The following is a 69918-nucleotide window of genomic DNA, read 5'->3' on the forward strand; positions in this document are numbered from 1 at the left end:
GGACACCTTGGTCCTAATCCCACTCTGCCACCAGCCCCCGTTTCTCAGTCCAAAAACCCATGGAAGTCAGTGGGGAGTCTCCCCGTGTAAGGGCTGGGCTTTGGATGGGGTCTGTGTTGTCCCGCCAATAGCCAGGGCAGCTGGCAGGACCTTGGCTGGCAGGAGAAATACTTAGGGACCCACTCCTGACACCAGCACTTCTCCTGGGGAAGTCTGTGCACTCCCATCTGGGGTGGCTCCCCTGCTGGTGTCAGGAGTGGTAAATCATAGGACAGTCTTGCAGTTAACACCCTGGACTAGGCTCTGGGTTTGATTCCTGCCTCTGGCACAGGGCTGGGGACTCAGGAGATGTGGATGCAGCTCCCTGCGTGACCCCGGGGCAAGTCCCGGCTCCTTGCCTCAGTTTCCCCATTTACAAAATGTGGATAATGATCCTTCTTTTGTCTATTTAAATGCAGTCTCTTTCGGGGGGCAGGGACTGACCCTCATTGTATGTCCCAATTTGGGGGGGGGGTGTCTGCACAGCACCTGGAGCAGTGGGGACCTGATTGCAGCTGGGGGGCGGGACAAGGAAGCTGGTGTGGCTGTCTCTCCACTTCCGCCTCTGAGGGAGGCTGCGCCGCCTCACAGTTTGGTCTGCAATAGACTTTTCCAAGCAAAGATAAAAAAGTGTGTGTGTGGGGGGGGGCATTAATGATTCTCAAGGGGCCCCCCGGCCTTCAAGTGGGACAGGGCCGGAAACAGTCCAGGCTCTGACCTGCCATCAGGCAGAGCTGTGGCCTTTTATTCACCCCACCTTTAAGCAGGGCTCAGGTAGGGGGTGAGCGCCATGCACAGTCTATGGGGCTCAGATAGGGGTGACCAAGGAGCGCAGGCCCCCTGGCCTATGGAGGGGAAGTCCTGGCACCCCAGGGGTGAGGTGGCAGGGGGGACGCAGGCCCACCGTCTCCACCGCGTCCCAGCGCAGGGCTCTAACAGCAGCGGAGGGGTCTGCCACTGGGTCAGCGGGGATCCACCCGCAACACGTTGGCCAGATCTCGACCAGACGGTTGCCCGGTTTCCCCAGGCTGTTTCCTACTGTCCCCCTTGGGGGTACATGCATGTGGGGGTCCTCCTCAATCTCCCCGGGATACCCCGCAAAGGGTGCTGGTAGCAGCTCCTCGGCGTCGGGAGTTGCAGGGCTTTCTGGTGGCTCGTGCAGGCCCTCGGGGCAGCCGCAGTCCTCGGCGCCCTGCTGGGGAAGACGCGTCTGTCTCCCTCGGAAGCTGCCTCCGAACTGAGCTGCGGGGTCGGCCTTTTATACTTCCCCTTCCTCTCCCCGCCTCTGCGTGCGGGGCGGGGCCCCCTGGCTCCGCCCACCAGGCGGCTTGCAGCATCCCGCTTCCGTCTCGAGGCCACACCTCCTCGCTACAGGCTGGGTTTCACCCTTAGGAGACCTTAGCTGTTTGCTTGGAGTTGGTGCGATTTGTTTGCAGGACCACCCATAGGCTCAGCGGCAGCTGCCACCCCCTCCTCCAGCCCCACCTTTGCTTTTCCACCATTGCTTGGGCCCAGGGCGTCTCTGCGTCTCACCGTGATGCTCCCTTCCGGATGGGCAGATGTCCTGTAAATTGCAACAGAAATGTCACCCATCTCGTGGCATCTCCCCGCCCCAGGACAGCAGCGAAGGGGCAGTGCAAATTTCACTGGGACACAGCAGGGGTCGTGATGTAACCATTCGAGCTCACTGCTTCCCAGAGCTAGGGAGAGAACCCAGGAGTCCTGGCTCCCAGACCCCCCACTCTAACGCACTAGACCCCACTCCCCTCCCAGAACTAGGGACAGAACCCAGGAGTTCTGACTTCATTTCCCCAACTGCTAGACCCCACTCCCTTCTTGGTGCCATAAATAGAAACCAGGCCTCCTGGCTCCTTTTCCTTTAACTCATTACCCGCCACACCCCTCCTGGAGGCAGGAGAAGAACCCAGGAGCCCTGACTGCCCAGCTGATTTAGACACTCTGTTCCACACCCTACATTTGTTGGCCTCAATCCAAGGCCTGGCTGTATGAATATCAAAGGCTGTTTGTCAGGGCTTTCCTAGTTTGGCTGGCAGCTTCCACCAAGAAGAGATACCCCTTTGCAACATTCCCGTAGCAGCCCCAAAGATGCACGGTGTGGTCCATTTTCCCTACCCAGAATTCCCCGGAGTGCATTCCCACGGCCACCCCATGCACCCATCCTGTGGGTTGCAATCTGGTGCTTTATGACAATGGTTCCAACCCGTCCCATTCTCTAACCCTGCCCTTCCCCCAATTGGAAGGACAATGAGACAGTGACTATGCTCCCCATGAGAGGCACTGGTGCCAGAAGTGAGATCCCCAAATATTTATTCTGCCAGCAAAAGTTTGGGCCTAAAGTCACACATGGGGCTAGATTATGGCAATTTACTTCTCACCCAGGCTGAAATAATTCCCCCTCCCCCCACAACTTCCCACCAAAACTTTTATGACTCTCAGATTTTTGAGCTTTTCAAGGTGGTTTTTTTTAATTAAATCTGACGTTTCTTCTGGGTTGGGGGCGGGAATCCAGTTCTCCTCTTGCATAACATTTATGACACAGAGTGAGAGAGTTTGGGTGACCGATAGACGGAAGAGAAACAGAGGCCACACCCAATTTGCAGAATATTTGGGGGTTTAGGTTGAAATGATTCACTTTGGGCCAATAATTGTTCACTTAGTAGCAGGTTGTAGCCAAAACTTCTCCAGTTTTAAGCCCTTTCCAGCCCATCTTATTTTTTATTTTCATCTGAACAATTTTCATGTTTTGGCTGAAATCATCCCCCTCCCCTGGCAACTTCCCACCAAAAGTTTTATGACTCTCAGAGTTTTGAGCTTTTCACGGTGGTTGTTTTTTTAAATGAAATCTGACGTTTCCTCTGGGTTGGGGGCGGGAATCCAGTTCTCCTCTTGCATAACAGTCATGACACAGGGTGAGAGAGTTTGGCTGCCTGATAGAAGGAAGAGAACCAGAGGCTACACCCATTTTGCAGCCGGCTTGAAACCAGAGCTGTTCCCAAGGTCATTAGGAAGGTGATGGGAACCCCTGGGAGGATTTTGCCAGGTGCCAGCCTGGTAGAATCTCGACTGCTTTGCAGGGCCCCTGGTTCTTCGTCATGCCCAGGTCCCCCTGTTCCGCTCTGCATTTAAACGGGGCTGAACGTGGGTGTCAATAGACCAAACATGGGGAAAGGACCAAAAACACCCCCAGAGCTTTAGCCGTCCCCATGCCCAGCACATCAATGTACCAAGAACTTGGCAAAGATTCTTACGAGATCCGGTGGAGGTTGGCAATCTTGTTATAATGTATAAAACGAAAAGGAGAGACAGGCCCTGTGACTTTCCCAAGGACACAGGGTGATTGGTGGAGCTGGGAAGAGACCCGAACCCAGGAGTCCTGGTTTCCAGTCCTTCTGCACTAACCTACCAGAACCCACTCCCCTCTCAGAACTGGGGAGAGGACCCAGGAGTCCTGACAACCAGTTTTAACTATTAGCCCCTCCATCACTTCTCAATGGAACCCAGGAGTCCTGACCTGAAGGCCCCCTTCCTCCTGCGTTAATCCACTAGACCCCACCTCCTTATGGAACCCAGATTTCCAAGGTCCACCCAATCCTAGTCCACCGTGCCCCACTGTCCACTCTATAGAACCCAGGCGTCCTGGTTCTCACCCCCACTTCTCTCACCCCTGAATCCCACTTTCCCAAGGACAGGAATGGGACCCAAGGGTCCTGCCCTTGATCTACATGGCTCCAGGAACAGAACCCAGGAGTCCTGCCGCATTGTCCCATGTTTGACCTGTTACCCCACATTGCCACCCCAAGTCTTCCCAGGGGAGTTGCTTTCACTCATTCCCCTCATCCAGTGGTTTTTCCACCTGTGTACCTGTTTCCAAATAACGCCGTCTACCATGGACGCCCGTCTGAGCAGAGCTGAATTTCAGAGCTGGGTGGCGGGACAGCAGCAGCTGCTGGCCAGGGGGTTCATGTCATTTGCGTCGTGCGGGAATTAATTTCCTTAATCCTGCTCCCGTCCCTCCCCATAATGCCCGTGGCCATTTTTGCTGACAAGAGTTTGTGTTTTCAGAGTTTGGGGTCAAAAGATTTTGGGGCTTGGGTGGAAAATGATTCACTTTTAGGCCAACCATTATTCACATAGTAGCCGTTTGTAGCCAAATCTGAGCCAGTTTTAAGCCCCTTTTCAACTCTTATTTTTTTATTTTCATCTGAACCATTTTCATTTTTTAGCTGAAATTCACCCTCCCCCTGCCACAACTTCCCACAAAAAGGTTTGTAATTCTAAGGGTTTTGAGGTTGTCAGGGTTTTAGTTATTAAATCTGATATTATCGCTAGGCAGGAACCCAGCTCTGTGCTTGTATAATATTTATAACACAGCGTGTGGGAGTTGGGGTTGACCGACAGAAGGAAGAGGTGCCGAGGCTACACCCAGTTCACAACCAGCTTGAAACGGAGCTGTGGTCAAGGTCATTAGAAAGGCGATGGCTTACCCAGCCGGGGAGGATCAGTTCCCTTCTTCGCTCTGCGTTGTGTCTCGACTGGGTTCTCCCTCTGTTCCGCTCTGCGTTTAAACGGGGCTGAACGTGGGTGTCAACGGAAGGACGGAGGGAAAAGAAGAAAACCACCCTCAGAGCTTTAGCCCTCCCCATGCCCAGCACTGCAAGGTACCGAGGACTTTGCAAAGGGAGAGGTTTCTCGTTGCTTTGCGTGTGGAAGTGGAGACGCATAAGAACGTTCAGACCAAAGGTCCATCTAGCCCAGTATCCTGTCTGCCGACAGTGGCCAATTCTGGGTGCCCCCCAAGGGAATGAACAGAGCAGGGAATCATCATCTAGCCCCTGTCGCCAGGGTCACCCCAAGCAAAAAAAAAAGGCACCACCCCACCATAACAACCCCCCCCGTGCGCCACCCCATGAAACCGAAACAAAAAAACCCCCAAGCCCTGACCCGCTGAAACAACCCCCCACCCCACCCCAGCACTGCCCTGCCGAAACAACCCCCCCAAGCACTGCCCCACCGAAACGGAAAAAAACCAAACCCGAATGCCGCCCCGCCGAAACAAACAAACAAAAAAACCCGGAGCGCCGCTCCGCCAAAACCCCCCCCAAAACCCTGAGTGCCGCCTCACTGAAACAAACAACCCCCCCGAGCGCTGCCCCCCGCCAAAAAAAAACCCCGAGCGCCGCCCGCCGAAACAAAACAAACAAACAAACAAAACCCCCACAGCGCCGCCCCGTCACCCCAAGCTTGGCCGCCCCTTACAAGGTGCCGCCCCAAGCACGTGCTTGGTCGGCTGGTGCCTGGAGCCGGCCCTGCCTTTCGCCCATTCTCAGCTGCTGGCAAACAGAGGCTGGGGACACCATCCCTGCCCAGCCTGGCTAATAGCCGGTGATGGACCCGTCCGCCATGGATTTATCCAGTTTTCTATAACCCTGTTATAGGTCTGGCCCATCTCTGAAGTTCTGCGCTGCTGCGGGCGGTGGTGCTGCCTTCAGAGCTGGGCGGCCAAAGAGCGGGGGCTGCTGGCCCGGGGCTCTGCCCCTCTGAAGATAGGGGTCCAGCTACTCCCACGGTTCTCCGCCATTACAAGATTTCTCCCACGTACCCACGACGAGAGCGCTGGTACACCTAGGGGTCTGGAACCCCCTGCTCGAATAGGATTTCCCGGCAGGAAGAGAGGAGTATTTGTCAGGGTGCACAGGCGGGCAGGGCCGGTGAGGGGAACAGGAATGTATAGGCAGGACCAGAAGAAACCTGCTAAACCATTTGTTTCTATATTACATCACAGCATCTACCCAAGCCCGTCTATAAAAAGAGAGAGACAGGTGCACCTTTCTGTTTCGCAGAATTAGTCACCTCCTTCACCCCAGGCAAACTTCTCTCTAAGGAGCGCTAGGTAAGTGATACCCCTCTGGGCTGTTGGTGCTCTAACCACTAGACCCTACTCCCCTCCCAGAGCTGGGGAAAGAACCCAGGAGTCCTGGCACCCAGCCCCCCTGCTCTAACCACTAGACTCCCCTCCCAGAGCTGGGGAGAGAACCCAGGAGTCCTGGGTCCCAGTCCCCCACCCTGGCTCTAACCACTAGACACCACTTCCCGCTGAGAGCCAGTCATAGAACCCAGGAGTCCTGGTGCTCACCCCCACTCCTCCACCGTATGAATGCTGATGAAGGCAAGCGCCAGCATGCAAACGGGGCGGCTGATGGGTGCGGCAGGTTCGCATCAAAGGAGAAGCACCATTGTGCTCCGGTTCTCCTCCCAGCGAGTGCCTGAGACTGAGGGGAGGTGGGGTGAGAGAGCCGCCCACTGCCGCACCGGAGAAATGATTCTCTGACTCCCGTGTAGACACTTGGACTGCTTCAGCCGGGCCCAGGAAATCAGCTCTGCCCCCCACCTTACCAGGGAGCATGGGGCAGAACAGAGACTGAGGGTGGCTGAGGCCCCAGCTAAATGTGAGGAAACTGAGGCAGCTGCAGACCCCCTCTCCCGGCAATGCCGTGACACCCCCCTAGGGTGGGAAGCCCCCAAGCGCAGTGCACAGGGGTGGGAGGGAGAGGGCAGAGGTCGCTGCCCCCAGGACGGAGGGGGAATGTCTCCCCCCACTCTATGGCTGCCTGGTGGTCTGTGCGAACATGCATGAGCCCAGCTGGGTGCAGGAGGTGTCACAGCTGTGTGGTGTGGGGAGCAAAACCCCCACTCAGTGTGGGGGAGGGGTCAGTCAAATTCCTCCTCCCCCTGGGGAACCTGGGGTGATGGGGCACGGCCCCAGGCCCTGATCTGTGGGGAGGGGCAGAGAGGGAATTTGGCTCTGGAAGAGGGATTAGGGTTTGTCCTGCCCCGGGATCCCTCTGCTGTTAAAAGCAGTGCATGGCTGAGAGCTGCTTTGCAGGGAGCTGGACACTGTGTATTGAGGACTGTTTGTAATGGCATGCTGACACTTTAAGAGTGTGTGGGTCGGGGGAGTGGGGTTTCCTGGTCCTGCTGGCAGTCTGGGGGCTCTGCAGGGAAGTGTGGGACCGGAGGCAGCCTGCAAAGAACCAGCCTAGAAGAAGGTGGGTGAGTTGTCTCTCACCGCCATAGGGAGCAGCCTGTTTTGTCTCCCTCTTGTTTTTGGTTTTTTCTGTGTGATCATTCTGGATTCCTAGAAACAGAGTCACCTTAGGCTGCTACCTTCCAGCAGGAGCATTTGAGGTTTGTCTCTGACTTCTCTGAGTGGGTGCCACGAACATACCAGCCACGAAGGGATCGGAGGTGCGGCTACCCCAGAACTGTGGCGAATAGCTCTGTGGTTCCACCCACCTTATCAATGGGCTCATGCACGTGCCGTCCCCCGTCTGATCTCATTTCAGCCCGTCTGTGATAAATCCCCCGGACGGAGATTTGGCTGCATCAGAGACCCCAGTGCCGATCTATGCTTCTCCATCACCATGGAGGGGTCTCTTGCCGCCTTCATCCTCGCTGCTCTCCTGGCTATGGGTGAGTGGGGTTGGCAGTTGGCATGCTTGCCTGGTCTTTCCATGTGCCATCCCAGCTGTGCGGGCACAGCAGACCTGGATGGTATTACCCAGAAAGACACAGACTCGGTTCGGCGGCGAAGGGGCTCCAGGAAACACTGTCCTAGCGTCCTGGCTGCGTGGTTACAGCCTCCTAACAGCTCAGTCAGTTGCGTATCACACTCCCGACGTGGTGAACCACCACCCTGGACCTTCTCCTGTTGGTTCAAACACACCGGGTCCATCCATCACTCTGTCCTCCTCCCTTTGGTTTTCCTGGGGGTCGGTGTGGCCCTGCTCCGGCTCCCAGGATGGTGTTTATCCAGTAGTTTTATGTTGGGATGGCCCTGTCCTCGCCCTCTGGAATGTGTTTACGTGAGTTCCCGGTGCCTGGTACTTCTCAGGAGAACCCGTGTTTTAGCAACACTAGCAACCCTGCTGCCAAGTTCCGGTACCAGACGCTGACCTGGTATCGCTCTGCTTTGACTTTGGGTCCAGCCACCGGGCTTACCCCAGACCCTGTGCTCCTGGTGCTCTCTTTGCCACAAGTGAGGCTGTGTTCCTACAGGGGCTGATTTCCTAACTTCTCCAACGTACCAGCAGCTCAGAGCCACCCGCCGGGTGAAACTCTGCATGAGCGAAACCGAAAAGCAGCCGCAGGATAACGGGGGCTAAGCTGGGGGGTCTGAGTGACAACGTCCGAGGAGAAGAGGGCTGGAAGTCACAAAGTCCCCGTGACAGCGAGTGCAGCAATTGTGGAAATGGGAGGAAATATTTACAGTTTAAATCACTAGAATGGAGTCGTGACTGGGCAGGTTTCAGAGCTGGCCAGAGGCCAAGGGCATTTCGAACGGGGATTGTCCGTGGTGTGACAGGCAGCGGAGCTGAATTTCAGCGGCAAGAGCTCAAGGCAACATGAAGGGCTGGTGAATGTGATCCCCAGCCGGTGTCAGGGGGGCGCAGCTGCACTGGAGTCAGTGGGGCCGGGCCCAGCCGGTGTCAGGGGGGCGCAGCTGCTCTGGAGTCAGTGGGGCAGGGCCCAGCTGGTGTCAGGGGGGCGCAGCTGCACTGCAGTCAATGGGGCAGGGCCCAGCCGGTGTCAGGGGGGCGCAGCTGCACTGGAATCAGTGGGGCCGGGCCCAGCCAGTGTCAGGGGGGCGCAGCTGCACTGGAGTCAGCGGGGCAGGGCCCAGCCGGTGTCAGGGGGGCGCAGCTGCACTGGAGTCAGCGGGGCAGGGCCCAGCCGGTGTCAGGGGGGCGCAGCTGCACTGGAGTCAGCGGGGCAGGGCCCAGCCGGTGTCAGGGGGGCGCAGCTGCACTGGAGTCACTGGGGCAGGGCCCAGCCGGTGTCGGGGGGGCGCAGCTGCACTGGAGTCAATGGGACCAGGGCCCAGCCAGTGTCACGGGGGCGCAGCAGCACTGGAGTCAGTGAGGCAGGGCCCAGCCAGTGTCAGGGGGGCGCAGCTGCACTGGAGTCAGTGGGGCAGGGCCCAGCTGGTGTTAGGGGGGCGCAGCTGCATTGGAGTCAGTGGGGCAGGGCCCAGCCGGTGTCAGGGGGGTGCAGCTGCACTGGAATCACTGGGGCCGGGCCCAGCCGGTGTCAGGGGGGCGCAGCTGCACTGGAGTCAGTGGGGCAGGGCCCAGCCGGTGTCAGGGGGGCGCAGCTGCACTGGAATCAGTGGGGCCGGGCCCAGCCAGTGTCAGGGGGGCGCAGCTGCACTGGAGTCAGTGGGGCCGGGCCCAGCCGGTGTCAGGGGGGCGCAGCTGCACTGGAGCCAGTGGGGCCGGGCCCAGCCGGTGTCAGGGGGGCGCAGCTGCACTGGAGTCAGTGGGGCCGGGCCCAGCCGGTGTCAGGGGGGCGCAGCTGCATTGGAGTCAGTGGGGCCGGGCCCAGCCGGTGTCAGGGGGGCGCAGCTGCACTGGAGCCAGTGGGGCCGGGCCCAGCCGGTGTCAGGGGGGTGCAGCTGCACTGGAGTCAGTGGGGCCGGGCCCAGCCGGTGTCAGGGGGGCGCAGCTGCACTGGAGTCAGTGGGGCCGGGCCCAGCCGGTGTCAGGGGGGCGCAGCTGCTCTGGAGTCAGTGGGGCAGGGCCCAGCTGGTGTCAGGGGGGCGCAGCTGCACTGCAGTCAATGGGGCAGGGCCCAGCCGGTGTCAGGGGGGCGCAGCTGCACTGGAATCAGTGGGGCCGGGCCCAGCCAGTGTCAGGGGGGCGCAGCTGCACTGGAGTCAGCGGGGCAGGGCCCAGCCGGTGTCAGGGGGGCGCAGCTGCACTGGAGTCAGTGAGGCAGGGCCCAGCCAGTGTCAGGGGGGCGCAGCTGCACTGGAGTCAGCGGGGCAGGGCCCAGCCGGTGTCAGGGGGGCGCAGCTGCACTGGAGTCAGCGGGGCAGGGCCCAGCCGGTGTCAGGGGGGCGCAGCTGCACTGGAGTCAGCGGGGCAGGGCCCAGCCGGTGTCAGGGGGGCGCAGCTGCACTGGAGTCACTGGGGCAGGGCCCAGCCGGTGTCGGGGGGGCGCAGCTGCACTGGAGTCAATGGGACCAGGGCCCAGCCAGTGTCACGGGGGCGCAGCAGCACTGGAGTCAGTGAGGCAGGGCCCAGCCAGTGTCAGGGGGGCGCAGCTGCACTGGAGTCAGTGGGGCAGGGCCCAGCTGGTGTTAGGGGGGCGCAGCTGCATTGGAGTCAGTGGGGCAGGGCCCAGCCGGTGTCAGGGGGGTGCAGCTGCACTGGAATCACTGGGGCCGGGCCCAGCCGGTGTCAGGGGGGCGCAGCTGCACTGGAGTCAGTGGGGCAGGGCCCAGCCGGTGTCAGGGGGGCGCAGCTGCACTGGAATCAGTGGGGCCGGGCCCAGCCAGTGTCAGGGGGGCGCAGCTGCACTGGAGTCAGTGGGGCTGGGCCCAGCCGGTGTCAGGGGGGCGCAGCTGCACTGGAGCCAGTGGGGCCGGGCCCAGCCGGTGTCAGGGGGGCGCAGCTGCACTGGAGTCAGTGGGGCCGGGCCCAGCCGGTGTCAGGGGGGCGCAGCTGCATTGGAGTCAGTGGGGCCGGGCCCAGCCGGTGTCAGGGGGGCGCAGCTGCACTGGAGCCAGTGGGGCCGGGCCCAGCCGGTGTCAGGGGGGTGCAGCTGCACTGGAGTCAGTGGGGCCGGGCCCAGCCGGTGTCAGGGGGGCGCAGCTGCAGTGGAGTCAGTGGGGCCGGGCCCAGCTGGTGTCAGGGGGGTGCAGCTGCACTGGAGTCAGTGGGGCCGGGCCCAGCCGGTGTCAGGGGGGTGCAGCTGCACTGGAGTTGATGGCAGGTGGGACTCGGCCCTTGCTGCACCGCACTGGAGAGCGACACCAGCTCACACCCACTGGGGATCTCTTTGGGAAACCCCCCTGGGGAAATGAAACCTGCAGCAAACCCGGGGAGATGCAGCCCCCGAGCAGCGTGAAATGTCTGTAGCCAGCTGGGACCAGGGACCGAACTGGGGCAGCGCGGTGGATGAGGGACCCCAGGGCGCCGTACCCGGTGCTTCCCCGCCGAGCCCAGGGGAAGGTGAGGGAGGGACAAATCCAGGTGGATCATGTTCTCTCTCCGGCTCCAGGGGCCTGTCTGCAGTGTGAGGTTTGCGATCGACCAGGAACCAGCTGCTCGGGCGACCTACAGACCTGTGATGCTGGGATAGACTCTTGTGGCATCGCTCTGACAGAAATGACATGGGGTAGGTGAGAGGGACCCTACCCAACCCGGGCCAGGGAACAGCCTGGGGAGCCAGGACGCCTGGGTCCTCTCCTAGTCCCAGCTCTGAGAAGGGAGTCGGGTGGGTGGGTCTGAGCAGCGGTTAAGGAGCCAGGACACCTGGGTTCTGTGCCAGATCCTGTGGGTTAGCTCCCCAACGGGGCCTTCAGCTCAGCACTGCGATGCCGAACCCCCGAGGCGAGACGCCAGCCAGTGGGTCAGGGCCCGGCTCCCCATATGGTGCATGGGGGGAGGGAGGTGCCTGAGGATGGGATCCATCAGAGCCAGCACGCAGAGCAGACACCCACCTAAACCAGCCAATAGGAAATGCCGAGGAGAGGGGTGTGGCTTAAGCCCCGCCCCTCACCCGGAGTTAAGCCCCTAAGTCTGGGCTGAATGGAGGCGCCCAGCTCTGCTTGGGATCCAGAGCCGGGAGCCCCTCCCTGGGAGTCCGGGGCCTGGACCGGGTTGGCCCTTCCTTGCTAATGTCAGCGCTGGAGGAGGGGCTGCCAGGAGACCCCAGCAGCTGGGGGCTCAGCTGGACCCTTAGGGAGACAAGTTCAAATCCCCATTTGGCCCGAATGGGGCTGGGGTCTTCAGCCCCGATCTCTCCCCTCCTACGGTCGTGCCTGGCCCCCTGGATCCAGGGTGTGTGTGTGTGTGTGTTGAATCCGCCCCACATTGTATGAAATAAACATTCCCTGGAACCTGATTCCCCCGCAGCAGGAGAGTGGGGAGCTGGAGAATGTAAATACTGGATGTAGGTGGTGAAATTGCTTTGTCTAGCCCTGCGGGACCTCAGGTGAGTCACTTCCATGCCCCATGCCTCAGTTTCCCTATGGGTAGAGGAAAGCTAATGGCACAGGGCCATCAATGGGGTTTGAGTGGAAGGGGAATAAATCTTAGCCCTGGTCTACACACACCCCCTAATTCGAACTAGGGTACGCGAATTCAGCTACGTGAATAACGTAGCTGAATTCGAACTACCCTAGTTCGAAAACTTACCCGTCCAGACAGCGGGGAAGCGAAGTCCGCGGCTCGCAGGTCGACTCCGGCAACTCCTCCTGACGCGGTGGAGTACCGGAGTTCGACCTAGCGCTTCCGGAGTTCGAACTATCGCGTCTAGATCAGACGCGATAGTTCGAACTCCGAGAAGTCGAACTCCCCGCGTCGGACTGCAAGGTAAGTGTAGACCAGCCCTTAGACGTCTCCTCCTGTGCAGCGGGAATGAAGACCCAAACCGTTCTCCAGGGCTGTGTGACATCCAGCCAATGTAGATCCGGCCCCGTCTCTGTGAATTTCGGGAATGGAATGGAAATAAGGACAAGCTTCACCTGCTGCGTGGGAGAGGCCTGCAGAACAACCACAGTTACAGGTAAATCTCCCCATCTCTGCCTCTCCTGCCCCATCCCTCTGCACCTCCTGCTGCCTGGAACCTACCTGGTGTTAACTTCCTGAGACTGCTCCTCTGACCCTGCAGGGGGCGCTCCTTGGAATAACACTCAGCCCCTGGGAACAGTCCTCCTGTCCTGCAGGGGGCACCCTATTGAATAACACTGATCACTTGGGAACAGTCCTCCTGTCCTGCAGGGGGCGCTCCTTGGAATAACACTGATCACCTGGGAATAGTCCTCCTGTCCTGCAGGGGGCGCCCCTTGGAATAACACTCAGACCCTGGGTAGATGGAGTTTAGTGGTTGGGGCTCAGGGTACAATTGAGGGGTGCTTTAGGGGTAATTGGAGCTGCAGGAGGGGTGTGTGTGTACTGGGAGGGGGTACCTGGGGGATGCTGAAGGGGGGGTGAACTGGGAGGGGGTACCTGGGGGATGCTGGGGGTACCTGCGGCCTGTCAGGTGGGGGGCAGTGTTGCTCCCTGTCACTGTGCAGGGTGGATGGTGCAGGCCCGGGATGCAGCGCCAGCCTGTCCATCAGCGCCTCCCTATGGGTATCTCTCCCTCTCCAGGTCACCCCTCCTGGACAGGCTCTGTGGCCTCCGGCACAATGGACGCGCCTCCGGGACCCGGGGCCTCCAACACGACGGACGCGCCTCCGGGACCCGGGGCCTCCAACGCGACGGACGCGCCGCCGGGACCCGGGGCCTCCAACGCGACGGACGCGCCGCCAGGACCTGGGGCCTCCAACGCGACAGACACGCCTCCAGAACCCGGGGCCTCCAACGCGACAGACGCGCCTCCGGGACCCGGGGCCTCCAACACGACCGACGCGTCTCCAGGACCTGGGGCCTCCAACGCGACAGACTCACCTCCGGAACCTGGGGCCTCCAATGCGACGGACTCACCTCTGGAACCTGGGGCCTCCATGGCGACGGACGCACCTCCGGAACCCGGGGCCTCCAACGTGACAGACGTGCCGCCAGGACCCGGGGCCTCCAACGTGACAGACATGCCTCCGGAACCTGAGGCCTCCAACGCGACGGACGCACCACTGGGACCTGGGGCCTTCAACGCGACGGACGCGCCTCCGGGACCCGGGGCCTCCAACACGACGGATGCGTCACCAGGACCCGGGGCCTCCAACGCGACGGACGCGTCTCCGGGACCTGGGGCCTCCAACGCGACGGACGCGCCTCCGGAACCTGGGGCCTCCAACGCGACGGACGCGCCTCCGGAACCTGGGGCCTCCAACGCGACGGACGCGCCTCTGGGACCCGGGACCTCCAACGCGACAGACGCGCCGCCGGGACCTGGGGCCTCCAACGCGACGGACGCACCTCCGGAACCTGGGGCCTCCAACGCGACAGACGCGCCGCCGGGACCTGGGGCCTCCAACGCGACGGACGCGCCGCCGGGACCCGGGGCCTCCAACGCGACAGATGCGCCTCCGGAACCTGAGGCCTCCAACGCGACGGACGCGTCGCCAGGACCCGGGGCCTCCAACGTGACAGACACGCCGCCGGGACTCGGGGCCTCCAACGCGACGGACGCATCTCCGGGACCTGGGGCCTCCAACGCTCCAAGCGTGGCTCCAGCAGCCACAACCTCCCGTGCGGCGGGCGTGACTTCAAGGACCACAACCTCCGGCGCGGCGGGCGTGACTTCAAGGACCACAACCTCCGGCGCGGCGGGCGTGGCTCCAGGACCAGACGGGTTTCTCCTTGCAGCTTTTGCTGGTCTCCTGCTGCTGACGCTTCTCTCCTAATTCCCCACCGGGTGCAATGGCCACTCTGCACTGAAATCCCCCCCTGCAGCCTGCGTCAGCCCCTCATCTCTCCGGGGGTTCTCGGCTCCCCTTGATATTGTTGCACTGAATAAAACACACTGGAGACCAAACGCTCTGGGATTTTATTTATTCGTTTCAATGGAGGGAAAATGGGATTCTCATGGGTGGGACCATCAAGAACCCCGGTAAGAACATAAGAGCGGCCACAGCCAGTCCAGTGCCGTGTCCCCAACACTGGCACAACCAGAACTTCCAGGGCAGTGCACAGAACATGGTAATTTAAGACAGACCCAGCCCTGTCTTCCCCTCCCGGCTTCTGGCAGTCACAGGTTTAGGGACACCCAGAGCAGGGGGCTGTGTCCCTGACCATCTTGGCTAATTGCCCTAATTGATGGCCCTATCCTCCAGGAACAGATCTAGCTCTTTTTTCAACCCTGCTGTACCTTAGACCATCCCCACATCCCCTGGCAGTGAGTTCCACAGGTTAATTGTACACTGCGGGAAAAAGTACAGCCCCTTGTTTGTATGAGACCTGCTGCCTGTTTGTTTCATTGGGTGACCTCTGGTTCTGGTGCGGTGGCACAGGGGAAATAGCAGTTCTCTGGTCACTTTCCCCACCCCATGGCATGATTTTCTAGCCCTCTGTCACATGCCCCTGAGTTGTCTCTTTGCCAAGCTAAACGGCCCTAATCTTTCCTCATATGGGCCAAAAAATTGTTCCATTTTCAGCCGGAAACATTACATTTTTCACCTTTGTTTTGGCTGAAAATTGTTTGGGTTTTGATAATTTGGCCTCAAAACATTGTTGGGTTTAGGCTGAAAATCATTCACATTTAGGCCAATCGTCGGTCAATTCGTAGCAGTTTGTAGCCAAAACGTATCCAGTTTTTAGCGCTTTTCAACCCATATTTTTTTGTATTATCAGCTGGACAATTTTCATTTTCCGGCCGAATATTTTTTTTACCTGCAATTTTCTGCCAACCGTTTCATGCTTGTCAGATTTGTGAGGTTTTCGGCGGGGCTGCGTGTGTGTTACTCTGGGACTGGGGGCGAGAATCCATCTCTGCTCTTCCATAACATTTATGACACAGTGTCAGGGAGCTGGGGCTGAGGGACAGGAGGAAGAGGTGCAGAGATCAAGCACAAATTACAACCAGCTTGAACCCGGAGCTGCTGTCAAGGTGATTAGGAAGGTGATGGGAACCCCCAGGCATGACTTTGCCAGGCCGGTAGAATCTCAACTACATTGCAGGGCCCTGGATGGTCTCCATGCGCAGGTGCCGTGTCATAGGTTTATTCCCCACTCTGAACTTTAGCGTTCACAAGATGGGGACCTGCATGGACTCCTCTAAACTAAAATCCTAGTTTAGATCTGGTAAAGCTGCCACCAACTAGAAATTCCAGTGTCTAGTACACTCCCTGTTCCCCGAAACTTTCCCTGGGGAACACAGATCCCAACTTCCTTGGCTCTTAACACAAAGGGAAATAATCCATTCCCCCCACCTCCTTCCCCTTCCCCTTGTCCTTGGGAGAGATACCTTGATTCAAACTCCTTGAATCAAACAAAGAGGGATTCACTTCCCCCCCCCTTCCCCTGAAAATCCAAACAAGGGAAGAAATCAATCAAGTTCTAAAAAAGAAAAGATTTTATTAAAGAAAGAAAAAAAAGTACACTATCTCTGTATTACCAGGATGCAAAAATACAGGGTCTAACTTAGAAGCCTGGAGAGGCTTTTCCTCCCCTCCTCCTTCCTCGGAATAATCAAAGTAACAGCAAACAGAAATAAAGATATTTCTTCAGCAAATACACAATTGCAAATGTAGAAATCAATTATAAGACTAAACCGCCTTTCTAATACTCACTATACTGAATAGAAGAAAATACTTCAGGAAACCTTGGAGAACTTGAAGAATATGCCTGGCCTGTCTTAGATCCAAAGAGAGAATGAACTCAAAACAAAGAACACAGACAAAGGCTTCCCTCCACAGAGATTTGAAATTATCTTGTCCCTTGATTGGTCCTCTGGTCAGGTGTTCATCAGGTTACTGCTTGTTAACCCTTTACAGGTAAAAGAGACGTTAACCCTTAACTAACTGTTTTATGACATGCCGCTGTTCCGGTCTGCATTTAAATTGGGGCTTAAATTGTGTGTCAATGGGATGCACGGGGAAAAGGGTCAAAAACACCCTCAGAGCTGTGGCCCTCCCCATGCCCCAATGTACCAAGAACGTTGCAAAAGTTGTTACGAGAGCTGGTGGAGGTTGGCAATATTGTTATAACGTGTGCAATGAAAAGAGAGACAGGCCCTGTGACTTTCCCAAGGACACACAGTGACTGGAAGAGCTGAAAAGGGAACTCAGGCTCCGAGCCCGGCTGTAACCCAGGAGATCCTGCTTCCACCTAAGAGCTGGGCCTAGATCACAGGAGTCCCGACTCCCAGACCTTTTCTTTAATCCACCAGAGGACACAGCTGGTGGCAGAACATGGAAGTCCAGCCTCCCAGGCCCCCTGCTTTACTTTAGTAGCCCCCACTCTCCTCCCAGAGCTGGAGAGAGAACCCAGGAATCCTGGCAACCAGTTTTAACTACTAGCCTCCCTCCCTTTCCACCCCTATGGAACCCAGGAGTCCTGACCAGCAGGCCTCCTTCCTCCTGCATTAACTAGACCCCACGCCCTTAGGGGACCCAGATTTCCAAGGCCCACCCAACCCTTCTCCTCTGTGCCCCACTGTATGGAACCCAGGAGTCCTGCTTCTCCCAAGCACAGGATCCAGAAGTCAGGCCTCTCTGTCCCTTGTGTGACCCGCTGCCTACGTTGCCAACCCAGGCCTCTTAAGGGGAGTTGGTTTCACTCCTTCCTCTCATTCAATTCCCTGGCGGGAAGGGAGAAGAATTTGTCTGTGTGCACAGATGTCGAAAGGGTGGGCAGGGCCAGTGAGAAGAATAGAAACGTATAGACTCTACCTGGTGAAGAAATCTCACAGATTTCTATATTACATCACAGCAGGTACCTATAAAACCAGGCAGACGCAGCCCAGGTGTGACAGGACAGAACAAGAGACGGGCGCAGCTTTTCCACTCTGCAGAATCAGCCACTGACTTCACCCCCGGCAAACTTCACTCTAAGGAGCGTTTGGGTAAGTGATACCCCTCCAGGCTGTTGATGCTGTAACCACTAGACCCCACTCCCCTCCCCAAGCTAGTATACAACCCAGGAGTCCTGGCTCTCAGCCCCACTCCTCCACCATATTAATGCTGATGAAGGCAAGAGCCAGCGTGCAAGCTGGCAACTGACAGCTGCAGCGGGGTCGTATCAAGGGAGAAGCACCATTAAACTCCAGTTCTATACCCAGCGACTGCAAACAGCTGCCTGAGACTGATAGGCTGTGTCAGGAGAGAGCCGCCTGCTGCCTCACCGGAGAGGGGACTCTGACTTCAGTGTAAACTCTTGGACTCTTCTGCCGGGAGCAGGGAAATCAGCTCCGCCCTGGCACAACAGAGCATGAGGGTGGCTGAGAGTGGGGAAACTGAGGCAGCTGCAGAGTACTGGCAATTCTGTGACACGCCGCAAGGCTGGGAAGTGCCCCAGCACAGTGCATGGGGGCGGGGCGGAGGTAGCTGTCACCAGGAGGGAGGGGAATGTCTCCCCCCAGCCTATGGCTCCCTGATGGCCTGTGGCAAAGTGAGGGACCCCAACTGAGTGGGGGATGGGTCACAGCTGTGTGGTGTGGGGAAAAAAATTCACCTGAGTGTGGGGAGGGGTCAGTACAATTCCTCCTCCTCTTGGGGAAACTGGGGTGATGATTCCAGGGCCCCAGACCCTGATCTGTGGGGTGGGAGAACAGAGGTAATTTGGCTCTGGAGGAGGGATAAGGGTTTGCCTTTTTCCAGGCCCAGGGATCCCTCCGCTGTTAAAAATAGCACGTGGCTGAGAGCCGCTTTGCAGAGACCTGGACTTTGTGTATCAAGCACTGTTTGCAGTGGCAAGCTATCGCTTTAAGAGTGGGCGGGGGTGGTTTCCTGGTCCTGCTGGCAGTCCTCTGCAGGGAGACGTGGGGACCAGATGCGGCCTGGACAGAACCAGCCTAGAACAAGGTGGGCACATTGTCTCTCGCTGCCACAGGGAGCAGCCTGCTTTGTCTTACCCTGTTTAAGAGGCTGCCTGCTTTGTGTCCCGGTTCTTTGTGGTTTCGTGTGTGATTGTTCTGGATTCCCAGAAACAGCGTCACCTCACGCTGTAACCTTCCAGCAGGAGCATTTCAGGTTTGCCTCTATGTGGGTGCCACGAACATACCAGCCATCAAGGGCTCAGTGCTACGGCTACCCCAGAGCTGTGGCAAATGGCTCTGTGGTTCCACCGGCCCTGTCAGCTGGGATTGTGCATGTACGATCCTTCGTCTGATCTCATTTCAGCCCGTCTCCGATAAATCCCCCAACTTGAGATCTGGTTGCATCAGCGACCCCAGTGTTGATCCACTGCTTCTCCATCACCATGGAGGCTCCTCTTGCCGTCTGCATCCTCGCTGCTCTCCTGGCTACGGGTGAGTGGGGTCTGTTCCTACAGGGGCTGATTTCCTAACTTCTCCAACGTACCAACAGCTCAGAGCGGCCTGCCGGGTGAAACTGTTGATGAACGGAACCGAAACGCAGCCACAGAATAAGGGGGGCCGAGCTGGGGGCGTCTGAGTGACAACGTCCGAGGAGGAGACGGCTGGAAGTCACAAAGTCCCTGTGACAAGGGATGAAACAATTCTGGAAAAAGGAGGAAAGATTTACAGTTTAAATCACTAGAACCGAGTCGTGACTGGGCACGTTTCAGAGCTGGCCAGAAACCAGGGACATTCCTGAAAGGGGATGTGCACCGAGGGTTTGTCTGAAAGGAAACAGATCTGATTCTCAGGCACATGAGCTCAAGGTGATATGAAAGGCATTTCTACATCATCATCCCCAGTTGGGGTCAATGGGCTGTGGCTCCACTGGTGTCAGTGGGGCCAGATCTGCAGCTGGGTTCAGTTAAATTCAGGGGAAAGTGAGGGTGCAAGGAAGGGACGAATCTAGACCCTCATGTTCTCTCTCCTTCTCCAGGGACCTGTCTGCAGTGTGAGTTTTGCACTGGAGCAGGAAACAACTGCACGGGCAGCATGCAGACCTGCGCCGCTGGGCAAGACTCTTGTGCCTTCATTCGTACCGATGTCACAATGGGTAGGTGAGATGGACCCTAACCAACATGGGTCAGGGAACCGGCTGGGGAGCCAGGACTCCTGGGTTCTATTCTACGCCTTCCTCTGGGACGGGCTTAGGGTGGCTGGGTTCCACCAGGAAATGGCTGGGAGCCAGGACTCCTGGGTCCTGTGCTGCACCCTGTGGGCTAGTACGTGAAAGGCATCTCAGTATTGCAAACAGTCGGTCTCCAATAAAAGGCCCACCAACTTCACAGTGGCTGCAGCTTGGGGAGTTCAAACACTGTCCTGGTGGCAGCTGGACGTGCCACATCGGTACAGGAAGGCACCTGCACCGTGTAAGGAAGACGAGGTGCCACCAACATGACACAGTTGCAATGAACTGAACAGAACGTGTTTGCTGTAAGAAAGCATCTCATATTTTTTTGGTAGCAAAGCCGTTGTAAATATCAGGGACTGATTTTCGATTTCAATCACAGCAAAGGGGGAGAGGAGAGAAAGCCAGGTCCTCCCTCCCACGGACAGAGCCAGCCGCCCCACGGCGCTCTAAGGAAACACCACTGAGCTCCTAGTGCTGCTCCGGGGGGCAGGGCAGGTGCTGGTGCTGGGAGCTTGGGGAAGGGGCTCTGGGACCCCAAAAGCTGCAGCGGCTGCAATTGAAGCCGCTGGTGGCCACATGTGTCCACTGCAGCTGTGCTTGGGAATCAGTCCAGGTGACTCGCCAGCCCGTGGGCCGGGGTCCACTCAGGATGGGAGCCGCAGAAGCCAGCACAGCCAGCAGGGGCCGCCTAAGCCAGCCAATAGGAAAGGCCGAGGAGAGGGGTGTGGCCTAAGCCCCGCCCCTCACCCGGAGTTTGGCTTCACGGAGGCGCCCAGCTCTGGTTGGGATCCACAGCTGGGAACCCCTCACCGGGAGTCCGGCATCTGGACCGGGTCAGCCCTTCCTTGCAGAAGACGGCATTGAAAGAGGTCATGCCTGGCCCCCTGGCCTCTGGGTGGGTCTCTCAGTCTCTCCTGTTGAAAAAGCCACACATTGTATGAAATAGTAAATCGTTCCCTGGAACCCGATTCCCCCATGTCCACGGGGAGCGTCCAACCCACTAGGCTCCTGGGTATCCGGGGGGAGCAGCCCAGCATCTCCTCCCCTGGCTGGGCTTTGTGCAGGGCCGGATCTGGTGTGCGTGCGCCGAAGGCATCCCCTGGCTCCAGCCCTGCAGGTGAGATCGTCAGGGGACACCTAGTCTGTGAATCCCACTGCAGCTAAGGGGTGGCTCTACCCCCTGGTGGGAACTTTAGCATCAAAAGGACTTTCTGGGTAGGAGATTCAGGCCCCCAGGGTTCGGTGGCAGCTGAGTGGGGAGCTGGAGGATGTAAGTGCTGGGTTTAGGTGCTGAAATCTCTTTGTCTGGCCCTGTAGGACCTTGGGTGAATCACGTGTCTCCGTGCCTCAGTTTCCCCATGGGTAGAGGAAGGATAATGGCACAGGGCTTTGTTGTGAAGAGGGCATTGATGGGGTGGGAGTGGAAGAGGAACAAATCTCAGCCTTCTCCTCTTGTGCAGTGGGAGTGAAGGGACAGAGCTTTCTCAAGAGCTGTCTGCCATCCAGCGAATGTAAAGTCGGCCCCATCTCTGTGAATTTTGGGCAGGTGATGACAACAAGGACGAGCATCGTCTGCTGCGTGGGAGACGCCTGCAGAACAACCACAGGTACAGGTACCTCTCCCCAACTCCGCCTCGCCTCCCCCATCCCCAGCACCTCCTGCTGCCCGGAACCTGCCCCATATTAACTTATTGAGCCTGGTCCTCCCGCCCTGCAGGGGGCGCCCCATGGAGTAATGCTGAGCCCCAAAATGGGTGGAGTTTAGTGGGCGGGGCTCTAGGCTCCCACCAGGTGTGAACCCGGCTGGCCCCACCCAGGGCGGGGTCCAGGGCTCCCTGCTGCAAACCCCTCCCCCGCCCCTGCTGCCCCTGGCATCCCCGGAGCTACAGCTCCCCCTGCAGGGGGCACCCAGGGCTGAGCTGTGCAGCCCCCAGCTGCTCTCCCTGCCCCGATGCCTCCTAGGGCTCGTCCCCGAGCTGACTGGGTTTGCTCCGCTTCTTCCCAGTGCCCCCGGCTAACACCACCCTGAACGGCCGGAGCTGCCGTGGCTGCTACGCGTTGAACGCTGGTCAATGCAATGAACAAACCATAGCGTGTACTGGACCTGAGACGCAGTGTATTGATATTGCTGGGACCATAACATCTGGTAACTTCCGTTCATTTATTCAGGGGTTCTTTTTCCTTTGCTGTTCACCCCCCATCCCCCCATAGGGCAGAAGCGAGACGCTGGGTGGGGGCCGTTGGGTAAAGGTATCGGCTGCAGATCAGGACACCTGGGTTCTGTTCCCAGCGCTGGCCTCCACTGTGAACTTGGTGTGACGGGTTGGATCACAGAAACCCCCTGGGGAGCTGCCAACTGATGTGCCAAGACTACTTCTGCTCCTGCTTTCCCTGCCAGCCTGGGAATCCAGCGCCCTGTCCTGCTGAGCCAGACACGCCCGTCTGCCCCAACACCGCCCCAGGGTCTGAACCACGTGCCCCAAAGCTGCAGGCTTTACTGAAGGCAGCTCACAGAACTGTGCTTGTCTTTAACACTCAGATGCCCAACTCCCAGTGGGGTCTAAACCCAAATAAATCCATTTTACCCCTGTATAAAGCTTATACAGGGTAAAGTCATAAACTGTTCACCCTCTATAACACCAATAGAGAGATAATACCCCCCAGGTATTAATCCATACTCTGGGTTAATTAATAAAAAGTGATTTTATTAAATACAAAAAGTAGGATTTAAGTGGTTCCAGGTGATGACAGACAGAACAAAGTGAATTACCAAGCAAAATAAAATAGAACACTCAAGTCTGTATCTAATACAGTAAGAAAACTGAATACAGATAAAATCTCACCCTCAGAGGAGTTCCAGTGAGCTTCCTTTTCCAGACGAGTCTCCTTCTAGTCTGGGTCCAGCAATCACTCCCACCCCCTGTAGTTCCTGTCCTTTGTTCCAGTCTCTTTCAGGTATCCTTGGAGGCGGAGAGGCTCTCTCTTTAGCCAGCTGAAGACAAAATGGAGGCGTCTCCCAAGGGTTTAAATAGACTTTCTCTTGTGGGTGGAGACCCCTCCCTCCCCCTGTGTAGAATCCAGCTCCAAGATGGAGTTTTGGAGTCACATGGGCAAGTCACATGTCCATGTATGACTGAGTTTCTTACCAGCCAAGCCACATTCCTGGGAAAGCTCAGCTGTGGATTGGCGTCTTCAAGTTCATTATTGACTTAAGTGGTTCTTGATTGGGCACTTAATTTTCCCATTCTTTTCTCAAGAAGCTGCCCAAATGCTCTAGTTAAAACCAAGCCAGTACACAGCCAATATTCATAACTTTGAATACAAAAATGACACGTGCATACAAATAGGAGGAATAGATTCAGTAGATCATAACCTTTGCAGAGATATGTTACATGGCCTTTGTAGCATAAAGCATATTCCAATTATGTCGTATTTACTTTCATAAGCATATTTCCATAAAGCTTTATGGGGTGGGCCAGTGTCTTCCCCTCCCTGTGCCTTTGGTTCTCCTCCGTCCATTGCCTGTCAATAGTTAAGTCTATAAACTCCTTATTGTAGGGCCTGGCTTAGTCCTGGGAACCCCTGTTGTGCCCGGCCCTGGACAGACCCCTGACCAAGATTGGGGGTCTCCTCTTGTGCTGGGTGCCACAAAGACCTTTGACTGAGATCGGGGTCCCCTCTTCTGCCAGATGCTGAAGGACTCCTAGTGAGATACAGTCCCTGTCCCCAAAGAGCCTGCAATCTAAGCAGGCAAATGAAGGATCTTTCTCCCCATTTTAAAGGTGGGGAAACTGAGGCACGGAGCAGTACCGAGACTTGCCCAGTGTGACACAGGAAGGCTGTGGCAGAGCTGGGATCTGAACCTAGTTTTGCGGAGTCCCCTCATGGTGCCTTAATTCACTACAAAGCCGCCCTGTTTAGAGATCCCACGACTACCACCAGAACTGAACTGCTGCTTTGCAGATGAGCTGTGGGGTTAATACAGGCCTCATCCAATGTAGGTGTTGTCAGTGGGCTCTGGATTGGGGCTGCAAGTGACTGGTTTACAGACACACAGCGAGACTCTGTCCGAGCAGAGGAGAAGGGGGAGGCCATCCTGGGCCAGACAGGCTGGTGGGAGCAGACAGATGGGTAGATGAAGGCTGTGGGGGTCAGGGGAGGTTGGCGAGGCCCTGAGGAGGGGGAGGCCATTGTGTCCTAGTCCAGCTGGAGGAGTGGAGCTGCCCCCCTGACAATCACCTGTTTCTCCCAAACACGCAGGTGGAAGTCAAATGCAGACGGTCATGAAGGGCTGCGCTTCCGAGTCCGTCTGCGCCAATATAAAAGTGGGTTCAGGGACCTTCGCAGGCAGCAGTGTAGATCTAACCACGGCCAAATGCACAGTGGCCTCCGGCGCGGTGGGCGTGGCTCCGGGACTGGTCGAGATCCTCCTCCCGGCCCTCGCTGGGCTCCTGCTGCTGAAACTTCTCTCCTGATTCCCACCCGGTGCAAGAGCGACACGGCACTGAAATCCACCCTGCAGCCTGCGTTAGCCGCTCTCCCCCCTGGCAGGGGTTTTCGGCTCCAGGATGGACTCACATCCCCTTGATGTTGCTGCACTGAATAAAACACACTGGAGATGAAACGCTCTGGAATTGTATTTATTTATTTATTTCAAAGGGTAAAAATTTAATTCTTGTGGGTGGGGCCATCAAGAAGCCTGTTAGGAATAGAAGATCGGCCACAGCTAGTCTAGGGTCCTGTCTCCGACAGTGGCACAACCAGAACTTCCAGGGCAGTGCCCAGAACATGGCCATATTGGAGAGACCCAGCCCTGTCTTCCCCTCCCGGCTTCTGGTAGACAGAGGTTTAGGGACACCCAGAGCAGGGGGTTTTGTCTCTGAGCAACTGGCAAATTGTGTGCAGAACTGGCAATATTGTGTGCAGAACTTTTAATGTTTTGGTGCAGAATTTAAATTTTTTTGGTGCAGAATTCCCCCAGGAGTAAATAATTTAAATGATCATTAACAGAAATGGCATTTGCCACCTAGTGGTGCATTAAAAAACTACAAACAAGCTGATTTTATACAATTTATACGGACAATAATACAAAAAAAGTCCCTCTTAATTTTTCACAGCTCTCCCCAAAATGTCTAGGGGACAGAAATTGTCTATAGATGGAAAACTCCCAGCCCTGGACACACATAAGGAATTGTACTCACCGGTGTCCCCGATGCTGGCAGCTCTGGAGCAGCTGGCTGGATTAATAGCTGCATTTCTCTGATGAATGCATCTGTTCTGGAATTTGAATGCTCGTGCTCAGTTGGTTGAAGAGCTCAAGACAGGGCAAAGTGAAGTTTGTCCAGGCCCTGAGAGTGGCTTTCCAGCGTTTCAGCCTTGGATCTGGATTGTTCTGCTGGTCACACGTCGTTCATGACAGAAAACACCCTCTGCACTGAAACATTGCGGCCAGGCAGGCAGAGGCTCCGTTCTGCGTGTGGCACTGAGGATTTCCCTGAGATGTTTGATTGCTTGATCCCATCTGCCGCATACCAGCATCCCTGTAGTTGTGTCAGTCCAGCCACACAGTTCTCCCGCCCCCGGCACAAACTCCTTTAACCGAGGGATTCCGTCCAACAGCGCCTCCTCGTCAATCGTCACATTCAGGCATTTCTCGTGCAGTGACTCGACAGCTGCGTCAGTCTCAGCTCTGAAAGGAGCTGGCTTTAGAGGCAGACACTTCAAACCTCTCCAGTCTGCCGTGTGCTTTCCCCAGGCACGGAGGGGTTTAGCGAGGAAAGATCTTGACACACTGAGATAGCGCTGGGGTGACTCTCCTGGGGATGGTGTTTGCCCTGGGACACAGGACCTCGCCTAGCGACTGGCCCTGGAAAACGGGGCCGTATCGTCTCCCTACCATGGTAGGGCTTTTGACCAGAGCTGGCCCGTGCCACTGGAACCCAGCCAGTAATGCCATGGGGTGGAGCCTGCGGACAGGATCCTGTTTGTGGTGCCAATTATGTAAGCGGGGGATGGTCCCGCTCTTGGGGGGAACTTTCTTGGCTTCTGCACTATGGAGGTGGAATCGGACGGTGAAAGGATCCGAGTCCTCGCTCCCACTCCCTCTACCCAGGGGCCGGCCTGCCCTCGGGGGCACCTCTTCCCCTCTCTCCCACGGGGCACAGTCCTCGTAGCCCCAACAAGGCAGGGGCAGCACTGAGGAAGGATGGAGCAGGGGTTTCTCCCCCCGCCCCCAGTTTTCTACCACAGCAGGGTGCAAACAGGAAAAGGCACCCGCAGCCCTTAGCTGGGGTCCGAGTGGGACGTGGCTGCTGGCTGCCAGGGATGTCCTCCAGGAGTTTCCCCCATCCCCTCGGCTCCGGGCTGTGGGACGTGAGCGGCAGGTATCGTAGGCCGGGGGGGGGGCTGAGCCTCCCCAAACAGCCAGGCCTGGCCCACGCTCTGCCCCAAGGCCCCGTCCTGCGTCCCGCTGTTCCCCCATGGCCCCAGCCCCGGCTGCGCCTCTTCCCACCCTCGCTCAGCCTCTTTCCCGAAGCGGGTGGGGGCTGGGGCTGGGGCGAGGGGGGCTGGCCAGGGACTCAGGGCTGGGGTTGCCAACTTTTTCTAACGGCACAACACCGAACACCCTAGCCCCGCCCCTTCCATGAGGCCCCGCCCCCTTCCCGAGGCCCTACGCACCACTCGCTACATCCCCCCCCCCCGCCCGGTGCCTCGCTCTCCCCCACCCTCACTCACTGTCACTGGGCTGGGGTGTCGGAGGGGGCGAGGGCTCCAGCCGGGGGTGGGGGCTCCGGGGTGGGGGCCAGAAATGAGGGGCTCAGGGTGTGGAAGAAGGCTCCAGGCTCAGGCAGGGGGTTGGCAGGCACGGGGGGGGGGGGGCGAGGGGTCCGGCTGGGGGTGTGGGCTCTAGCGTGGGGCTGGGGATGAGGGGTTTGGGGTCAGGAGGGGGCTCCAGGCTGGGGATTGGGGATGAGGGGTTTGGGGTCAGGAGGGGGCTCCAGGCTGGGGGGCGGGGCAGAGGGGTTCAGGGTGTGGGAAGGGGCTCTGGGCCGGTGTTCGTGCCGCCCGGCGCTCCAGGCCTGGGGCTGCCTGGTGCTGGGGCTGGCCAACCCGAGGCTGGGCCGGCTGGGGTGGTTTGAGCTTGGGGCCAGCCAGGGCAGGGTGGCCTGGGGCCCGGGCTGGCTGGGGCGCCGGCACTTGGGGCAGCTGGGGTGGGGTCCTCCGGCTGCAGTGAGGGGCTCAGGGCTCTGGAGAGGGAGGGGGCAGGGCCTTGGGCGGAATGGGTGGGGCCGAGTCATAGCATCCCCGAACGAGGGGTTCACGCGCTGCCCATGGCGGGAAATGTCAATCCCCCGGCTGTGTGGGCTGCTGCTGCTCCGTGGCCGGAAGAGGGGAGCTGTCCAGATGGCTCTGTCCACCCCCACCCTGAGCAGAGCCGGTGTAATGCATTCCCCACATCCCCCCGCCGGCTGGGCGGCTGAGACCTGGGCGCCCATCGGCCCCCAGCAGCGCTCGCCGCCCCGGCACCGGAGGGCACTCAAAGCCCTTCCTGTGGGGAAATAGCTCCTCGCTCCCCCGCTGGTGGGATGGGCAGGTCCCGGCCTGCCTTGGCCCAGAGAAGGGACCTGCTGAGTGCTGAGCTCCAGGAGTCTCCCCCACAAAGGGGACGTTATTGTCTGTATCTCGGCGTCTCCATCAGCAAATACAAATATTTATTTTCTGAAATTAGTTTATGGACCCAGGGGAACCGTGTGGCTGGACTGACACAACTACAGGGATGCTGGTATGCGGCAGATGGGATCAAGCAATCAAACATCTCAGGGAAATCCTCAGTGCCACACGCAGAACGGAGCCTCTGCCTGCCTGGCCGGAATGTTTCAGTGCAGAGGGTGTTTTCTGCCATGAACGACGTGCGGCCAGCAGGACAATCCAGATCCAAGGCTGAAACGCCGGAAAGCCACTCTCAGGGCCTGGACAAACTTCACTTTGCCCTGTCTTGAGCTCTTCAACCAACTGAGCACGAGCATTCAAATTCCAGAACAGATGCATTCATCAGAGAAATGCAGCTATTAATTCAGTTAGCTTCTCTAGTGCTGCCAGCATCGGGGACACCAGTGAGTGCAATTCCTTATGTGTGTCCAGGGCTGGGAGTTTTCCACCTATAGACTATTTCTGTCCCCTAGACATTTGGGGGGAGCTGTGAAAAATTAAGAGGGACCTTTTTTGAATTACTCTCCATATAAACTGTATAAAATCAGCTTGTTTGTAGTTTTTTAACGCACCACTAGGTGGCAAATGCCATTTCTGTTAATGATCATTTAAATTATTTACTCCTGGGGGAATTCTGCACCAAAAAAATTTAAATTCTGCACCAAAACATTAAAAGTTCTGCACAAAATATTGTACAGTTCTTCAAAATTCTGCATATGTTATCTGTCAAAAGAACACAGTGTAATCCCACCAGTTTCAATTATTTTGGTAATTTATTTCAAAATACCTGTTAGCAAGTATGTCTGTAACAGTGCAGGCAACGAAAATGTTTCAAGAAATGTTTTTTTTTTTTGATAAATAGATTCCTTACTAGTCACGTTAATACAGAACTCCGAGTGATAATTCATTTAAACCACAACGCAGCTACGTAGTTCCTGCACCCCTCAGAAGCGTGGCAAAGGCCGGGGGGAGTCGGGGTAACAGAGGAGCTGAGGGAGGGCAGGAGCCTGGGAGTGAATCTGGAGGGTGGTCGGGTGTGGGTGGGAGAAGCGTGGAACAGGGTTTTTTGAGGGGGGGTTGTTAGGGAGTGGGGGACCCTGCCCCATGCAGACCCCGGCTGACCCCTGGCTTCTCCCATTTAGTCAGGCACATCTGCCAATGTCCACGTGTCCCTAAACCCCCTCCCCCATCCCTATGTGTCCCTGCACCCCCATTCAGCCCCCCCCCCCTCCCTGGCAACTGATGGCCCGGGCCCATCCTCTGCACAAAGCCGCCGGGGGAGCTGGAGAACAAAAATGGACAGGAGCCCGTGACAGTCCCTGACTTTACTAGAACTAACGGTAACAAACTGGGGCGTTGCGGGGTCCAGCACCCACCGCAGCTCCAGCTTCAGGGTTTCCTCCCCGCCACCGTGGTGGCTGGGAGCTGCGGGGGCCCCCGTCCACCCACAGCGACTGGGAGCAGTGGGAGCCCCCTGCCGCCTGCCACGGCTTGGAGCTCTGGGGCTGGTGGCCGGGAGCTGTGGGGGGGTCCTGCCGCCTGCGGTAGCTCAGAGCTCTGGGGCCCCCACTGGCTGCCAGCTCCAGCCCCACTGCCCCGGGGCTGAAGCAGGAAATGTCACGGAGGCCTCTGGAAGTCACGGATTCCATTAACTCCGTGACATCATCGTAGCCTCACCAACCCTTCTGTGTCACCCGCTGGCGGAGTCGCTGCTGACGGCGACGTTGGGGGGCAGGGCCCTGGGGGGGCGCGGGGGGGCTTTCACAGGGGTACGATTCAGGCAGGCTCCCTGGGGAGCTCGCGGTGTGAACAGGGGGCTGAACGCCCCGAGGTCAGAGACTGGCTCTGGTGAGAGTCTGGCCTGAGGCGGGTCACTGCAGGAGGGGCCTGTCTGAACTTCATTCCGAGCCGTTCCAGAGCCCCTAGCCTGGTGCCCAGGACACGGTGCTGCCTAATTTCCCACTGGGGTCGTTCTAAGCCTGATCTGAGGGCACGGAACCGCTTCCATATGAGGTAAGATTAAAAAGATTAGGGCCGTTCAGCTTGGCAAAGAGATGACTCAGGGGGGATATGATGGAAGGCTAGAAAATCATGCCGGAGAAAGGGACCAGAGAACTGCTATTTCCCCTGTCCCACCGCACCAGAACCAGGGGTCACCCAATGAAGCTAACAGGCAGCAGGTTTCATACAAACAAGGGGCTGTGGTTTTCCCCACGATGCACAATTAACCTGTGGAACTCCTTGCCAGGGGATGTGGGCATGGGCAAAAGTATAGCAGGGTCCAGAAAAGAACTCGATCAGTTCCTGGAGGATGGGGCCATCAATGGCAATTAGCCAAGATGGTCAGGGACACAACCCCCTGCTCTGGGTGTCCCTAAACCTGTGACTGCTAGAAGCCGGGAGGAGAAGTTGGGGTGGGTCTCTCCTAAATTGCCATGTGCTGGGCACTGCCCCTGAAGTTCTGGTCGTGCCGCTGTCGGAGACAGGACACTGGACTAACTGTGGCTGCTCTTCTGTTCTTAACAGGCTTCTTGACGGCACCACCCACGAGAATCACATTTTTCCCCATTTAAATAAATAAATCCAAAGAGTTTTGTCTCAGGTTCATTTTATGCAGTGCAACAACATCAAGGGATGTGAGTCCGTCCGGGAGCCGAGAACCCCTGCGGGGGAGAGCGGCTAACGCAGGCTGCAGGGTGGATTTCAGTGCCGTGTTGCTCGTTGCACTGGGTGGGGAATCAGGAGAGAAGCGTCAGCAGGAGGAGCCCAGCGAGGGCTGAGAGGAGCCCGACTGCTCCTGGTGCCCCGCCCGCCGCACCGGAGGCCTCAGTGCATTTCTCTCTGGTTAGATTGAACTTGTTCCCTGCGAAGGCCGACGCAGTCACATTTAAAAGGAGGCACACGGACTCGGAAACGCAGCCCTTCATGACGGTCGGTATTGGGCTGCGACCTGCGTGGGGAGGGGAAGGGGAAGCAGGTGGTTGTCAGGGGAGCAGCCCCATTCCTCAAGCTGGAGCAGGACACAACAGACTCCCCCTCCTCAGGGCCCATCCAAACTCCCCCCCCCCCCCCGCAGCCTCCATCTACTCATTTTCTCTGCCCCCCCCAGCCTGTCTGTCTCTGGATGGCCGCCCCCCTCCGACTCAGACTCACTGTGTGTCCTTGACCAAGTCACTTGCAGCCCCAGTCTAGAGCCCACCGACAACACCTGGCCTGTATTAGCCCCACGGCTCCCCTACAAAGCAGCAGCTCAGTTCTGGTTGGATCTCTAAAACGGGTGGTTTTGCAGTGAGCTAAGGCAACATGATGGGACTGGACAAACTAGGGTCAGTTCCCAGCCCTGCCACAGCCTTCCTGTGTGACCTTGGGCAAGTCACAGCAGTGCTCTGTGCCTCAGTTTCCCCACCTCTTAAATGGGGAGAATGATCCCCACTCAGCCTACAGAGATTGCAGGCTCTTTGGGGCACAGACTGTATCTCCCTATGAGTTTTTAGTGCCCAGCACAGAACGGGTCCCTTAGCTTCCTTGTGAGTCTGCGCAGTGCCCGGCATGACGGGTCTCCCAGGACTTAACCGGACCCTGCCATGAAAAGTCTAAACTACAGACAGGCAACACATGGGAGGAAAACCAGAGGCCCAGGGAGGGGAAGACACTGACCCAAGGTCTCACCAGAGGCCAGTGCTGGGAACAGAACCCAGGTGTCCTGATCTACAGCCGACACCTTTCCCTAACGGCCCCCCCCCCCAGCGTCTCGCTTCTGCCCGACGGGGGGAACACAGCAAAGGAAAAATAATCCCACAATAAATGAAGAGACGTTACCAATCATTACAGCCCCAACGGCGTCAATACATTGGGTCTCAGCTCCAGTACAATCTATGGTCCCTTCACGGCACTGCTCAGTGTCCAGAGCAAAGCAGCTCGGGCAGCTCCGGCCGTTGGGTTTGGTGTTAGCCAGGGGCACTGGGACGAAGCGGAGCAAATGCAGTCAGCTCGGGGGACGAGCCCCAGGAGGCGTTGGGGCCGGGAGAGCAGCTGGGGGCTGCACAGCTCAGCCCTGGGTGCCCCCTGCAGGGGGAGCTGTAGCTCCGGGGATGCCGGGGTTAGCAGGGACGGGGGAGGGGTTTGCAGCAGGGAGCCCTGGACCCCGCCCCAGGTGGGGTCAACCGGGTTCACACATGGTGAGCTCCACCCACTAACCTCCACATACCCAGGGTCTCAGTGTTATTCAGGGCGGGAGAATCAGTCTCAGGAAGTTAACGTGGGGCAGGTTCCAGGCATCGGGAGGTGCAGGGGGATCGAGGATGAGAGGCGGATATGGGGAGATTTACCTGTAACATTGACTGTTTTGCAGGCGTCTCCCTCGCAGCAGGCGATGATCGTCCTTGATGTCACTACATTCCCAAAATTCACAGAGATGGGGCCGGCTTCACATTGACTCGACGGCACACAGCCCTTGAGAATTCTCTGGGACTCAATTCCCACTGCACAAGAGGAGAAGACAGATTTATTCCCCTTCCACTCACACCCCACTGATGCCCTCTTTACAATGACGCCCATGTGCCATTATCCTTCCTCTACCTACAGAGAAACTGAGGCACAGGGAGGGGAAGCAACTTACCCAAGGTCCCGCAGGGCTAGACAAAGTGATTCCAGCACCTAAATCCAGTGCTTAGATCCTCCAGCTCCCCACTCGGCTGCCGGCTAAGCCTGGGGGCCCAGGATTTCCTGCCCATAAAGTCCAGGCAGTCACAGGAAATCCGCAGTGTTTGCAATTTGGACAGTTCCGACGCTGTCCTGGTGACAGGTTGACGTGCTGTGTCAGTAAAGGCAGACACCCGGAGCGTGGAAAGAAGAAGAGGTGGCAGGAAGAACACCACCAACGGGACACGGTTGCGACAAACTGTATGAACTGAAGAGAACAAGTCTGCTCTAAGAAAGCGTCAGTTACCAAAGTTTCCAGGAGGTGGTACATGCAGGGCTGCCGAAATCCTGATGCCGTGTGTCCTGCTCACCCCTTGGCCAGCCCAGGGCGGGATTCACAAACTGAATGTTCCCCTGCCAATATCACCTGTGGGACCTGATCCAGGGGACGCCATGGGAGCACGCCCACCAGATCCAGCTCTGCACAAAGCCCAGCCAGGGAGAAGGTTGGCGGGGGGGCGGGGGAGGGGGGAGATTACCTCCCATATACCCAAGAGACCAGTCGATATTTACAAGTGCTCTGCTGGCAAAAATGTCTGAGACACTTTCTTAGAGCAGACTTGTTCTCTTCAGTTCATACAGTTAGTCACAACTGCGTCACGGTGGTGGTGGTATTCCACCTAGCACCTCTTCTTCACATGGTACGGGTGTCTGCCTGTACTGACGGCACGTCCGACTGTCACCAGGACAGTGTTTGAACTCTCCAAGCTGCAAACACCGTGAATTCCCTGTGACTGACCGGGCCTTTTGTTTGAGACCCACTGCTTGCAATGCTGAGGCTAAGCCCCATTGGGAGGTAGCCCCACAGCGACTGGCATAGAAACCCAGGAGTCCTGGCTCCCAGTCATTGCCTGGTGGAACCCAGCCACCCCACACCCGTCCCAGAGGAAGGCGTAGAATAGAACCCAGGAGTCCTGGCTCCCCAGCCTCTTCCCTGACCCAGGTTGGTTAGGGCCCATCTCACCTACTCAGTATGAATTCAATAAAGGAGATGCCACAAGAGTCTTGCCCGGCGGCGCAGGCCTGCATGGTGCCCGTGCAGTTGCTTCCAACTCCAGTGCAAACCTCACACTGCAGACAGGTCCCTGGAGAAGGAGAGAGAACATGAGGGTCTAGATTCATCCCTTCCTTGTGTAAGCAGAGTCAGGATGAGCTCTACCCTGACGTCTGGTGGTAAATTATGAGGAGTGGGGAAAGGAATTTCAGGCATTTACATTTGCATTGGCAAACCCACTCCACTTAGCATAGTCCACAGCAGCCTGGGATGGTTATTTTCACAGCTGTGGGATCCCCAATTTCTTTGTTATTGGGGCAGGAGGAATAAAGTGTTGTCACCCTGCTTCTGTGAATGAGGAACTATGAAACTTCTTTATGACAGAGAATCTCACCATCAAGTAACTAGCACTCACTAGACAAGGGACATGGGTGCCAAAACCTAGTGAATTGAGAGAGGTTGGTGACTGGTATGTGTACCTGATGGTATGGGCCCCCTTTTGAGAGCCTGGAACACTAATTGCACATCCTTCTCTCTCCACTGTTAAAAAGCAGAGCTAATTTTGAATCCATTAGGAGTCCATCTAGAGGCTGCTGACCTGAATTCACATTGGGTCAATGGTGCACCAGCACTGGGGCTCCCCTATTACAAGCTGAAATCACTAAAAGCGCTGAGCTTACTGAGCTGAGATCACTGAGAGATGTGTTAACGAGTGGGGGAGCCTGAAAATCTATTGCTAAGTGGCTGGCAAAGTGGAGCAGTTTGCAGCATGTTTGAGCAGCCCACAGAACAGTGAGCGGAGCAGAACGGTTTGTGGGGACGGCTGGAGCCGTTCACGGGTTGGCTGGAGGAGCGGCACAGCTGGTGTAGTGGAGCTGGTCGTGGTGAAGGCTGCAGCAGAACTCCACAGAGAGCCGGAGCAGCTGGTCCTGGCCCACGTAAGGTGCCCTTTAACACCCTGTGTGCCCCCTCCATTTCCACCCAGGCTGGGGAGGTAAAACTCTGCAGATAAACTTTTGAACTCTGGGGTGGCACTGACCAGAGACAGAGACTTTTGGGTTGTTGGACTTTGAGGTGATTGGACTTAAGACTCTAAGGGGGAAAGGACATTGCCAAATGTACTTGGAGGTGGGTTTTTTTGCTTATGGTTTGTGTATAATCCTGTTTGTGGTGTCTCTCCAACGTGATGCCGCATTGTTTCCCTCCTTTATTAAAAGGATTTTGCTACACTCGGACTCCGTGCTTGCGAGTGGGGAAGTATTGCCTCCTAGAGCCGCCCTGGGGGGTGGTATGTAATTGTCCCAGGTCCCTGGGTGGGGGCTCGAGCTGGGTTTGCATTGTGTTATTGACACGGAATCCCTGGATACTGAACCCGGCTCTTGTTGCTGCCAACTCAGAGAGGCAGAAGGGTTACATTTTGGGGGGCTCATCCGGGATCCCTGGGTCAGTACCCCTCGCAAGCACCTGTTGAGTGTTCCACTGTACTGGGGAAAAAAATTGTGTTTATATTTTGAGGAAATTACTGTTTGTATAATGGCTAATATGTTGGGTTTGTTGGGCCCCAGTCCTGCAGCCTCTAGCTCAGGGGCGGCAGCCTCAGCCAATGATTGGGCAAAAGCACTGGGGCATATATTGGAAAAGATTGTGTTGGCCTATGCTACGTCAAACTCTTGTCGTGAGTTAAGGTTATTTGCTGGGGAAGAGGAGTTTGAACCCTGGCTGGAGCATACCACTGAAATGCTGCGGGAGTGGGCTGTACCCGATGTAGAAAAGCGAAGATGTCTAATAGAGAACCTTGGTGGCCCAGCACTAGATGTAATTCGCACCCTGAAGCTAATTGACTCTGGGGTTAGCGTGCAGGACTGCCTAAAGGCCCTTGATAATACCTTTGGGAGCGTAGAGAGCCCTGAAGACAGTTACTGTAAATTCCTTAATTCCCGACAGCAAAGGGGTGAGAAAATTTCAGCCTATACACAGAGGCTGGAGAGACTGCTTCAGAGAGCTGTTATGAGGGGAGCAGTGACTGCTGAGCGGATGGATCAGACCAGACTGGCTCAAGTTGTAAGAGGGACTCAGTATCAGAACCTGATCCTACTTCATCTCCGACTAAGAGAACGGCAGGAACATCCCCCAAGTTACTCCCAGCTGATAAAGGAGGTCAGGGAAGAGGAAGAAAGGCAGACTGCCAGCGAGTTTTGGGAAGCCCAAACATTGGAACCAGCCAGCACAACGCCACTGCAAATGGCCAGTGTACTGATGGTGAGCACCACAGAGGAACTTGCCCAACAAATGCAGGTCCTGACGGAACGGATAGCTGAGCTGCAAAGCACCATTGACCGAGCTCAGATTTCCAGGAATAAGGAGCCTCAGACTATGGCGATGGAAAAGTCAGTATCTAGAGCCACCATCCCACCCCGGTGAAGGGGGAAAGGACAATTCTTTTGCTACCGGTGTGGTCAGGATGGGCACAGTGCTGCTAACTGTCATAAGGAAGAGAACCCCTCCTTAGTATATGAAAAGCTGAGGAGCAGTTGGGAGAGACCCAGTAGCGGCCAGAAGGTCTGGGGACGGAGACCACCTAGACCTACAGGATTTGAAGATTCCCCCAGAAGAGACCGTCCAGCTGGGATCCCTGCAGGACTGATAGGGCTGCGAGCAGAGGTCATGGTGAGGATTGAAGGGGTGGAGTGTAAAGCCGTGCTTGACACTGGATCTCAAGTGACTATTATATTTCAGTCATTCTACCAACAGATGCTTAGGCACCTGCCTATACAGCCACTGACTGGCATTGGTCTGTGTGGCCTCAGCATGGATGAATACCCCTATCAAGGGTATGTCATAGTGCACCTGGAATTCCCAGAGGAGGTTGCTGGGGTAAGGGAAGAGGTAGACACAGCTGCCTTAATATGCCCTGACCCTAAAGAGACCTCTGATGTGTCTGTGCTGATAGGGACCAACTCCAGTCTCTTCAAGGTGCTCGCGGATTACTGCAGACAATGGGCTGGGGACCAGTACCTGAGTATCCTGTTGATCCATACGCTTTGTGCTGAAGCCTATAGGAAGATTGAGAGTGCTAAAAAAGAGACATCTGAGTTACCGATTGGGGCACTGAAGTACATGGGCACAACCCCCTTTGTAGTGCCTGCAAGGACGGAGCAAGAAGTGCTTGTCACGAGTACCAGGCTGAAAGGCAGTAAAGGGGCATTAGCAATGATAGAGCATCCAGTTGAAGGAGAGCTCCCGGAAGGAGTGCTGGTCCCCAGTGGAGTCATCACCCTACCTGCTGAAGCCCAGGAAAAGGTGACTATACTGATTGCTAATGAAACAAGTCGAGATGTTGTTGTGAAGCAAGGACAAAAGATAGCAGACCTCTTCAAGCCTGAATCAATTGTAAAACCCCAGTGCGAGACTCAAGTTCCGACAATAGACCCAGCAAAGTTTGACTTTGGAGATTCACCATTGGCTGAGGAGTGGAAAGATCGCCCGAGGAGGAAACTTTGTGAAAGATCCAAGGTGTTCTCATTGCATGAGTGGGATGTGGGATGTGCAAAAGGAGTAGAGCACAACATCAGACTACATGACTCCTGACCTTTCAGAGAGAGATCTAGGAGGCTTGCTCTCTCCGAGATGGAAGATGTGCGACAACATCTCCAAGAGCTGGCTGCAAATGGCATCATTACAGAGTCCCGCAGTTCATACGCCTCACCCATTGTGGTGGTCCGTAAAAAGAATGGGAAAATCCGGATGTGTATTGACTATCGCACCCTAAACCGCCGTACTGTGGTTGACCAGTACACAATGTCTTGAGTCCAAGATGCCTTAGACTGTTTGCTGGGAAGCCAGTGGTTCTCTGTGTTGGATCTTCAGAGTGGATACTACCAGATCCCTCTGGGTGAAGAAGATAAGGAGAAGACAGCCTTCATCTGCCCATTAGGGTTTTATCAGTTCGAACGCATGCCCCAAGGGATTTCTGGAGCACCTGCCACATTTGAACATCTTATGGAGAAAGTTGTGGGAGACATGAATTTACTGCAAGTGTTAGTTTATTTGGATGACCTGATTGTGTTTGGAAGAACTTTGGAGGAGCATGAAGAAAGACTTCTTAAAGTGCTTGATAGGTTGGAGGATTATGGTTTGAAGCTTTCAGTCGACAAATGCCAGTTCTGCAGGACCTCGATGAAGTATGTGGGTCACATCGTGTCCCAAGAAGGTGTGAGTACTGATCCCGATAAAATAGAAGCACTCACTACATGGCCCCATCCAAGCAGCTACAGAGAACTCAAGACTTTCCTTGGGTTTAGTGGCTACTACCGCAGATTCGTGAAAAACTATGCTACAATTGTAAAACCTCTCAATGATCTTACCAGGGGATATCAGTCCAGCAAGAACAAATCTAAGACCAAGAATAAGGGGTCTTCTGTGCAGACACACTATGGCCCCTTCGAACCATTTGGGCACGGTGGGATGAGAGATGTGAAAGGGCTTTTCGAGAAATCATTACTTGCCTAACTCATGCCCCAATCCTAGTCATTGCTGACCCAAGCAAGCCATTTATCCTGCATACTGAGGCCAGTTTGGAGGGTCTGGGAGCAGTACTGTACCAGGAGGTGGAAGGCAAGCGTAAATCTGTGGCCTTTGCCAGCCGAGAACTGTCTGATAGTGAAACCCGCTATCCCACCCACAAGCTGGAGTTCTTGGCCTTGAAATGGGCCATCACTGAGAAATTTTGAGACTACTTGTAAGAGGCTTAGTTCCAGGTGTGGACAGACAACAATCCACTGACTTATGTGTTAACAAGTGCTAAGCTGGATGCTACAGGGCAAAGATGGGTGGCCGCTTTGGCTAGCTATGACTTCAGCATTCAATACCGATCAGGGAGAAGCAATGTAGATGCAGATGCATTGTCCAGGCGTCCACAAGCACCAGGAGTTGCTGTGTTACCCACGGATGGAGTGAGAACTATTTGCAGTGTGAGTCGCCGAGAGCCGGAGGCCCACGAGAGCCTTCATGGATGTGCTGCAGAAGCTTTGGGCCTGCCCCCTGAATGCTGCCTTCTATATTGCTTTGGACCAATCTCCTTTGCCCGTACTCAATGCGGCTGACTGGCAGGAAGCCCAGCTGCAAGATACTGACATCCGTGATACGCTACTTGCCAAAAGGGAGGGGCGAGGCCCAGCTGCGGTTGTCCCACCTAACCTGGAGGGTAAACTACTATTGAGAGAATGGACCAAGCTAAAACTGATTCAGGGAGTGCTACACCGCGTGAGCCCAGACCCTCTACAAAGGCAACGGAACCAACTAGTGCTGCCGAAAGAGTACAGAGCCCTGGCCATGAGGGCCCTGCATGATGACTTTGGACATTTAGGGATGGAGAGGACCCTGGAACTTACCCGCAGTAGGTTCTATTGGCCCCGGATGGCTGAAGATGTTCGCAGGAAATGTGAGACCTGCGCTCGATGTGTCCAAAGGAAAACTCTGCCCACAAGGGCTGCATATCTGAAGAACATCACCAGCAACAAACCTCTGGAGCTGGTTTGCATTGATTTCTTGTCTTTAGAGGTGGACAAGAGGAATATTGGGAACATTCTAGTCGTGACCGACCATTATACGCGATATGCGCAGGGATATCCCACACGTGATCAGAGGGCCACCACTATCGCTCGAGTACTGTGGGGAAAAATATTTCTCAGTTTATGGATTCCCAGCCCAGATACACTCGGATCAGGGACGAGACTTTGAGAGTCACCTTCTGAAGGAGGTGATGAGGATAGGAGGAATTAAAAAGTCAAGGACAACGCCGTATCACCCGCAGGGAGACCCTCAGCCAGAGAGGTTCAACCGAACTCTGTTAGATATGTTAGTGACTTTGCGGGCAGAGCAGAAGGCAACCTGGAGCCAACATGTTGCATTTCTGGTGCACGCCTACAACGCCACCAAGAACGATGCTACGGGAGTCACCCCATATCTCTTGATGTTTGGGCGAGAACCAAGATTACCCATAGACCTGTGCTTTGGTGTATCAGAGGATGGAGATAGCTATGAAACTCATCAGCAATATGTATCCCGACTACGAGAAAAGCTGCGGGATGCTTATCACTTAGCTACATCTGCAGCTCAGAAGAACGCAGACCGCAACGAACATCGATATGATGCTAGGGTACGTCTGCAAGAGCTCCAGCTAGGGGACAGAGTCCTGCTGCGAAATTTGGGTATTGCTGGCAAACACAAGATAGCTGACAGATGGAAGGCAATACCCTACTTGGTGATGGAAAAGCTAGGAGACCTGCCGGTCTACAAGATCAACCTGAAGAGGGTCCAGGGCAGCCAAAGACCGTGCATAGAAACCTTTTGCTCCCTGTGGGGGAATTGGTGGGCAGCCCTTATGAGATGGGCCACAACAGGGCAATTGGGCAGAACGAAGGTGCTGTACCAAAGCCGCCTTCCAACGTGGACAGCCGGCCCCCTGCAGCTAATCTACCCCTACTCAGCACATCTGAGAGTGAGTCTGAGGAGGAAGACACAACCATGGTGTATCCTGGAATGAGGACAAGATTTCAGTCTCCATCAGCTGAATCAGAAGAGACTACCTCCTCTTCCACCCTAAACCCCATGGCAGAAGTATTTAGGCCCATTCCTGACACCCCTGAGCCACTGGTGGAACCCCCGTGTGATGACACACACAGGTTATTGGACAGTGGCGACATACAGGTGGAGGATGTCCTGAGCACCTTTGACCCTCCACTGTTAGAACTAGAAATGCAGGGGCCTATGCCAGTATCCGAGGGAACCTCACAGGAAACCTCTCCATCCGTCGCTCAAGAGGATGTCCCTCCTACCACAGCAACAGAGATTCTCAATAGGTGAGACAGGGTAATAAGACCAGTGAAACGGTTAACTTACGATGCACCTGGGATGACTAGTGAGGAGCCAATACATTTAGCACACAGGTTTGTGGAAGATAAAGTGGGCTATCTGAGGCCCTTTGGAGGGGACCAGTGAGTTGGTATAGTAGGGAATGTGATTTGTCGGGACGACAAATTCTCGGCTGCGGGGAGGATGTAAGCAGAGTCAGGATGAGCTCTACCCTGACATCTGGTGGTAAATTATGAGGAGTGGGGAAAGGAATTTCAGGCATTTGCATTTGCATTGGCAAACCCACTCCACTTAGCATAGCTCACAGCAGCCTGGGGTGGTTATTTTCACAGCTGTGGGATCCCCAATTTCTTTGTTATTGGGGCAGGAGGAATAAAGTGTTGTCACCCTGATTATGTGAATGGGGAACTATGAGACTGCCTTATGACAGAGAATCTCACCATCAAGTAACTAGCACTCACTAGACAAGGGACATGGGTGCCAAAACCTAGTGAATTGAGAGAGGTTGGGGACTGGTGTGTGTACCTGATGGTATGGGCCCCCTTTTGAGGGCCTGGAACACCAATTACACATCCCCCTCTCTCCACTGTTGAAGAGCAGAGCTAATTTTGAATCCATTAGGAGTCCATCTAGAGGCTGCTGAGCTGAATTCATGTTGGGCCAACGGTGCACCAGCACTGGGGCTCCCCTACTACAAGCTGAAATCACTAAGAGCTGAAATCGCTAAAAGCGCTAAGCTTACTGAGCTGAGATCACGGAGTGCTGTGTTAACTAGTGGGGGAGCCTGAAGATCTATCGCTAAGTGGCTGGCAGAGCGGAGCAGTTGCAGCCTGTTTGAGCAGCTCACAGAACAGTGAGCGGAGCAGAGCGGAGCGGAGCGATTTGCGGGCTCGGCTGGAGGAGCGGCACAGCTGGTGGAGTGGAGCCAGTCGTGGTGAAGGCTGCAGCAGAACTCCACGGAGAGGCAGAGCACTTGGCCACTGGCCCACATAAGGTGCTCCTTAACACCTTGTGTATGCCCCCCCCCCATTTCCACCCAGGCTGGGGGGGGACGACTCTGCAGATAAACTTTTGAACTCTGGGGTGGCACAGACCAGAGACAGAGAGTTTTGGGTTGTTGTACTTTGGGGTGATTGGACTTAAGACCCTAAGGAGGAAAGGACATTGCCAAATGTACTTGGAGGTGGGTTTTTTGCTTATGGTTTGTGTATAATCCTGTTTATGGTGTTTCTCCAACATGATGCCGCATTGTTTCCCTCCTTTATTAAAAGGATTTTGCTACACTTGGACTCTGTGCTTGCGAGTGGGGAAGTGTTGCCTCCTAGAGGTGCCCGCAGGGGTGGTATGTAATTGTCCCAGGTCACTGGGTGGGGGCTCGAGCCGGTTTTGCATTGTGTTATTGAAACGGAACCCCTGGATACTGAACCCGGCCCTTGTTGCTGCCAACTCAGAGGGGCAGAAGGGTTACACTTGCACCCTCACATTCTCTTGAATTTAATTGTGGGTCTCACCCATTGACACCGGTGGAGTTACGCTCCTTTGACCCCAGCTGGGGATCGTGCAGAAATGCCTTTAATATTGTCTTGAGCTCACGTTAGTGAAATTCAGATCTGCTGCCTTTCAGACAAACTCGTGGGGAAAATCCCCTTTCAGGAATATCCTTGGTTTCTGGCCAGCTCTGAAACGTGCCCAGTCAGGACACAGTTCTAGTGATTTAAAGAATAAATATTTCCTCCCATTTCCAGAATTGTTTCACTCCTTTCCACGGGGACTTTCCTCCTCGGACGTTGTCACTCAGCCCCTGTTATTCTGTGGCTGCTTTTTGGTTACTTTCACTAACAGTTTTACCTGACAGGCTGCTCTGAGGAGTTCGAAAATCAGCCCCTGTAGGAACAGACCCCACTCACCCGTAGCCAGGAAGCAGCGAGGATGCAGACAGCAAGAGAAGCCTCCATGGTGATGGGGAAGCAGTAGATCGGCGCTGGGGTCTCGGATGCAGCCAATTCTCTGGCCGGAGGATTGATCACAGAGGGGCTGAACTGAGATCAGAAGAAAGGTTGCACATGTATGATCCAGTCAACAGGGGTGCGGAACCACTGAGCCGTTTGGCACAGTTCTGAGGTAGCCCCACTTCTGACCCCTTGGTGGCTGGTATGTTTATGACACCCACACAGATAAGTCAGAGAGAAACCTGAAATGCTCCTGCTGGAAGGTTGCAGCATAAGATGACTCTGTTTCTGGGCATCCAGAACAATCAGCCACAAGAACATAAATAAGAGAGAGAGAAAGCAGGCTGCTCCCTAAACCGTGGGAGAGAAACCAGGCAGCTGCTCATGGCAGCGAGAGACAACTCAGCCCACTTTGTTCTAGGCTGGTTCTTTTCAGGCTGCATCTCGTCCCATGTCTCCCTGCAGAGCCCCCAAGACTGCCAGCAGGACCAGGAAGCCACCGTCTCTCCCCCTCACCCCTCTTAAAGTGAGAGCGTGCCATTGCAAACAGTCCTCAATACAAAACATCCATTAACAGTCATATGGTGGAGGAGTGGGGCTGGGAGCCAGGACTCCTGGGTTCTAGCCTTAGCTCTTGAAGGGGAGTGGGGTCTAGTGGTTAGAGCAGGAGGAACAGGGAGCCAGGACTCCTGGGTTCTAGCCTTAACTCTGGAAGGGGAGTGGGGTCCAGTGGTTAGAGCAGAAAGGACAGGGAGCCAGGACTCCTGGGTTCTGCCTGCAGTTCCAGGAGAAGAGTAGGGTTTGGCGGGTTAAAGCAGGGTTACTGGGAGCCAGGACTCCCAGATTCTATCCTTGGCTGCAGAAGGGGAGTAGGGTCTTATGGTTAGAGCACAAGCAGATGGAGGGGTATCACTTACCAAATGCTCCTTAGAGTAAAGTTTGCCTGGGTGAAGTCGGTGGCTAATTCTGCGAGTGGAAAAGCTGTGCCAGGCACTTCCTGTTACACCGGGGCTGACCCTTGCTCTCTGCCTCTTTTTATAGAAGGGCTCGGGTACCTGCTGTGATGCAATATCGAAACTTGAACAGATCTGCACACTTTCGAGTCTGTACGTTCCTGGTCCCCTCACCAGCCCTGCACGTTGGGCGTCTGTGCACACTGACAAATTCTCCTCCCTTCCTGCCGGGAAATCGAATGAGGGGAATGAGTGAAAGCAACTCCCCTTGGAAGGCTTGGGGTGGCGACGAGGAGTAGCCTGTCACATGTCTGAGGGAAGGAACGGGGCAGCAGGACTCCTGGGTTCTGTTCCTGATGACATCTAGATTAAGACCAGGACTAATGTGTCCTACTCCTGTCCTTGGGGAAGCGGGATCCAGTGGTGAGAGAAGTGGGGACGGGAGCCAGGACGCCTGGGTTTTATAGAGTGGACAGTGGGGCACAGTGGCGTAGGGTTGGGTGGGCCTTGGAACTCTGGGTTCCATAAGGGTGTGGGTCTAGTGAGTTAATGCAGGAGGAAGGGGGCCTGCAGGTCAGGAGTCCTGGGTCCCGTAGAGAAGTGTGGGGGGGTGTCAAGTAAGTTAAAACTGGTTGTCAGGACTCCTGGGTTCTCTCCACAACTCTGGGGAGGGAATGGGGGCTGGTGGGTTAGAGGAGGGGGCTAGGAGCAAGTTTACTGGGGTCCTGTTCTCAGCCGGGAGCAGGATTTTGTGGGTTTGACTCTCAATCTTTCCAGACGACTGTTCCCCTTTCAGGGCTCTGATTTGTCTTGCGTACCCCCAAGTTCCCCCTCACTTAAAAACGACTCGCTCCCAAAATCAGACATAACAATCCCAAAGCGCCACAGCCGCACTATTACTGACACATTGCTGCCTTTCTCGTTGTTAACACATCATTATAAAATAAATCGATTGGGATGTAAATAAAATATTGCACTTGCATTTCAGCGGACAGTCTAGAGAGCAGTGTAAACACGTCATTGTATGAAATGTTAGTTTGTACTGACTTCACTGGGGCTTTTTCATGTGGCCTGTTGTACATCTAGCCAAATGTCTAGATGAGTTGATGTACCCCCTGGAAGACCTTTGTGTACCCCAGGGGTACACAGATCTTTGGTTGAGAATCGCTGGATTAGAGAAAAGGCAGCAATTTTTCAGTCAGAAGGTGCTGTGACTTTTGGGTTTTTTTATTTCTCCTTGTACAAGCAAGTTGTTTTTTTAAGTGAGGGCAAACTTGGGGGTACGCTAACCAAATCAGAGTCCGAAAAGTGGTACAGTTTTCTGGAAAGGTTGAGAGCCACTGGGTTAGATCGAGGCTTCGACCCAGGCCTCCGGGCTTCTCTTCCCAGCCCCAGCAATCGCTCCGTGACCTTGGGAAAGTCACAGGGCCCGTCTCGCCTTTTCACTGTAAACATTACAACAATATTGCCAACCTCCACCGGATCCCGTAATAACCTTTGCAATGTTCTTGGTACCTTGCAGTGCTGGGCATGGGGAGGGCTAAAGCTCTAGGGTGGTTTTGGGTTCTTTTCCCTCCTGTGTTCCATTGACACTCACGTTCAGCCCCGTTTAAACGCAGAGCGGAACAGAGGGAGCTGGGCACGAAGAGGAACCAGGGTCCTGCAATGCAGGGATTCTACCAGGCCGGCAGAAGCATTCCAAGGGGTTCCCATCACCTTCCTAATGAGCTTGACAACAGCTCTGGGTTTAAGCTAGTTGTGATTTGTAATGGTTTTGGCCGAAAACAGAACAATTTTTGGCCAGAAATGTCAAAAACAAATCAACTTTAAGGCAAAAACAGTCAAAAGCTGAAAATCGTTTAAGTTCACAAGGGAAGCATTTTCAGCGACAATGTCCTGGAAACTGAGCAACTGTCAGCTGGAAACAAAACAAGTTTGGCCAATAGTCACCCAATCTTTGGCCACAAAATCTTTGGATTCAAACTTAGTTGTGATGGGAAATTTCCTCGCAGCTCCGCGTGGAAATGCCCCTCACTGAAATGTGTTGGGTGGGTTCTTGGTCAGCCCTCTGCTGGTACGAAAAGAAAGGGGAAGGGCGGAAGAGAAATCGGGCTCTTAAGACTGACAGTCCCCAGAGCCAATGGGGAGAGGGCAGTGCTCCAGGTTAGCTTGACTGACAGGGCATTGAGGCAATCAGGACCCCGGGGGCCTGTCCTCTGTGTGAGCTGGGGCTGGCTGAGCCAGGGCAGGGCAGAGCTAAGGGGAGAGCAGCAGCCTGAGCTGGGAGCTGGCGCTGGAGCAGGCCGGAGCTGGGTGGCTGAGAGTCTTAGCTCCCATTAGCCCCCCTGCCAGCCCCCAGCAGCTCTCGCAGCCCCGGCACCAGGGGGCACTCAAAGCCCTTCCTGTGGGGAAATAGCTCCTCGCTCCCTCGCTGGTGGGACGGGAGCCAGGGGAGGGCAGGTGTGACGGTGCTGCCCGTGGGAGCCAGCTGAGGTCACTCAATTAGGGTGAACTGCAAACCAAACAGGGCAGACAAACCCCAAATGCTGGTGGTTATTCCAATACTTAGATTTACCAACCAGCACAAAACAGCTTCTACAGTACCTTACTGGTCACTTAGAAGTCCAAACCCTGCAGTTCCCTTAAAGTGCCCAGCCTCAGGCCTCCGTCCAGACACACCTGTCAGATATGATGATGATTCCTAAGAATCTTACTTCATCATATAAAAGAAAAGGTTCTTCCAATCCCAAAGGATCAGCCACATACCCAGGTCCAATTATAACTTAGATCTTACCCAAAATACACGCTATAGCCAATTCTTATTAACTAAGCTAAAATTTATTTTAAAAAGAAAAGAGAGAGAGTGTTGGTTAAAAGATTAATCTACAGACAGACTTGAATTTAATTCTTGAGGTTCAGATACACAGCAGAGATGAGCTTGTAGTTGCCAAAAGTCCTTTCAGAAATAGTCCATAGGTTATAGTCCAATTTCCATATTCAGGGTGGCTCCAGTCAATGACTGGGGATCTCAATCCTTATGGCTTAAGGTTTCCCCCTCTTGAAACCCAAAGCAGATCTGAGATGAAGAAGGATCATGTCCCAGGCTTCTTATACATTTTCAGCAGCCTTTTGGCCTGAGAAAACAATAGGCTTAACTCCTTCTCCCAAACATCCTGGCACTTAGCAGAGTAATTTATCCATTAAACAGTTCAGATACAGGTTAGCACAACCTTCAAAGAGATACATAGACAATAATACTATTTCACTCAAGTATCATTATAAATGTTAATATTCCCTTTTTTGATCTTTGAATTAAAACTATAGCAATAGACAAGACTTGTTTGCTGACATCACAAGACCTGAGCAAACATCTCCCCTTCTACCTCTAACAATGCAGACTTGCATTTCAAAGCTCTGTTCATTTACATATTTTCCTAACCAGTCCTTAAGGTTCACCCATGGGTCAGGTCAGTCTGTGAGTTAATTAACTCTTTCTGGCCCTGTCATCTTTCAATGAGATATTATATCACAGTCATAACGTCACAGCAGGGCCTGGCCAGCCTTGGCCCAGAGAAGCGACCTGGCGAGTGCTGAGCTCCAGGAGTCTCCCCCACAAAGCCGGGCAGTTTTATTTCTAGTGTCACCCTCGGTGCTGCCCTGAGACCTTTCAGTCGCTCCTGACGGAAACCTCAGGACGTTATTGTCTGTACTTCGGCGTCTCCATCAGCACATACAAATGTTTGCTTTCTGAAATTAGTCTCTGGACCCAGGGGCTTTTTCACAGTTCCTGGAGGGCTCTTAATCGTACCAGGTTGTTACAGCCTGGGAACAGGTCTCTACTAACTTCCTTAATATCTGAGTGTGCTCTAGATATGACATTGCTTAGAGGGAAATGTTCTTGATAATATTTAACACGTCTAGTGTCAGATTGTATTTTCATTATGGCACGTTGAGAATCATTCAGTTGGGTCACTGTAGATACAGACTCAGGATTCCTCTAGTACATTATAAAACTGAACAGTTTCCAGAGGTTAAAACCAGTTTTTAGATCAGTCCTTTGTAAATACAAGTTCAATTTATAAATTGTTTTTTATGTTTGGAATCTTTACACCTGGAGTTCCTTGAACGCGAGGGTATTTCTTTTGTGCTGGAGAACTATCAAATGCATCGTATAAATAGATTACAATATTTAAGACTTTATTTCTAGTTACTGAGTAACTTAATAAGAAAAGAAAACACATTACCATTGGAAAAAGGTGATAACATTGTAATCTACTGGAAATACACCGTCAGATGTTGTAGAGATGATGGGAAACCGTTGTTGGCCAATCTATTGGAATATTTTCTTTCCAATGATCACTTTTAAAGCTTTTGGTTTTTCCTTTTTTTTTAAACTAGTGCCAAAATGACCTTCTCTAATTTATTAGTTATTCCATGTTTTAGAAGAATATTTTTTGGAAAACTGAACTGCTTTACTTCATAACTTTTTCATGAGCAATGAGATACACAAATTAAAAGTGTGTATATTTGCTTGCTTATAATTCTCCAAAAGGTCATATAAACTAAAATAAACAAGTGTGTGGGTGTCTGAAGGTGATTGGTGTGACATGGTGCAAATATTCTGCATGAATTTTATTTACCAGTTACAGTGATTAGTTCTTGTATTAAGGCTCCAAAACTGAGAAAGGACAGGAAATGCAAAGTAATGCCTATTGGAAAACATTATCCCAGCTATACAGACAAAATGATGGGGTCTAAATTAGTTGTTACCACTCTAGAAAGAGATCTGGGAGTCACTGTGGATAGTTCTCTGAAAACATCCACTCAATGTGCAGTGGCATCAAAACAGTGACCAGAATGTTGGGAACCTTCAGAATGGGAAAGATAAGACAGAAAATATCATAATGCCTCTGTATAAATCCACAAGTGAAGCATTTACAGCGACAATGTCCTGGAAACAAAACAAATTTGGCCAAAAGTCACCCAATCTTTGGTCACAAACGGACAAAATCTTTGGATTCAAACTTAGTTGTGATGGGAAATTTCCTCGCAGCTCCTCATAGAAATGCCCATCACTGAAATGTGTTGGGCGGGTTCTTGGTCAGCCCTCTCCCGGTACGAAAAGAAAGGGGAAGGGCGGAAGAGAAATCGGGATCTTGAGACTGACAGTCCCCAGGGCCAATGGGGAGAGGGCAGTGCTCCAGGTCAGCTTGATTGACAGGGCATTGAGGCAATCAGGACCCCGGGGGCCTGTCCTCTGTGTGAGCTGGGGCTGGCTGAGCCAGGGCAGGGCAGAGCTAAGGGGAGAGCAGCAGCCGGAGCTGGGAGCTGGAGCTGGAGCAGGCCGGAGCTGGGAGCTGGAGTACTGGAGACTAGCTGGGCTGCCAGGGAGCCAGGACTGAGCTACACCAGAGGACCTAGTGCAGGGACACGTTGGCCTTGGAGAAAGACATTAACCCTGACGGGGAGGCCGATGCTGGGGAGAAGGGTCCTGCCCCCTAGTGCCTGAGGGCATGTGGGCACCGCCAGAGCAGGGGCCGACGCGCGGTGTCACCACAGCATGGCTGGGGCCTGGGACATGTGAGGACCAGACTTTTGAACTCCCCTTACATCCCAGAGACGGCTGGCTGTGGTGTCCCCGGGCCCACAGGGCGGGGTCCTTGTTCCTTTCACCTGCTATTTTTTTCCTTATTTTCCTTACAGTTCCTGTTGAATACATTGTGCTGGGTTTGCACGTAATGCAGGGCTCAGGGAAGCGTCCGGTGTGGAGAGAACACCTGGGGGAGGGGACACCCTAACCCCTGGCCTAAGTGACCACCATGAGACAGGAGGGTCAGCCCCCCAGGGATCCTGAGCCCAGCCATGTTGGGGTCACAAGGACTCTGCCGCGCAGGAGAGAGGAAGGGGAGCCCTCGGGGGCAGCCGGCCTCTGGTGGACTCAGATCCTGCCACCATCCGATACCACCTGGGATGCTGCAGAAGCCAAGAAAGTTCCCCACAATAGCGAGACCATCTCCCGCTTCCGCTTACATAATTGGTGTCACAAAGAGGATCCACCCCGTTGCCTTACTGGCTGGGTTCCACTAGCACTGTCCAGGTCTGGCCACGGGCCCTGCCAGGGCCGGAATTGAAGAACAACAGACCCAGGTTGCTGAACTTCAGCGTGAATGATCAGAGCAGGCTGAGGCGTCCTGGGCCCATCCCAGCGGCGCCATTTCAGATTGGGGAGGTGGATCCAATTTTTTGGCAAGTAATAACTTAGAATTAGCAGACAGGAGCACACTACCTAATTCCTAGAGAAAGAAAGAAATATCTAGATCTATATACAAACCCCAGTTAAAGCCTCATTTTACATTTATATCTAAATTTAGAACAATCAGGAGATAACACAGCAGGATATTCCCAACCCCAAGCCTTGAGGTAAAAGCATAAAAACGGCCAGACTGGGTCAGACCAATGGTCTGTCTAGCCCACTATCCTGCCTACTGTCGGAGGATAACGCCAGGTGCCCCAGGGGGAATGAACAGAACAGGGAATCATCAAGTGATCCAACCCCTGTCGCCCATTCCCAACTTCTGGCAAACAGAGCTATGGACTCCATCTTTGGATCTATCCTCCATGAACATATCTAGTTCTTTTTTGAACCCTGTTAATTCTTGGTCTTCACAACATCCTCTGGCAAGAAGTTCCACAGGTTAACCATGCATTGTGTGGAAAAATACTTCCTTTTGTTTGTTTTAAACCTGCTGCCTATTAATTTCACTGGGTGACCCCTAGTTCTCATGTAATGTGAAGGAGTAAATAACACTTCCGTATTCACTGTCTCCTCACCCTTCAACATTTTATAGACCTCTATCATATTCCCACTTACTTGTATCTTTTCCAAGCTGAAGAATCCCAGTCTTTTTAATCTCTCCTCATACAGAAGCTGTTCCATCCCCCTAATCATTTCTGTTGCTCTTGTCTGTACATTTTCCAATTCCAATATATATTTTTTTTCAGATTGGCTGACCAGATCTGCACACAGTATTCAACGTATGGGCATACTATGGATTTATATAGAGGCAATATGATATTTTCTGTCTTATTATCTATCCCATTCTTGATGATTTCCAACATTCTGTTCGCTTTTTTGCCTGCTGCTGCCCATTGAATGGATGTTTTCAGAGAATTATCCACAGTGACTCCAAGATCTTTCTTGAGTGGTAACAGCTAATTTAGACCCCATTGTTTTGTGTGTGTAGCTGGGATTATGTTTTCCAATGTGCATTACTTTGCATTTACTTACTTTTATCAGTTTTGGAGTCTTAATACAAGAACTAATAACTTTAACCGGCAAATAAAATTCATGCAGAATATTTGCTCAATATCAATGTCCTTACCCTGTGCCACCAATCACTCTCAGACACTCACACACTTGTTTATTTTCATTTATATTGCCTTTTGGAAAATTATAAGCAAGAAAATATACACACTTTTAATTTGTGTATCTCATTGCTCATGAAAAAGTTATGAAGTAAAGCAGTTCAATTTTCCAAAAAATATTCTTCTAAAACATGGAATAACTAATAAATTAGAGAAGGTCATTTTGGCACTAGTTTAAAAAAAAAGGAAAAACCAAAAGCTTTAAAAGTGATCATTGGAAAGAAAATATTCCAATAGATTGGCCAACAACGGTTTCCCATCATCTCTACAACATCTGACGGTGTATTTCCAGTAGATTACAATGTTATCACCTTTTTCCAATGGTAATGTGTTTTCTTTTCTTATTAAGTTACTCAGTAACTAGAAATAAAGTCTTAAATATTGTAATCTATTTATACGATGCATTTGATAGTTCTCCAGCACAAAAGAAACACCCTCCAGTTCAAGGAACTCCAGGTGTAAAGATTCCAAACATAAAAACCAATTTATAAATTGAACTTGTATTTACAAAGGACTGATCTAAAAGGTGGTTTTAACCTCTGGAAACTGTTCAGTTTTATAATGTACTAGAGGAATCCTGAGTCTGTATCTACAGTGACCCAACTGAATGATTCTCAACGTGCCATAATGAAAATACAATCTGACACTAGTCATGTTAAATGTTATCAAGAACATTTGCCCGCTAAGCAATGTTGTATCTAGAGCACACTCAGATATTAAGGAAGTTAGGAAAGAGACCTGTTCCCAGGCTGTAACAACCTGGTATGATTAAGATCCCTCCAGGAACTGTGAAAAAGTCCCCGGGTCCATAGACTAATTTCAGAAAGCAAACATTTGTATTTGCTGATGGAGACGCCGAGGTACAGACAATAACGTCCTCAGGTTTCCGTCAGGAGCGACTGAAATGTCTCAGGACAGCACCGAGGGTGACACTGGAAATAAAACTGCCCGGCTTTGTGGGGGAGACTCCTGGAGCTCAGCACTGGCCAGGTCCCTTCTCTGGGCCAAGGCTGGCCAGGCCCTGCCCTCCCCTGGCTCCCGTCCCACCAGCGGGGAAGCGAGGAGCTATTTCCCCACAGGAAGGGCTTTGAGTGCCCTCCGGCGCTGGGGCTGCGAGCGCTGCTGGGGGCTGCCAGGGGGGCTAATGGGAGCTAAGACTCTCAGCCACCCAGCTCCGGCCTGCTCCAGTTCTAGCTCCCAGCTCAGGCTGCTGCTCTCCCCTTAGCTCTGCCCTGCCCTGGCTCAGGAAGCCCCAGCTCACACAAAGGACAGCCCCCCAGGGTCCTGATTGCCTCAATGCCCTGTCAATCAAGCTAACCTGGAGCACTGCCCTCTCCCCATTGGCCCTGGGGACTGTCAGTCTCAAGATCCCGATTTCTCTTCCACCCTTCCCCTTTCTTTTTGTACCGGGAGAGGGCTGACCAAGAGCCCGCCCAACACATTTCAGTGAGGGGCATTTCCATGAGGAGCTGCGAGGAAATTTCCCATCACAACTAAGTTTGAATCCAAAGATTTTGTCCGTTTGTGGCCAAAGATTGGGTGACTTTTGGCCAAATTTGTTTTGTATCCAGCTGACAGTTGTTCAGTTTCCAGGACATTGTCACTGAAAATGCTTCCCTTGTGAACTTAAACGATTTTCAGCTATTGACTTTTTTTTTGCCTTAAAATCGATTTGTTTTTGACATTTCTGGCCAAAAATGGTTCTGTTTTCAGCCAAAACCATTACAAATCACAACTAGCTTAAACCCAGAGCTGTTGTCAAGATCATTAGGAAGGTGATGGGAACCCCTGGAATGCTTCTGCCGGCCTGGTAGAATCCCTGCATTGCAGGGCCCTGGTTCCTCTTCATGCCCAGCTCCCTCTGTTCCGCTCTGTGTTTAAACGAGGCTGAACGTGGATGTCAATGGAACAAAGGAGGGAAAAGAACCAAAAACATCCTAGAGCTTTAGCCCTCCCCATGCCCAGCACTGCAAGGTACCAAGAACGTTGCAAAGGTTATTACGAGATCCGGTGGAGGTTGGCAATATTGTTGTAATGTTTACAGTGAAAAGGCGAGACGGGCCCTGTGACTTTCCCAAGGTCACGGAGCGATTGCTGGGGCTGGGAAGAGAAGCCAGGAGCCCTGGGTCGAAGCCTCGATCTAACCCAGTGGCTCTCAACCTTTCCAGAAGACTGTACCACTTTTCGGACTCTGATTTGGTTAGCGTACCCCCAAGTTTGCCCTCACTTAAAAAACGACTTGCTTGTACAAGGAGAAATTAAAAAAAAAAAGTCACAGCACCTTCTGACTGAAAAATTGGTGCCTTTTCTCTAATCCAGTGATTCTCAACCAAAGATCTGTGTACCCCTGGGGTACGCAGAGGTCTTCCAGGGGGTACATCAACTCATCTAGACATTTGGCTAGATGTACAACAGGCCACATAAAAAGCCCCAGTGAAGTCAGTACAAACTAACATTTCATACAATGACGTGTTTACACTGCTCTCTAGACTGTCCGCTGAAATGCAAGTGCAATATTTTATTAACATCCCAATCGATTTATTTTATAATGATGTGGTAACAATGAGAAAGGCAGCAATGTGTCAGTAATAGTGCGGCTGTGGCGCTTTGGGATTGTTATGTCTGATTTTGGGAGCGAGTCGTTTTTAAGTGAGGGGGAACTTGGGGGTACGCAAGACAAATCAGAGTCCTGAAAGGGGAACAGTCATCTGGAAAGATTGAGAGTCAAACCCACAAAATCCTGCTCCCGGCTGAGAACAGGACCCCAGTAAACTTGCTCCTAGCCCCCTCCTCTAACCCACCAGCCCCCATTCCCTCCCCAGAGTTGTGGAGAGAACCCAGGAGTCCTGACAACCAGTTTTAACTTACTTGACACCCCCCCACACTTCTCTACGGGACCCAGGACTCCTGACCTGCAGGCCCCCTTCCTCCTGCATTAACTCACTAGACCCACATCCTTATGGAACCCAGATTTCCAAGGCCCACCCAACCCTACTCCACTGTGCCCCAATGTCCACTCTGTAGAACCCAGGCGTCCTGGCTCCCGTCCCCACTTCTCTCACCACTGGATCCCGCTTCTCCCAAGGACAGGAGTAGGACACAGGAGTCCTGGTCTTAATCTAGATGTCATCAGGAACAGAACCCAGGAGTCCTGCTGCCCCGTTCCTTCCCTCAGACATGTGACTGGCTACTCCTCGTCGCCACCCCTAGCCTTCCAAGGGGAGTTGCTTTCACTCATTCCCCTCATTCGATTACCCGGCAGGAAGGGAGGAGAATTTGCCAGCGTGCACAGACGCCCAACGTGCAGGGCTGGCGAGGGGACCAGGAACGTACAGACGCTCCCGGGAGAAGTGTGCAGATCCATTAAACTTTCTATATTGCATCACAGCAGATACCTGAGCCCTTCTATAAAAAGAGGCAGAGAGCCAGGGACAGACCCGGTGTAAAAGGAAGCAGGGAGAGCCTGGCACAGCTTTTCCACTCGCAGAATTAGCCACCGAGTTCACCCAGGCAAACTTTACTCTAAGGAGCATTTGGTAAGTGATACCCCTCCATCTGCTTGTGCTCTAACCACAAGACCCTACTCCCCTTCTGCAGCCAACGATAGAATCTGGGAGTCCTGGCTCCCAGTAACCCTGCTTTAACCCGCCAAACCCTACTCTCCTCCTGGAACTGCAGGCAGAACCCAGGAGTCCTGGCTCCCTGTCCCTCCTGCTCTAACCACTAGACCCCACTCCCCTTCCAGAGCTAAGGCTAGAACCCAGGAGTCCTGGCTCCCAGCCCCACTCCTCCACCATATGACTGTTAATGGATGTTTTGTACTGAGAACTGTTTGCAATGGCACGCTCTCACTTTAAGAGGGGTGAGGGGGAGAGAGGGTGGCTTCCTGGTCCTGCTGGCAGTCTTGGGGGCTCTGCAGGGAGACATGGGACCAGATGCAGCTTGCAAAGAACCAGCCTAGAACAAAGTGGGCTGAGTTGTCTCTCGCTGCCATGGGCAGCTGCCTGGTTTCTCTCCCACGGTTTAGGGAGCAGCCTGCTTTCTCTCTCTCTTATTTCTGTTCTTGTGGCTGATTGTTCTGGATGCCCAGAAACAGAGTCATCTTATGCTGCAACCTTCCAGCAGGAGCATTTCAGGTTTCTCTCTGACTTATCTGTGTGGGTGCCATAAACATACCAGCCACCAAGGGGTCAGAAGTGGGGCTACCTCAGAACTGTGCCAAACGGCTCAGTGGTTCCGCACCCCTGTCGACTGGATCATGCATGTGCAACCTTTCTTCTGATCTCAGTTCAGCCCCTCTGTGATCAATCCTCTGGCCAGAGAATTGGCTGCATCCGAGACCCCAGCGCCGATCTACTGCTTCCCCATCACCATGGAGGCTTCTCTTGCTGTCTGCATCCTCGCTGCTCTCCTGGCTACGGGTGAGTGGGACCTGTTCCTACAGGGGCTGATTTCCTAACTCCTCGAACTCCTCAGAGCAGCCTGTCAGGTAAAACTGTTAGTGAATGTAACCAAAAAGCAGCCACAGAATAACGGGGGCTGAGCTGGGGATGTCTGAGTGACAATGTCCAAGGAGGAAAGCCCCCATGGAAAGGAGTGAAACAATTCTGGAAATGGGAGGAAATATTTATTCTTTAAATCACTAGAACTGTGTCCTGACTGGGCACGTTTCAGAGCTGGCCAGAAACCAAGGATATTCCTGAAAGGGGATTTCCCCCACGAGTTTGTCTGAAAGGCAGCAGATCTGAATTTCACTAACGTGAGCTCAAGTCAATATTAAAGGCATTTCTGCACGATCCCTAGCAGGGGTCAAAGGACCGTATCTCCATTGGTATCAATGGGTGAGACCCACAATTAAATTCAAGAGAAAGTGAGGGTGCAAGGAAGGGATGAATCTAGACCCTCATGTTCTCTCTCCTTCTCCAGGGGCCTGTCTGCAATGTGAGGTTTGCAAAGGATTTGGAAGCAACTGCACGGGCAGCATGCAGAACTGCACCGCTGGGCAATACTCTTGTGGCATCTTCCTTACTGAAATCATAGCGGGTAGGTGAGATGGGCCCTAACCAACCTGGGTCAGGGAAGGGGCTGGGGAGCCAGGACTCCTGGGTTCTATTCTACGCCTTCCTCTGGGACGGAAGTGAGGTGGCTGGGTTCCAACAGGCCATGACTGGGAGCCAGGACTCCTGGGTTTCTATGCCAGTCGCTGTGGGGCTACCTCCCAATGGGGCTTAGCCTCAGCATTGCAAGCAGCGGGTCTCAAACAAAAGGCCCGGTCAGTCAGAGGGAATTCACGGTGTTTGCAGCTTGGACAGTTCAAACACTGTCCTGGTGATGGTCGGACGTGCCGTCAGTACAGGCAGACACCCGTACCGTGTGAAGAAGAGGTGCTAGGTGGAATACCACCACCGTGACACAGTTGTGACTAACTGTATGAACTGAAGAGAACAAGTCTGCTCTAAGAAAGTGGCTCAGACATTTTTGCTAGCAGAGCACTTGTAAATATCGACTGGTCTCTTGGGTATATGGGAGGTAATCTCCCTCCTTCCCCCCCCCTCCCCCGCCAACCTCCTCCCTGGCTGGGCTTTGTGCAGAGCCGGATCTGGTGGGCGTGCTCCCAGGGCGTCCCCTGGATCAGGTCCCACAGGTGATATTGGCAGGGGAACATTCAGTTTGTGAATCCCGCCCTGGGCTGGCTAAGGGGTGAGCAGGACACACGGCATCAGGATTTCGGCAGCCCTGCATGTACCACCTCCTGGAAACTTTGGTAACTGATGCTTTCTTAGAGCAGACTTGTTCTCTTCAGTTCATACAGTTCGTCGCAACCGTGTCCCGTTGGTGGTATTCTTCCTGCCACCTCTTCTTCTTTCCACGCTCCGGGTGTCTGCCTTTACTGACACAGCACGTCAACCTGTCACCAGGACAGCGTCAGAACTGTCCAAATTGCAAACACTGCGGATTTCCTGTGACTGCCTGGACTTTATGGGCCGGAGATCCTGGGCCCCCAGGCTTAGGCGGCAGCCGAGTGGGGAGCTGGAGGATCTAAGCACTGGATTTAGGTGCTGGAATCACTTTGTCTAGCCCTGCGGGACCTTGGGTAAGTTGCTTCCCCTCCCTGTGCCTCAGTTTCTCTGTGGGTAGAGGAAGGATAATGGCACATGGGCGTCATTGTAAAGAGGGCATCAGTGGGGTGTGAGTGGAAGGGGAATAAATCTGTCTTCTCCTGTTGTGCAGCGGGAATTGAGACCCAGAGAATTCTCAAGGCCTGTGTGCCGTCGAGTCAATGTGAAGCCGGTCCCATCTCTGTGAATTTTGGGAATGTAGTGACATCAAGGACGAACATCACCTGCTGCGAGGGAGACGCCTGCAAAACAGTCAATGTTACACGTAAATCTCCCCATATCCGCCTCTCATCCTCGATCCCCCTGCACCTCCCGATGCCTGGAACCTGCCCCATGTTAACTTCCTGAGACTGATTCTCCCGCCCTGAATAACACTGAGACCCTGGGTATGTGGAGGTTAGTGGGTGGAGCTCACCAGGTGTGAACCCAGCTGACCCTACCTGGGGCGGGGTCCAGGGCTCCTTGCTGCAAACCCCTCCCCCGTCCCTGCTAACCCCAGCGTCCCCGGAGCTACAGCTCCCCCTGCAGGGGGCGCCCAGGGCTGAGCTGTGCAGCCCCCAGCTGCTCTCCCTGCCCCGACGCCTCCTGGGGCTCGTCCCCCGAGCTGACTGCGTTTGCTCTGTTTCTTCCCAGTGCCCCCGGCTGACACCACACACAACGGCCGGAGCTGCCCGGGCTGCTTCGCTCTGACCACTGAGCAATGCCGTGAAGGGACCATAGATTGTACTGGAGCTGAGACCCAATGTATTGACGCCGTTGGGGCTGTAATGATTGGTAACGTCTCTTCATTTATTGTGGGATTATTTTTCCTTTGCTGTGTTCCCCCCGTCGGGCAGAATCGAGACGCTGGGTGGGGGCCGTTAGGGAAAGGTGTCGGCTGCAGATCAGGACACCTGGGTTCTGTTCCCAGCACTGGCCTCTGGTGAGACCTTGGGCCAGTGTCTTCCCCTCCCTGGGCCTCTGGTTCTCCTCCTATGTGTTGCCTGTCTGTAGTTTAGACTCTTCGTGGCAGGGTCCGGTTTAGTCCTGGGAGACCCATCATGCCGGGCACTGCGCAGACCCACAAGGAAGCTAAGGGACCCGTTCTGTGCTGGGCACTAAAAACTCATAGGGAGATACAGTCTGTGCCCCAAAGAGCCTGCAATCTCTGTAGGCTGAGTGGGGATCATTCTCCCCATTTAAGAGGTGGGGAAACTGAGGCACAGAGCACTGCCGTGACTAGCCCAAGGTCACACAGGAAGGCTGTGGCAGGGCTGGGAACTGACCCTAGTTTGTCCAGTCCCATCATGTTGCCTTAGCTCACTGCAAAACCACCCGTTTTAGAGATCCAACCAGAACTGAGCTGCTGCTTTGTAGGGGAGCCGTGGGGCTAATACAGGCCAGGTGTTGTCGGTGGGCTCTTGACTGGGGCTGCAAGAGACTTGGTCAAGGACACACAGTGAGTCTGAGTCGGAGGGGGGCGGCCATCCAGGGACAAACAGGCTGGGGGGGAGCAGAGAAAATGAGTAGATGGAGGCTGCTGGTGGGGGGGAGGGGTGGGATGGGGCCCTGAGGAGGGGGAGTCTGTTGTGTCCTGCTCCAGCTTGAGGAATGGAGCTGCTCCCCTGACAATCACCTGCTTTCCCCACCCCTCACGCAGGTGGCAGCCCAATGCCGACCGCCATGAAGGGCTGCGCTTCCGAGTCCATGTGCCTCCATTTAAATGTGACTGCGTCGGCCTTCGCAGGGATCAATTTGAATCTAACCAGAGAGAAATGCACAGAGGCCTCCGGTGCGGCGGGCAGGGCACCAGGAGCAGCCGGGCTCCTCCCAGCCCTCGCTGGGCTCCTCCTGCTGACGCTTCTCTCCTGATTCCCCACCCAGTGCAACAAGCAACACGGCACTGAAATCCACCCTGCAGCCTGCGTTAGCCGCTCTCCCCCGCAGGGGTTCTCGGCTCCCGGACGGACTCACCTCCCTTGATGTTGTTGCACTGCATAAAACGAACCTGAGACCCAACTCTTTGGATTTATTTATTTTAATGGGGAAAAATGTAGTTCTCGTGGGTGGTGCCGTCAAGAAGCCTGTTAAGAACAGAAGAGCGGCCACAGCTAGTCCAGTGTCCTGTCTCCGACAGCGGCACGACCAGAACTTCAGGGGCAGTGCCCAGCACATGGCAATTTAGGAGAGACCCACCCCAACTTCTCCTCCCAGCTTCTGGCGGTCCCAGGTTTGGGGACACCAAGAGCGGGGGGTTGTGTCCCTGACCATCTTGGCTAATTGCCATTGATGGCCCCATCCTCCAGGAACTGATCTAGTTCTTTTCTGGACCCTGCTATGCTTTTGCCCATGCCCACATCCCCTGGCAAGGAGTTCCACAGGTTAATTGTGCACCGTGGGGAAAAGCACAGCCCCTTGTTTGTATGAAACCTGCTGCCTGTTGGCTTCATTGGGTGGGCCCTGGTTCTGGTGCTGTGGCACAGGGGAAATAGCAGTTCTCTGGTCACTTTCCCCACCCCATGGCATGATTTTCTAGCCTTCCATCATATCCCCCCTGAGTCGTCTCTTTGCCAAGCTGAACGGCCCTAATCTTTTTAATCTCACCTCCTGTGGATGCGGTTCCGTGCCCTCAGGTCAGGCTTAGAACGACCCCAGTGGGAAATTAGGCAGCACCATGTCCCGGGCCCCAGGCTGGGGGCTCTGGAACGTCTTGGAATGAAGTTCAGACAGGCCCCTCCTGCAGTGACCCCCCCTTGGGCCAGACTCTCACCGGGGCCAGTCTCTGACCTCGGGGCGTTCAGCCCCCTGTTCACACCGCGAGCTCCCCAGGGAGCCTACCTGAATCGTACCCCTGTGAAAGCCCTACCCGCCCCCCCCAGGGCCCTGCCCCCCAACGTTGCCGTCAGCAGTGACTCAGCCAGCGGGTGACACAAATGGGTTATTAGTCGTTGGGAACACGGTGTAGAACAGAGCTTGTTAGCAGAGTAACCAGGGAGGTTCAGCAACGTCCATCTTGGGGGGATCCAGAACCCTGGGCTCCCCCCACCCCAATTCCCAAACCAGGAGACCACTCAGCGTCCAGCAGCCCACCCTCCATCACACCCAGGTGCCCAGCCTCCCCCTTCCTCTGCTCCCAGCTCCTCCCGCTGGCTCCTGCCGAGGATGGGCCCCGGCCATGTTGCCAGGATACAGTGTCCAGCCATTGTCTGGGCCCAGGCAGCTAGAGGACCTGGCGGTCCCACCTGCCCTCTAGGGATCTCTGCACAATCACACACCCCTGTCCAGTATCAGAGGGGGAGCCGTGTTAGTCTGGTTCTGTAAAAGCAGCAAAGAATCCTGTGGCACCTTATAGACTAACAGACGTTTTGCAGCATGAGCTTTCGTGGGTGAATACCCACTTCTTCGGATGCAAGAATGGAAATTTCCAGGGGCAGGTGTATATATAAGCAAGCAAGAAGCAAGCTAGAGATAACGAGGTTAGATCAATCAGGGAGGATGAGGCCCTGTTCTAGCAGTTGAGGTGTGAAAACCAAGGGAGGAGAAACTGGTTCTGTAGTTGGCAAGCCATTCACAGTCTTTGTTTAGTCCTAAGCTGATGGTGTCAAATTTGCAAATGAACTGAAGCTCAGCAGTTTCTGAGCAGTCCTCGCCCACAGACAACCTGCCAACCTGAAGCATATTCTCACCAGTAACTGCACACCGCACCATAGTAACTCTAACTCAGGAACCAATCCATGCAACAAACCTCGATGCCAACTCTGCCCACATATCTACACCAGCAACACCATCACAGGACCTAACCAGATCAGCCACACCTTCACTGGCTCATTCACCTGCATGACCACCAATGTAATATATGCCATCATATGCCAGCAATGCCCCTCTGCTATGTACATCAGCCAAACTGGACAGTCTCTAAGGAAAAGGATAAATGGACACAAATCAGATATTAGGAATGGCAATATACAAAACCCTGTAGGAGAACACTTCAACCTCCCTGGCCACACAATAGCAGATCTCAAGGTGGCCATCCTCCAGCAAAAAAACTTCAGGATCAGACTTCAAAGAGAAACTACTGAGCTTCAGTTCATTTGCAAATTTGACACCATCAGTTTAGGATTAAACAAAGCCTGTGAATGGCTTGCCAATTACAGAACCAGTTTCTCCTCCCTTGGTTTTCACACCTCAGCTGCTGGAACAGGGCCTCATCCTCCCTGATTGATCTAACCTCGTTATCTCTAGCTTGCTTCTGGCTTGCTTATATTTACCTGCCCCTGGAAATTTCCACTCTTGCATCCCACGAAGTGGGCATTCACCCACGAAAGCTCATGCTGCAAAACGTCTGTTAGTCTATAAGGTGCCACAGGATTCTTTGCTGCTTCTACACCCCTGTCCCACCACCTAGATACTGGTGCAACGCACAGGGTAAACTGAGGCACACACCGGCTTCAGACATAACATTAAGAAAATTCCCACCTTGGCACGCACAGGCTGGGAGCTACAGGGGAGAACGTCCGTTCAGCCTCCAGCGGGGGTGCAAACTCTTTGGGACCTGTCGAAGGAGCCATGGTACGAAACCGACGTGCTGGAGCCAGGGACCCAGCTGTGGGGCTGTCCTGTGGGATTCTGGGGCCGGGCAATAAGAAGGGGACGTTCTCAGAGAGCCTGTATCATGGTCAGACGCATGGGGACACTCTGGGGTGCTGCGACACGTCCGTTTCGCCTGAGCCCCACACCCCGAGCCCCCCTGCTCCGTTTCAATCTGCCTTGCGGCAGGTCCGCAGTTCATCACAGCCTTTTGTGCAGGGCCGGCCTTACCCACGCGCAAACTACGCAGCTGCGCAGGGCACCAGGAAATTGCCCCAGCGGCCAGCCCGATCCCCCCGCTGAGCTACCCAGGAAAGCTGCCCCCACTCCTGCTCCGCCTCGTCCCCATGGCCCCCACCCCCCACTCCACCCCATCCCCAAAGCCCTGCCCCTGCTCTGCCCCAGCCCTGCCCCCACCCCACCCCTTCCCCTGAGCTATGCGTCCCCGTGAGTGCTGGGGGGCGGTTTCCCCCTGCCCTCAAGTCCCAAGGCTGGGAGCCAGGGGAGCAGAGCAGAGCAGGTTGGGGCCAGGTCGCTCCACTTCCCGCTGCCCCGTGAGTGGGGGTCGGGGCCGCCCTGCAATCACCAGGCAGCAGGATGTGGAGCAACCTAGCCCCACCCCCCTCCGCTGGGAGGCGGTTTCCCCCTGGCCCCCAAGCCTGCTCCTGTCCCCCTGCGGAGGCCTGGGGCCGGGGCCAGCCCCCTCCTCCTACAGGGGGCTTGCATAGGGCACCAAAATGCCTAGGGAGGGCCCTGCTTTTGTGTGCTGTCCATCCATCTCGGCTTGGCTCTTCCAACCTGCCTCTGAGCCTCCACCGTGAAGTTTAACACCCTGGTTCTTTGAGAGTCTTTGGATTTCCCCCGGCGAAACCGGTTCAGCCTGGACTCCCTCCGCTGTTCATTGGTGCCCCCTTCCCACTTCCCGCATTCGTGCCAAACACGGCCCTTCCTTGGCGCTACGAGCCGCCAGCATAACGTTCTGCTTTCCAGCCTGGTCAGGATCTGCTCCCGTCTCGTCCTCAGGCCCCAGCGTCCGGAGCCGTAGAAAAAGGCCGGCTAATTACCAGCATCTTTAATTTTTACTTTCAGTTTGCTGGGCATTGGCCTAGCACAGACCTGCACATCTGTCGGATCCAGTGTGCATCTTCAGCCCCCCAAGTGGTTGCACTGTGGCAGAGGTTTCCGAGTCTGGGGCTTGCACGGCTGCTCCCGCACGAGACCCTCTCGCTCAGGGCCGGGCTTATGGACACAGCGGTTGCAGGTTCGATTCCACCCAGTAATGACACGCCCAGGAGGGCTGCTCCGTCCAAAGAGACAGCAGCACCAGTCGGATAAAGCACCTGCCACTCAACCTCTGCGGAGGGGGAGAGAGTTCAAATATTTGATTATTATTGTTGGGACTCGGACCCCCCCAGGGCTAGGTGTGATACATTGTGATTGCTATTTATTAGGTGTATTACGGTAGCCCCCAGGCACCCCAGTCATGGCCCATGACCCCACTGCGCTAGGCGCTGTACATCATTAATGCCATTTATCAGGTGTCTCCAGCCTATCACGGTGACCTTTGACCCAGTCACCTCATCCTCCTCAGGGCCCTCCCTGTCCAGAATAGCTAACGGGAACCGGGGATCTCTCCCGACCAGGAGATAAAAAAGCGCATGACCCGTCCACAAATGGGTGTGGCCGTTGTCGGCCAAGCCCAGCTCAGGGAGATGTTCCTGCCAGGCCCACAGCTCTTCAGAGGGAGTGTCCGGAGCAGGCCATGCAGGGTCCAGTGAAACTTCTCGCACTGAGCATTTCCTGGTGGGTGACAGGGTGTCGTTTGGCTTTTGGCTATGCTGGACGGTTTGCACAGTTCAGGTATTGCCTCTGACTGAAAATTCCTCCCACACAATGGCGTCAGCCTGCAAAAAGCTGAATCATTCATACACATGACTGGCCCAGGTGGCTACAGACACCATCTTGTTACTGTGATTTTGCACAGGAGAACAAAGGGGTTTCCGCCCACAAGAGAGAGCATATAAAAGACCCTGGACGCCTCTCCAATTTTGTCTTAGCTGGCTCAGAAAAGAGCCTCTCCGCCCTAAAAAGATGCCTGAAAGAAACGGAACAAAAGAAAGTAACTACGGGGGGTGTGAGTGGTTGCTGGACCCAGACTAGGAAGGAATCTAGTCTGTGAAAGAAGCTTATTGGAACATCTCAGAGGGTGAGATTTACCAGCATTTAGTTTCCTACTGTATTAGGCTTAGACTTGTGTGGTTTTGTTTTATTTAGCTTGGCAATTTAATTTTGTTCTATCTACTATTACTTGGAACCACTTAAATGATCCAGTTACTATCCAAAGCACCTTGTTTATATAGTGATCTTCCTTCACTGGGACCAATGAGTTTCGCATCGTCAAGCTGTGATCAATTGTTGTCTGACGAGGGCTTGTTTTCTTAAATTGTCCTTCTCATCCTTTATCGTGTTCTCTCATCAGTCTTTCAGGGAGGTACCCAAGGCTGGTTGTGATCACAGCTCTCTTGTGCCCGTTGAGAGGTGCCTGCCCCAGCTTTTAGAGTCATCAATCTGCCCTCCTCTGACATCTCAATCGGGGCAGGTTGCAATCTCCTTGCGCCTTTACGTCTGTCCTCGATTCCTCCCTAGAGAGCTGGTCCGGTGATGCCCTTCACACTTATCTTTTAACACACACATTCCTCATTCCCATGCAAAACAGCATTGATTTACACGGAGCATTTGAACAGGAACATCAAATTGCAATGCAGGAGAAAACAATCCGGGCATCCTTTTACTTATTTCAAAATGCTAATTTTAAACCTACAACAAAGACGTGACCCTAAAGGTCTGTTACTGCCTTGAAATCAGCTCCAGACACAAGATTCTGGCTGATGCATCGTTGCCAATGGCCCACTAGGCCGTTCCTTCCTGCTTTCAGAGAGGGTGGCTGGCAGAATATGGTCAAATCATACATCAATACATTTAATACATGCTATGTTATTATTCTTTATCCTTCATTCTAAATTATACAAATTACAAACATAAAAACCTGCTACCACAACTCGACTATGACCCACTTTCCAGACTGTAGAACCCAGGCGTCCGGACTCCCACCCCCACTTATCTCACCACTGCATCCTGCTTCTCCCAAGGACAGGAGTAGGATGGAAGGGTCCTGCCCTTAATCGACATGGCACCAGGAACAGAACCCAGGAGTCCGGCCTCCCTGTCCCTTGTGTGACCCACTACCCCCCATTGCCTTCCGAGGGGACTTGGGATCCCTCATTCCTCTAATCCGATTTCCCGGCAGGAAGGAAGGAGGATTTGTCAGTGTGCACAGATGCCTAAGGGGTGGGCAGGGCTGGTGAGAGGAATAGAAACTTATAGACTCTCCCAGGCGAAGTGAGCAGACCCATGTAAGTTCCTGTATTACATCACAGAAGGTACCTGAGCCCTTCTATAAAAAGAGACAGAGCCAGCCCCGGTGTGACAGGGCGGAACGAGAGACAGGTGCAGCTTTTCCGCTCTGAGGAGTCAGCCACCCGCTTCACGCCAGGCAAACTTTTAGGTGCATTTGGTAAGTGATACCCCTCTGGTCTATTGGTGCTCTAACCATGAGACCCCCTTCCCCGAGCTGGGGAGAGAACCCAGGAGTCCTGGCTCCCAGGCCCCCTGCTCTAACCACCACTCCCCTCCCAGAGCTGGGGATAGAACCCAGGAGTCCTGGCTTGCACCCTGCCCCCTCTCTGACCCCCACTCCCCTCCCAGAGCTGGGGAGAGAACCCAGGAGTCCTGGCTTGCATGCTGCCCCCTCTCTGACCCCCCACTCCCCTCTCAGAGCTGGGATAGAACCCAGCCCCACTCCTCCACCCTATGAATGCTGATGAAGGCAAGAGCCAGCACGCGGATGGGGCAGCTGGCGGGTGCGGCGGGGTCGTATAAAAAAGGCAAAGATCGTTGCGCTCCAGTTCTCTTCCCAGCGAGTGCAAACAGCTGCCTGAGACTGAGGGGAGGTGAGGTGAGAGAGCCGCCCGCTGCTGCACCGGAGAGGTGACTCCCTGACTCCCGTGTAGACACTTGGACTGCTTCAGCCAGGCCCAGGAAATCAGCACTGGCCCCCGCTTACCAGGGTCCATGGGGCAGAACAGAGACTGAGGGTGGCTGAGCTCCCAACCACAGGTGGGGAAACTGAGGCAGCTGCAGAGCCCTGGCAACGCTGCGACACCCGCCAAAGGTGGGGAGTGTCCAAGCGCAGTGTACGGGGTGGGGCAGGGGGAGGGCAGAGGTAGCTGCCGTCAGGAGGGAGTGGGAATTTCTTACCCCAGCCTGTGGCCGCCTGATGGTCTGTGGCAACACGAATGACGTCAAGCGGGTGTGGAAGGTGCCACTGCTGTGTGATGTGGGGCGGGGTCAGTACAATTCCTCCTCCCCCTGGGGCATCTGGGGTGATGGTGCAGGGCCACAGACCCTGATCTCTGGGGAGTGGGACACAGAAGGAATTTGGCTCTGCACAAGGGCTAAGGGGTTGCCCTGGCCTGGGACCTGGGATCCCTACGCTGTTGAAAGTTGTGCGTGGCTGAGAGCCGCTTTGCAGGGGGGCTGGACGTCGTGTCTCAAGGACGGATCGCAATGGCAAGCTATCACTTTAAAAGTGGGGGTGGGGGAGTCTGTGGAGTTTCCTGGTTCTCCTGGCAGTCTAGGGAGCTCTGCAGGGAAGTGTGGGACCAGAGGAAGTTTGTAATGAAACAGCCTAGAACAAGGTGGCCTGAGTTATAGCTTGTTGCCAGAGTGAGCAGCCTGTTTTGTCTCCCTCTTGTTTGTGGTTCTTGTGTGTGATCATTCTGGATCCCCAGAAACAGTCACCTTAAAACACAACCTTCCAGCAGGAGCATTTCTGGTTTGTCTCTGACTTCTCTGGGTGGATGACACGAGCACACCAGCCACGAAGGGGTCAGGGTTTTGGCTACCTCAGAATTGAAGATATCCCCACCCTGTCAACCAGCTCATGCATGTCCAATCTCTCTTCTGATCTCAGTTCAGCCCATCTGTGATAAATCCCCCAGCTGGAGATTTGGCTGCATCACAGACCCCAGCGCCGATCTACTGCTTCCCCTTCGCCATGGAGGCTTCTATTGCTGCCTGCATCCTCGCTGCTCTCCTGGCTACGGGTGAGTGGGGTCTGTTCCTACAGGGGCTGATTTCCTAACTTCTCCAACGTACCAACAGCTCAGAGCCACCTGCTGGGTGAAACTGTTGATGGACATAACCAAAAAGCAGCCACAGAATAACGGGAGCTCAGTTGGGGGGGTCTGAGTGACAACGTCCGAGGAGGAGAGGGTTGAAAGTCACAAAGTCCCCATGGAAAGGAGTAAAAAAATTGTGGAAAAGGGAGGAAATATTTACAGTTTAAATCACTAGAACGGAGTCGTGACTGGGCAGGTTTCAGAGCTGGCCAGAGGCCAAGGGCATTTCGAACGGGGATTGTCTGTGGTGTGACAGGCAGCGGAGCTGAATTTCAGCAGCAGGAGCTCAGGGCAACATGAAGGGCTGGTGAATGTGATCCCCAGCCGGTGTCAGGGGGGCGCAGCTGCACTGGAGTCAGTGGGGCCGGGCCCAGCCGGTGTCAGGGGGGCGCAGCTGCACTGGAGTCAGTGGGGCAGGGCCCAGCCGGTGTCAGGGGGGCGCAGCTGCACTGGAGTCAGTGGGGCCGGGCCCAGCCGGTGTCAGGGGGGCGCAGCTGCACTGGAGTCGATGGCAGGTGGGACTCGGCCCTTGCTGCACCGCACTGGAGAGCGACACCAGCTCACACCCGCTGGGGATCAATCTGGGGTTTGGGAGGTGGGAAAACCCCCTGGGGAACTAAAATCTGCAGCAAAATCCAGGGAGACGCAGCCACAGATCAGTGTGAAATGTCTGTAGCCAGCTGAGACCATGGACAACACTGATGAGGAACCCCAGGGCCCTGTACCCGGTGCTTCCCCACCGAGCCCAGGGGACGGCGAGGGAGGGACAAATCCAGGTGGCTCCTGTTCTCTCTCCGGCTCCAGGGGCCTGTCTGCGGTGTGAGGTTTGCTTCGGCCTAGGAACCAGCTGCACGGGCGACCTAGAGACCTGCGCGGCCGGGGAAGACTCCTGTGGCGTCGCTCTGACAGAATCCACACTGGGTAGGTGAGATCGGGGTTAATTTGTCATGGGAGAGGTGCTGGGGCTGAAGCATTTTTTTTCACTTTCATAACTGACGCAGCGAGCCCAGAGGTGCCGCCGGGGCTCAGAACCGCGCGAGATGGACCCTGAGCAACGTGGGTCAGGGAAGAGGCTGGGGAGTCAGGACGCCTGGGTCCTCTCCTAGTCACAGCTCCGGGAAGGGAGTGGGGTGGGTGGGTCTGAGCAGCGGATAAGGAGCCAGGACGCCTGGGTTTTATGCCAGATCCTGGGGACCAGCTCAATTGCAATGCCGAGCTCCCAGGCAACTAACCAGCCCAGATCTCCCCCCTCCTACGGTCGTGCCTGGCCCCCTGGCCTCTGGGTGGGTCTCTCTGTCTCCCCGTTGAAGCCGCCCCACATTGTTTGAAATAGTTAAACATTCCCTGGAACTTGATTCCCCCACGTCTGCACGGCGCATCCTCCCCACTGGGCTCCTGGGGTCCCAGGGGGCCACTCCCCGCTCACAACTCCTCCCCCCGGCTGGGCTTTGTGCGGGGCCAGATCCGGTGGGCGTGCTCCAGGGGCGTCCCCTGGATCTGGCCCTGCAGGCGATATCGGCAGGGGAACGCCTAGTCTGGGAAGCCCACCATGGCTAAGGGGTGAGCTGGACGCACAGTGTTGGGATTTCGGTGGCCCTGCACGTACCCCCTGTTGGAAACTTTGGCAACGAAAGGACTTTATGGGCAGGAGGTTTGGGGCCCCAGGGTTACGCGGCAGCTGAGCGGGGAGCTGGGGCAGGGACAATTGGTGCCTGCTGATAGTGGAGGGGGGCACAATTTAAATGTTCACCCCCACTATAGCTTGAGCCATGGGCCCTCCAAACACCCCCCCTTACCCTCTGCAGCTCCCCCCCCAGCTGTTTGCTGCTGCTCCTCCCCCGGCAGCAGCTTCCGACTCAGTGGCTCCAGCAGCTGCTGTGCAGGGAGTGGAGCGAGCGGGGCCAGAAAACCAGGCCTACTGCCCCCATCCCCGTCCCATGTGTCGCCTCTGGCCTGGTGGTTATAAATGCTGGATTTAGTTGCTGAAATCGCCCTGTGGGACTGCGGCTGACTCACTTTCCCCTCTTCATGCCTCAGTTTCCCCCGGGTAGAGGAAGGCTAGTGGCACAGGGCCGTCGCGGTGAAGAGGGTGTCAATGGGGTGGGAGTGGGAGGGGAATAAATCTCCGTTTTCTCCTCCTGTGCAGCGGGAATTAAGACCCAGAGCATTCTCAAGGGCTGCATGCCGTCGAGTCAATGCAAAGCCGGCCCCGTCTCTGTGAATTTTGGGCAGGGAATGAGAACACAGACAAGCTTTGCCTGCTGCGTGGGAGACGCCTGCAGAACAACCATAGTTACAGGTAAATCTCCCCATCTCCGCCTCGCCTCCCCCATCCCCGGCACCTCCTGCCCCACGTTAACTTTCTGAGACTGGTCCTCCTGCCCTGCAGGGGGCGCCCCTTGGACTAACACTCAGCCCCTGGGTGGGTGGAGCTTAGTGGGTGGAGCTCACCAGGTGTGAACCCAGCTCTGACCCCACCCGGGGCGAGGTCCAGGGGTCCCTGCTGCCCCTGGCGTCCCTGGAGCTACAGCTCCCCCTGCAGGGGGCACCCAGGGCTGAGCTGTGCAGCCCCCGGCTGCTCTCCCTGCCCCGACGCCTCCTGGGGCTCGTCCCCCGAGCTGACTGTGTTTGCTCCTCTTCTTCCCAGTGCCCCCGGCTGACACCACACCCAACGGCCGGAGCTGCCCGGGCTGTGTCGCTGTGTTTGCTGATCAGTGCAGCGAGAAGACCATACAGTGCACGGGCGACGAGACCCGATGTGTCGACATCGTCGAGACCCTAACAACTGGTAACCTCCGTTCATTTCTCCTGGGCTTATTTTTCCTTTGTTGTTTTATCCCCCGTCGGGCAGAAGCGAGACACTGGGTGGGGGCTGCTAGGAAAAGGTATCGGCTGCAGATCAGGACACCTGGCTCCTATTCCCAGCGCTGGGCCAGTGTCTTTCCCTCCCTTTATGTCTGGTTCTCCTCCCGTCCATTACCTGTGTGTAGTTTAGTCTCTAAGCTCTTCGTGGTAGGACTGACTCAGTCTTGAGAGCCCCTGTCGTGCTAGGTGCTTCACAGATCCCCCACCCAGTTCGGGGGCCCCTTTTCTGCCAGATGCTGAAGGACTCCCAGCAGGATACCGTTCCTGCCCTCCAAAGAGGCTGCAATCAGAACAGGCAAAATAAGGATCGTTCTCCACCTTTTAAAGATGGGGAAACTGAGGAACAGAGTGGTGCCGTGATTTGCCCAAGGTCACACAGGAAGGCTGTGTCAGGGCTGGGAATTGAATCTAGTTTTGCAGAGTCCTATCATGAAGCCACCCTGCCTAGAGATCCCACCTCTGCCACCAGCACTGAGCTGCTGCTTTGCTAGATGAGTGATGTAGCTAATACTGGCCAGATCCAATACGGGTTTCATTGGTGGGCTCTAGATCAGGGCTCCAAGTGACTTGTTCAAGGACACACAGCGAGTCCGCATCAGAGCGGAGGAGAAGGGAGAGGCCATCCAGGGTCAGACAGGCTGGGGGAGGTGGGGGGCAGATGGCGAGATAGAGGCTGTGGGGGAGTCTGAAGGGGCCCTGAGGATTGGGGGGACCATTGTCTCCTAATCCAGCTCAAGGAGTGGAGCTGCTCCCCTGACAACTGCCTGTCCCTTCCCCCCCGCAGGTGGAAATCCAGTGCAGATGGTCAT

At 54.7% G+C, this 69918-nt stretch overlaps 2 protein-coding genes and 1 pseudogene across 2 annotated transcripts in view; 2 read left to right on the forward strand and 1 right to left on the reverse strand.

Annotated features, from left to right (window-relative positions):
• Positions 1-18902: 18902 nt before the first annotated feature.
• Positions 18903-24246, forward strand: LOC123351627 (phospholipase A2 inhibitor gamma subunit B-like). The gene is made up of 5 exons (XM_044991110.1): positions 18903-18975; positions 19520-19636; positions 21175-21321; positions 21720-21860; positions 23975-24246. The coding sequence occupies exons 1-5, from the start codon at positions 18927-18929 to the stop codon at positions 24187-24189; spliced, it is 669 nt and encodes a 222-aa protein (XP_044847045.1). The 5' UTR covers positions 18903-18926; the 3' UTR covers positions 24190-24246.
• Positions 24247-29114: 4868 nt separating this feature from the next.
• On the reverse strand, positions 29115-49753 carry LOC123351879 (annotated as a pseudogene).
• Positions 49754-66120: 16367 nt separating this feature from the next.
• LOC123351880 (phospholipase A2 inhibitor gamma subunit B-like) overlaps positions 66121-69918 on the forward strand; it is a 3964-nt gene continuing 166 nt past the window's right edge. The window contains exons 1-4 of the mRNA XM_044991562.1: positions 66121-66169; positions 67049-67165; positions 68892-69032; positions 69894-69918. The exon at positions 69894-69918 is cut by the window's right edge and continues 166 nt beyond it. Coding sequence (XP_044847497.1) covers positions 66121-66169; positions 67049-67165; positions 68892-69032; positions 69894-69918 — 332 coding nt within the window. The remainder of the gene's footprint in view (positions 66170-67048; positions 67166-68891; positions 69033-69893) is intronic.

Source organism: Mauremys mutica, chromosome 17, assembly GCF_020497125.1.
Source record: "Mauremys mutica isolate MM-2020 ecotype Southern chromosome 17, ASM2049712v1, whole genome shotgun sequence".
In the NCBI taxonomy this organism is placed as follows: domain Eukaryota; kingdom Metazoa; phylum Chordata; order Testudines; family Geoemydidae; genus Mauremys; species Mauremys mutica.

Coding starts and splice junctions, on each gene's coding strand:
- LOC123351627 (XM_044991110.1), top strand. CDS start 18,927: ATGGAGGCTCCTCTTGCCGTCTGCATCCTCGCTGCTCTCCTGGCTACG. Junction 18,976..19,519: donor CGCTGCTCTCCTGGCTACGG/GTGAGTGGGGTC, acceptor CTCCTTCTCCAG/GGACCTGTCTGCAGTGTGAG. Junction 19,637..21,174: donor TCGTACCGATGTCACAATGG/GTAGGTGAGATG, acceptor CCTCTTGTGCAG/TGGGAGTGAAGGGACAGAGC.